This window comes from Pteropus medius, unplaced genomic scaffold (assembly GCF_902729225.1).
Source record: "Pteropus medius unplaced genomic scaffold, Ma_sr-lr_union100, whole genome shotgun sequence".
In the NCBI taxonomy this organism is placed as follows: Eukaryota; Metazoa; Chordata; class Mammalia; order Chiroptera; family Pteropodidae; genus Pteropus; species Pteropus medius.
This window is the reverse complement of record NW_024347791.1, coordinates 13,970,916-14,043,004: the sequence shown is the minus strand read 5'-3', so window position 1 is coordinate 14,043,004 and position 72,089 is coordinate 13,970,916. Positions and strand designations below refer to the sequence as shown.

At 37.0% G+C, this 72,089-nt stretch overlaps 1 protein-coding gene and 2 long non-coding RNA genes across 4 annotated transcripts in view; 1 reads left to right on the top strand and 2 right to left on the bottom strand.

The window, feature by feature from the left end:
• The window catches only part of BET1 (Bet1 golgi vesicular membrane trafficking protein), a 9,702-nt gene extending 9,202 nt beyond the window's left edge, over window positions 1-500 (bottom strand). Inside the window, exon 1 of the mRNA XM_039878076.1 lies at window positions 319-500. Coding sequence (XP_039734010.1) covers window positions 319-337 — 19 coding nt within the window. The 5' untranslated portion in view covers window positions 338-500. The remainder of the gene's footprint in view (window positions 1-318) is intronic.
• Window positions 501-26,918: 26,418 nt separating this feature from the next.
• On the bottom strand, window positions 26,919-43,557 carry LOC120615013 (uncharacterized). Its single transcript, XR_005656175.1, has 5 exons — window positions 43,412-43,557; window positions 38,000-38,115; window positions 35,324-35,531; window positions 34,314-34,415; window positions 26,919-28,170 (listed from the first exon to the last, which is right to left on the bottom strand). It is a non-coding gene; the product is annotated as an uncharacterized LOC120615013 (long non-coding RNA).
• On the top strand, window positions 27,117-58,169 carry LOC120615012 (uncharacterized). Of its 2 annotated transcripts, XR_005656174.1 has the most exons (4): window positions 27,117-27,437; window positions 29,080-29,233; window positions 47,579-47,767; window positions 58,047-58,169. It is a non-coding gene; the product is annotated as an uncharacterized LOC120615012 (long non-coding RNA). The 2 variants fall into 2 exon arrangements; XR_005656173.1 differs by lacking the exon at window positions 58,047-58,169 and having other exon boundaries at window positions 47,579-48,019.
• Window positions 58,170-72,089: the final 13,920 nt, after the last annotated feature.

Here is a 72,089-nt window from a genome sequence, read left to right as displayed (position 1 = left end):
ACGCTCAATCGATAACACTGAAAACCCTGTCTGCTGATTTGGCACCTGTATATATATACTCCACCCTCAATCCTTCACTACTCCCTCTAGACCTATCATCCAAACCTGAGACTGAAAGAACCCTGGGACTAAACTTAATCCTAGAATCCAGGATACATTATGTGTTTCTACTTGGTACCGCCTCCAAAGACCCCTCGACATATCCTTTCTGGCCTAGATTCCAGTGACTAAAAACAGGTCCAATTTCCTCCCGTGTCCCTGCGCCCAGCACAGCCGGTTCCAGGGGCCCCGAACTTCGAATCTCAGCCCTCTTCTTACCCAAGCCTGCACGCCTCATCCTGCCAGAGAAGGGAGGGAAAAGGCGGGCGGAGGGGTGGGTAGAAACGGGCCAGGGGTAACCGAGACCGCGTCTTCAGGACCAGGATCCGGCGAAACACCAACTTCTTTTCCCTAAGCGCCACGACATCAGTAGAGTCTAAACAACGCGCGGGCTGATGGCGTCACCCGGGCGCTTACGGCGCTCTGCGAGGCGGATTGAATAGCATTCTGGGAAATGTAGTTCGCTGCGGAAGCTGGGAGCGTGGCCGGGGCGTGGCATGAAACCTCCCGGGGCTTCCGGAGTAGGGGCGACTCTACTGCGACTCTACTGGGACTCTGACTTGGGGTTTCGGGTGTCCGACTCTGGATGTTTGCTGCTTGGCTTGCGGCCTCCCTCAGTCCCCGAAGTACCTTGCTCTCAGCCTGTCGGCCCCAAAGTTTAACCTGTAGATTTGCCCTTCCCAGACCATGAGAGGATGGTTGACTTATTTTTCCTGATGCTGCTTCTTACTTCCTTATAACCTTCAGAGTCAGTTAAGGGAACGTCAAAACTTTATCCAAGTATCTGATATCACACATAAGGAAGAGTGTAACCAGTTTGTGCTGAGTCACCTAGTAAAGTTCTCTGTTACTGGATTGCTTGAATTTCTAGCAAGAATCATGTCTATTAGGTGTTAAGGAACCCAAGGACCTCCAAACCACTTATGTTACTGGTTGTGGGGAGTCCTGGAATTCCTGGATCTCGGTTCTTGGCGTCTGGTCGACAAAGAATTGAAGGCAGACGCCCAGAAATTGATTGTATGCAAGCTAGCTTTATTAAAAGCAAAAGTACACTTTTAGAAGAGAGAATAGGCCGACGGGAGCAGTCATCCTTGAAGACAAATTAAGCTCACCCTCAACAGGGAGAGCAAGCTGCCCAAAGTGGTCAACCCCAAAGACTTCTGCCAAGCGAAAATACACCCTCAGATAGGAGAGCGGGCAGGATCAAGGGTTTTGGGGATTTTATACATTAATCTAAATAAGGGGTGGAATATTCATGATTTTGAATGGTTACTTTAAGGAAAGTAGGTGGATTTTTTTTTTTCCAGAATTAAGGCGACGCCCCTTTTCTTACCATGTTTGGCTTTTCAGAACTGCCCTGGTGTCAGATGCATGATGGATACAGCTTTAACCCGTCAAAACAATGCTAATTTATTATAATGATCGTATAATGAAGCAAAGGTGAATTCTAGGTCACACCAAGTGTCCTTCTGCTCATGCCTATGTTGGGGACTTTATCACCTTTATTTTCCACTTTAGCAGGAAGTTTTAAACTACAAAACTGCTTCACTACGTCAAAGCAATTGTTCAAGACTGTTTTTCATTTTAGTGGCTCCAGGGAGGGGTCCTGATGTAACTCCTACCTCACTTAGACTTTTAAATTTACACAGAGGATACTAAGATACTATTTACACATGGTAATGTGCCGACCTAAGGGTTTAAAAGCTTGTTGGCAGGGTACTTACGGAATGGAAGCTAGTCCTAGAATTTCGTTTTGTTTTTGGATTATCGTGAGGATTAAATAAAACCTTTTTTAAAAAATCCGATATATACAGTAAATGTTCAAAAACCACTGAGCATTCATGGTTTTGTTGCTGCTGTATGATAGTAGAATAATCTCCATGCTAGAGATTTCTGAAAACACAGTCTCTGATTGTTTCCCTCATAGTTTCTCAGCATAAACATTGACCATAGCAGTGGCAGATAAATCTTTGCCTTTAGGTTCTTTTTGTAAAACGCACACAAAAACAAATTTTAATAAAAGTTACTAACCTGGGAAATAAGCTTAATCCAATAGCGTTTTGAGAGGAAAACAGTTTTCATAAAAATAAATCAGCCTTCTTTAAAAGCAATGGAATTACATGAGGATTGCATCAAGAACAATTACTGAAAATAAACACCGAAGCTTCAGTAAGAGAAATGATGACAAGCCTTTCTTCCTTGTGATCTATAGCAGTCTCTTCTTTTGTAAAAACTACATGCTCTATAATCAAAACATGTCAGAAAAATCATCTTATTTAAAGAAGGCTTTTTTTCTATAAATATTTTTTTAAATCTAATGTTAAATTTCCTAAAATAGACTACTTAAATTAAGTATGTACTCGTCCTCTTATAAACGATTTCTTTTACATAGTAGGGAAATATAAGAATAAAATATAGTTAAAAAAATAATAATAAAATGTACCAAGAATATAACTTAAGACAGGCAAACCTGGTTTATATTGAGCTTGTGACCTAAAAATTCAAATAGTCGTTTATTGCTACTATTTCCAGTCTCAAATTAGGTCGACCTCATCTGAGAAGATTTTGCATTCAAAAGAAGAGGTGGAAAAGATGGATTTTATACACAGAAAAATAATTATTAAATGTGATCCATTTGACATAGAGACTAGAGGGAATTCTTTTCTTGTTTATTATTTTCTATTTTTCTTTGCCTTTTGAAATTAAAATTAACTTCCTACTAATTGAATACCAATAAAATTCTTGGAAATTAATAGCATTAATAATTTTTTCTCTTTCTCATAAGATAATTTCATAGAAAATATCTATGAGGGTCTTTAGGAAACGAATGACTAAAAACGATTTAAGTATTTCTTGTAGTAATTACAGAAGCAAGAATATGAGCAAGAAATGTCTGAATCTTGGTATAAAAAATGAAACTTTCTTTTTCCTGTTTGTCTGCATCCTGCCTATTTGTCCTGTCTCTTCTTGACCAAATTTCATGGTCTATCCAAAGGAAAATAGCAAAACTTTCAAAACTGGCTAAATAAATATGGATAAATTTTCCAATCATGAATCAAATTCAGTATATCAAGCATCATATTTGAACTGTAAGAAAATGTAAACTAAAATCAGATAGTTCTTGGCTTGTGAACAAGTGATGAAACAAACATTAATTTGTAAGTCAGTTATTTCCCACTTAAAACACATTTATACTGGAGAATTAAATGATGATAAGGTTCTCAACCCAGCTCAGAAAATGCAGGGCTATTGTTCCTATGTTGGCCAATTAAAGTCTGTGTAACCCATAGTACAGCTGAAATACTATATATTTTCAGTGAAAATCAGTAGGAAAAGATAATTTTGTAATTCTCATGTTAAAATAAAACAATATTATTAAAGAAGAAATAGAATTTTAAAATGTTTTGGTTATTCTTATTTGAGAAAGAATTTGTTTTACTTAAAATTTTTTGAGAACACGAAGAAAAGTTTTAAGGAGTTTTCAAAGTGATCAAAGAAGATCAAAGAATTTGATTTTCCCTTTCCATTATTCAGGAATATTACTAGCACTGATGTAATGCTTCTCAGCCATAATTAGTAAAAATGAGGCACACAGTGCCAACTGTAAAGTCTTCGGCAAAGCCAGCTGCATAATCTGTAGGACTCAGTGCAAAATGAAAATGCAGTACCCCTTATTCAAAAGCAGGAGAAAAGTACAGTTAAAGGTACTAAAAAATAAAGCTTTTCTCTTTTGGCACAATCTCCCCCACTCCAACTTGTCATGGTGTTTTATTTGCCATTTAATGTCTTTCTATCCAAAGAAAAATAAAATTTTAAATTATTAGTATGAATTTTACCCCTTCTATATATTGTGAAATGACAATTTTAAATGCAAACATAAGGGCATTTAACTCATATGTGAAATCACCATCACACAATTTGTATTTCATAGCTCATACATGAATACATACTTTGTGAAAACAATGCATAAAAATTAACTCGACTGTTTTTTTATTATATCTTGACATTCTACCAACACTTTACCTTAAGCTTACCAATGAATTAGGAGAGACTGAAAGAACAGGAATTGTGGGTTGGCCTATCTTTTTTTTTCCTTCCGTGCCATTATTTTAAATATCACTGGCTACAAGGAAGTAAAATGAGGAAGGAAGAATATAATAGGATTCCTTGGAGTTTTCTTTCTGCAGAAGTTCTGGTTCAAGAACATGTGGCCTCTTGGGGCTGTCAGTGCCAACACTTCCTCATTCACAGACTAACACACTTACTTTGTACGCACTTTGAATTTTGCTGAATTCCTATGCATTATGAGTCCACTGGAATTCTGTGCTTATGTGACATTGCAAATGTTACGTGTGCATGGGGTGGCAAGGAACAATAAACATACATATTGCACATATCTCTCTGCTCATATGTATGCTCCACTGTTCAATAGGACTTCATTTACAAAACACGAGTTCAAGATAAAATTAAGAATTTCAAGATAATGACCACGGAGCATTAAATCAAGCATGATGCTCTTCTAGCAAGGAGTCCTATGCAACTGCAAAGGTTGCACATCCATGAAACGGTCCCTGGTCTTCAGAGAGAAATTTCCAAGGTAATGAGGCCATAATTGGTAAAGAAAAGGAAAGGATGAGTGAATACAGAGGACATATATAGCTAGGTAAGATAACTGAGCAATGAAATGTATAGGGAAGCAAGAAAAAACTTCCTCAAGACTGGCATAATCCCAGCAAATCTGAGTGATGGGGTGTGGTTGAAGGCGTGAGGCTTTTTCTTGTGTTTCACTCCAAGATGTTTCATCTTCCAGCGTTTCTGATGTATTGCTAAGACTTCATTCTGGGAAATGCCAGTTAATCAGTAGCTTTGAATTATTTTCCCCCTGAATATCTGGACCCACGGTAAAGCTAAATTTCATAATGGGCACTTTGCATAGGCTGCCCTTTTAGTATTCCAATTTTAGAGACATCTTTGACATTTCTAAAACATCATTTTAGATTAAAGATGATAGGTTTAATTTCCATTGCCTAGGAAATATTGGTGTTGTATGTTTTAAAAGGTTCTGCATTACCTATCATTCGAGACTAATTTAGTCAAGTTGATAGTCATTTTCTTATAATAGCATTTATTATTCAAGAAGTGTATTGGATTATCATATTGATACATTCAGAGTGCGAAAGTAAAAATGAAGTACACAACTTAGTTTCATTTGCATAGCACTATTAGACACTTGGACAGACATGTTATTTTATTATTCTACTCACTGACTTGTTTTTTCAGATAGTGCTGATTAATTATGTACATATGAGAGACAAAACTTTTCAATAAGTTATCTAGAGGTTGAAATATGCTATCATTTTTTATGTAGGAGACAGTCACCTAATTCTTCTATTTTATTGTATACAATGATCTCACTACACTTGATTTCTACAATTAGGCCAAGACTGTGTCACAGATATACCCAAGTTGTCTCATCTTAGTTTGCCTTAGTTTATTGTCTCAGAAGTACTCTGTAGCCAGAGCCCGAAAGATCCAGTTTGTCACTTTGTCTATTAACCATAATCCCACAGTCATCTGAGATGGTCGAAGTTTTATATCAATATTTTTTTTATTCTTAAAGACTGAATTTAATGGGTTCAAAGCATGAGATGGCATTAAAATGATTTAATCCTTGTACTAAGAATCATTGTTATTTAACACCCACATTCCAGGAGGATCAAGTCTGGTATTTCCTTTAAAATTTATTTGTGCTTTCAGTAATTTTTTTCCTGTAATTGATTTTTACTGACTTTCTCTTCTTGATTTGCTTTATGGTACAGCCATATCAACAGATTTCAACTTTGCACATTATATATGCACCTTTGATTTATGCAAAGGTGATACTTGTAGTATAATAGAGCAAAAGTAATTTTTTCAATAAATGGCACTAATTCAGTTATATATTCACATAATAAAAAGAATAATTATCCCAACTCTTCCTTATACAAAATTAATTTGAAACGTATTATAGACCTGAAAGAAAAGGTAAAATAAAACCCCAAGAAAAAAAAAAAGATATGTATCTTTGAAATAGAAAGGATTTCCTAAACAGAACCAAAAAAGCATTAACCAAAAAGAGAAGATTTGATAAAGTTTATTACATTAAAAATCAGAACTCTTATTTCTTAAACATCATTAAGAAAGTGAAATGACAAGTTCTTAAATGGGATATAATATTTGCAATACATATATCTGAAAAAGGACTTATATGAAGAATATATAAAGAATTTCTTCAAATGTAAAAGGGAAAGGCAGTCAAGTCTGTAGAAAAATAGGCAAAAAAAAAACTTGAAAAACTCTTTTAAAAAAAAGGATTTCCAAATAGCCAATATTTATTTGAAATGTTGCTCAACATTATTATATACCAGAAAAACAGGAATAGAAATCACAGTGGAATGACATTACACCTCCTCCAAAATGACCATATATACTGCCAAGTGTTCATAGAAGTGTGGATGTGGAACAACCAGAACTCTCAAATCCTATAGATGGATATATAATTGGTATAAACACTTTGGATAACTGTTTGACGATGTCTACTAAAGGTAAAATAGACACATATACCTAGAAAATATGAACCTTCACTTCTGTTCTTAAGCATACACTAACAGAAATCTATATATACACACAACAAAAAAGTAGTGATAATTGCACTATTCATGAAAGCCACACACCAGAAAAATGAAGTTGCAATCCACAGAAGAAATGGATAAAATCGTAGTAAATGCATACATTAGAATGTTATAGAATAAGAATGAAAAACATCACACAACATACAACAACACAGACAAATCTCATAAATATAATATTCAGTGAAATAAACTAGATGAACAAATGCATTTAGAACGTATGATTTCATTGACGTAAAGTTCAAAGACAGGCAAAACAATTTTTAGAATAACTAGGAGGTGACAGAGGGAGCTTCTGGGACACGAGTAATGTACTACATATTTATTTTTGGTATGTGACATAGAATATTAACCTTGCAAAAAGTCATTAAGTTGTGCACTTATAATTTTTGTACATTTGGTATGTATGTTATACAACAATAAAAAGTTCACTAAAAAGAAATCCAGAATTAATCTCCTTATGTCAATATGGACTACATAATAAACAATGCAAAAGTTTAAGAAAAAAAGGGAAGGAAAATGAGCAAGACTTGGACCTTTTCTCAAACCAATTAAATCTGCCTAGGAACATAACATTACAATGACTCTTTTGAAGAAATCTTAACAGATTGTACCAGATGAAAAGCTGGATGATAACGATGTGTAGTGCTGTTCACTATAAAATGGCAATCTTCATGTTGTAAATTAAAAGATTGTGCTCTGCCCATCATCGCTCCCATAATTAAAACCGTGTTATTTTTCAGCTTTCCCCAATCTGCTCTACAACAGATGTCAAATGATGTTTCAGTCTGTAACACACTCCTGGTTAGTTTCCCTGGAAAGCCCCCTCCACCTCCAAGATTAGCAGGCAGGAAGTTCTGTGGAGAGTGCTGTCAGTATAAGCTACTGAAGGAGGAGGGAGGAAGAGAAGTCCCCAAGAGGGCTGACAGCAGACAGCTGGGCTGTGAGCAGGCAGCACTCCCAGCAGTGGAGGGAGTATGTCCTTCAATACCAAAGCGGCGTGGCAGACATCATGGTCTTCTCTCTGTGGGCTAGGCCAGCCCCTTGAGACTAAAGAGTCTGTGCCTTTCCCACAGAGTGTTTTTGAAAACGGTATAATTCAACTTGAAGAACTATTATGGAAAAATTATCCCTGAAGAAAACATTAAAATTAATTTTAAAAAAGTATATTTCCCCCAACCTTTGTGCAAAGAAATTATTTGTCTTAATGAAGAAGGAAGACTAAGGGCACTATAACTGGGACACATTTGGAGGTCTACAGAGGTTTCTCCTGGAGATAAAAGTACATAATTAAAATAAGATCTCAAGAGATATAAATAAATAAATAAGAGGAAAAAAAAAAAAGAAACTACAAAGAGAAGCAGGTGTAAGACAGGAGATATTTATGTGTTTGGTTTTTAAGTGTGAGGATGAGGGTGTGCACTTTGGACAGTGTGAACAGTAAAGGGAGCTTATTCGGGTATACAGATCTATGTAATTGATAAAGCTCATTAGTCATTGTTATACCCAGTGAAACAGGCCTAACTTTTATTTTTCTCAACTATTTCTCTTGAGAAGAGTCAATTGTTCTCACAGAGATCAGCTGTAAGTAGAGTCAAGGATCTACTGCTTTGGGGAAAATAATTAAAAAATCAGCAAAATTTCCCCCAGAATATGTGAACAAGTTAGTGGAAACCTGTGGCATCCAGTATCTGGAGTCCTGGAAGGGACTTTCCATATCAGTTCACCCAAATCTCTTGTGTCAAAGATGAAGAAACCTACAATTAGGGGCAAATGACTTACTCCAGTTCCATGGATAATATACAGTAGAAATGGGTGCTACCACTCAGATGTCATTTCAGGTCCAGCATGCTTTATGTGACACCACACTAGCTGAGTGGTCCTTGAAAATTTCAGAGAAGTTTTAAGACTATCATAGGCCTAAAAATCTATTATTTCTAAATGCTCTGTCCACCTCAAAAATATTAAAATCCAATATTATATCCAATATTAAAATGCAAAGACATTTACATTAAATAAACATTTTATATGTATAAAAGTTTCAAAATTTTTTTTTTTTTGTAATTTACTTTAATGTGAGTTACTCAGACTAAGTGTAAACCATGTAATCAATTACAGTGAGTTGACAGTCGTTCCAGCTTAGAAATACTTTGGAAATAAGAGTATCTAACTTACGAATTGCTTTAAAAAGTAATTTTTAAATAAACTAGAGTTATCAATGAGTAAAGTTAGCATAATATTTTTTGCAGAAATTTTTAAATTTTTTGCATTTTGGAACAGACAAGTAGAAAGAAAGGAGAGAGAGAGAGAGAATGAAAAAGAGGGAGGGAGGGAGGAAAGAAGAGAGAAAGAAGAAGAAGGAAGGAAGGAAGGGAAGGAAGGAAGGAAGGAAGGAAGGAAGGAAGGAAGGAAGGAAGGAAGGAAGGAAGGAAGGGAATTTCAAGGAAGAAATCATGCAAACCAATTGTACAAATTAAAGCCTGGCTTCTGGAAAGCCCTAATGCAGCCAATTTTCTCCCTCTGGGGCTATGTCGTGTCTCCTCTCTGCACTTATCATTTACTTTATTCTTCTCTCTGTAGTCTAGATTCCCATAACTGTCCCAACGATGAAAGCCTTAGCCCCAGGTCTCTGACTCTCCAGTTTGATTCCTGTAGCGATCTGTCTCAGGCAATTTCCCAGCCCCAGTTTCCTGGAAGAGAAAACCTGATTGATCAAATGTGAGTCAGGTGTCTGTCTCTGGTCAGTCCAGTCAGTTGACGCTGAGTGTTAAGGATTCTAGAACTTTGAGCAGAGCAGTTTCTCTAAGAAGTGGTTGCAGTGGTAGGGGAAAAAAAAAAAAATTGTTATACATTAAAGCATGTGTGTGGTTCCAGCCTTTACATAAAAGCTCCTAGTCTCTGTTCTGAGCAATAAACAGATTTCAAGGAATAGCTTAGAAAAGTAAAGCCTATGTGCTTACTCACATCACTGGGGCATTATCACTGTCATAAACTGGCTGTAAAAGTTATGATTTGTTAATAAGGACAATGATTTGTGTTTCTAACTGAGGTGAGCTTGGCCATGTACCTTCATTCCTATTTTTTTTATTTCTTTGAATTTTTTTTTACTGTCTCTGGAGGCAAAGATATAGACTATCTTTTGTGAAGTACGCTGAATTCTCTGACGCTCCCTGTAGCGAAGCGTGAGTCCCAAGTTGTGATTTCCATACAGACTAGCTACAGAGAGACAGTCCACATGCCTCATATTTCTTTAGTAGTCCATTGGTTATCGACAGAGATTCTGAAATCAAATCAAATCCTCACATTTTAATGAAATAAAATATTTTATTAATTTTAAATTCTTTCATAGCAAGTTTTTGTTTTTGTTGTTTTCCATAGGAAGACCACTTCAAGCATTAAAATGAAGTCATAATTTATATTCTACAATTATAAAATAAATGTCCTCTTTGTTTCATTATTTACCCACCTACAAAAGTTGTTTACAATTAGATGGGAGACACTACAGATTTGATTTCTTTTTTGCCAAAGCACATTCTTTTCCCGCTAAAATTCTCTTAAATAGTGCCCCAAGGTCAAAAAGGTAGTTTATCTGAGACTATTAGCTAGGAGTATGTGATAGTAAGAATTCTTACAAAAAGAATTATAAAATTGATTTCATAGGAGTAAGGGAGAGAGAATTTGCTACTATATCCCCAGCCCCCCAAAATTTGTTAATGTTAACATGGCACTTTTGTGCACTTAGCATGGATGCCTAATTCTAGGCTAGTGTGAACTTCTATAGCTCAATTAGAAAACTTTGAAAAAAAGTTTTAAAATGTTAATGTGTCACATAAATATTCGTGCTTACACATTTCTCCAAAATCTGGATATATGCCATTAAAGAATAGGTTTTTTTTTTTTGCATCTAGGTGCCATCTATTAGAGGGATGGCAGCCAATGACAACCATCACACATGGCCATGAATATTTATTTAGTGCCTTCTCCGCGTACTAGAGAGAATAGGAAAAGAAGAGTAATAAAGCGATTTTCTTCCACATAAAATGACTAGTGTCCTCCGTGAGCCCAACTGAAGAAGTTAAGTAGATTGGTCTTCGAGTTCACACCTTGCTAAGATTCTACTGGTTGAGGGTTAACTTAACTGATGAAAGAAAGGAGTGTGGCTTTGCAAGCCTATTGAAACCACTTTATATCTAGAAAGTCTTGAAGAAAGGTTAATTCAAATTTTTCTTAATATTCTATGTGACTTAAGAGTTACTCACAGGCATCCTTCAGCAGAAGTTGTCAGTCTCTGTTAATATCAGCACTCATCCTTACCCCTCCATTTCAAAACCAGCCTAGTGATCTGCAGATGACATCACAATTATAATTCAACAAATAGATATGAGAGAACTGGGACAGACAGTGAGTAGCCATGTGTCATTTATTCACAGCCATTACTGACGGCCTAGTTCATCACTCTAGTCCTGGCCCCTTCCTTTTCTTCCAATAAGTTATTTCCATTATTCTTTATGGCATTTTGTTTGGATATGCCACTATCACTTCAAACTCAATAATTTTGCTCTCCCAAACCAGCTTGCCTTCCTGATTTTCTATCCTTGTTAACGATATTATTAAGGCTCTAAACCCCTAGGTCATTTTGACTTTTTCCCACTTTGCCCACAATATCAGCCCAACTACCAAGACCTACTGACATATCTTTTTGATTTGTCCCTTTCTTTCCATTCCAAAACTGACAATATTATTATAAGTTTCAAACACCTCGAATCTTGCTACGGCTTCTTAACTTCTTTGCTTATAGATCCACTCCCCTCAAACACACCAGATTAAAATTTCCAGAACTCTGATCTTGTCTGATCCTGATTTAATAGCATTTAATGAATTCTCCATGATTTATTGGGGGGAGAGGAGGATGAAGAGTTATGTTTTAGTATCCCTGAAGTCACCTGGAGATACTCCAGAAGTGGAGGCTGTGCATGATCTTCACTACTCGTACTTTGAGGAACAATGTCATAGGTATCTGAATCTTTCCAGCAGTTTAAATTGTTAGTGTTTTGTCATTTACATTTATATCTATTCTTTAACTGCAATTAGTTTTGTGTATGGTATGAGAGAGGAATCAAGCTTTATTTTTTTCTGTGTAAATTTTCAACTTTTCCATTATCATTACTATTGAAAATATTGTCCTTTCCTCCTTTTTTCCCAATCTTTCCTCAGAAACCAAAGACTTCTATACCCGTGGCATTTTAATAAACTCTACTTATTCCATTGGTATATTCTTGTATCCTTACACCATCAGCATGTAATCTTAAATAGCTTTATAATAAGACTTAATATTAAGTAGAACAGGTCTTCCTATAATATTCATCTTCTTCAAGGATGCCTTAACTATGCCGCCTTTGCATTTTAATATAACTTTTCAAAACAACTTGTCAGGTTTAACTTTTTGAAAAATCCTATTGGTATTCTGACTGGGATTGCACTGTATTCAGGGAGCAAAAATATCTTTATAAGATAAAATCTTCCAGTTCTTAAACATTATGGATTCTTCTAATTACATTGAGTTTCCTCAATTTCTCACAATAATATTCTATAGTTTTCTGTGTAAGAGAGCTTGCAAAAGTTATGCTAGTTGTATCCCCATGTATTGATATTTTGATGTTATTATGAATGGTATCTTTCTTAAGAATTTCGTTTTCTCACTGTTGCTGGTATATAAAAATGAAATAACAAAATTTGTATAGATTATCCACTAACTAAAGCAAACTGACAAAAAAAATGGATAGTTTTATTTCTTCACTTACAATCCCTAGTATCATTTCTTTTTCCTTTTTTTTTTTTTAATGTGCTGGCTAAGACCTCCAGTACAATGTTGAACAGTGGTGAACTTCTTTCCAAATCTGAGTGAAAATTTTCAGTCTTATGACATTAAGTATAATGCTCTGCTCTCTTAGATAATTTTTATAAATACTTTTTCAAATTAAAATTTATATTTCTAGTGTGCCAAGAGGGTTTTGTAAAAGATCATTAAGTCTTATAGGATTGTATCATATTCTTTTGCTAAATCTATTAAGATGATCAGCTTTTAAAATCTTCTTTTAATCTGAATTGTTGATTTTCAAATGTTAAACCAGCTCTGCATTCCTAAAATAAACTCAACTTGACCATAATATAATAATCTTTTTTTATATGCTATTTACTTTGATAATATTTGTTATTTATATATCTTTATTCATGAGAGAAATTTGCCAGTAATTTCCCATTATTGTAATGACTGTCAGGTTTTAGAATTAAAGTTATGATGGCCTAATTCCTTATGTATTTGGAAGAATTTATTGGTGAAGCCATCGCGTTCTGATAATTTTTCATCTATTTTTTTGAAAATACTCTATGGTTATTAATGATTAGGTTCAATATCTGAATCACCTGTGGGTATATTTATATTGTCTTTTTTCTCTTTGTTTTCAGTCACTGGTCTTATTCCTTAACATCTCTATTAACTCTTAATTGAATTGTAGAGTATATGTAATGTCATTCCATAAAATCTGAAATGTTTTTATTTTAAAAAAAAACACACAAATTCAGCATTTTCCACCTCAGTATATACTATGTTGCATTTTCTGGTTTGTTCAATGCTTTTAAAACACAAAAGGAGCTCTGCTTTGAAATATCATAAGCCTGAAGCACCAAATGTTTAGGTAAATAGATGAGAGTCTCGGTTAAAATTAAAATGGAACAATAGAAAGGCAGAGCATATCTGGTATACATTTAGTAACCCGTTTAATTCACGTGGCTTTATTTTCTAGGACATTAGTTCTTAAGCGTGATCTTCTGACTGGCAGCATCAGCATCGCCTGGGAACTCCTGAATCAGGGTTGAGCCCAGCACTGGTGTCCAGGAGGTTCTGATGCACGCTGATGTCTGTGAACTACTGCTTCAGGCCATTCGCAGAATTTCTGACTTAGTAGATCTGGAGTGGGATCTATTATAGTGAGTGACAATTAGATTGAACAACCCAACTAATACATTTAAGAACATCTAATTTTTAACTGTACCTATTTAGGATTGCTTGATTTTTCTAAAACAGTAATAGTTCTTGTAAAAAGAAGTGAATAGTGAATGTAAACTGGTTTGCTCTGCTCTACAACTTATTGCATAATTATTTTCCTAAAAATGAATGTAAAATTCCCTGATGTTATTATATTCCTGACATAGTGAAAGAAATGGATTATAAAATGTTTAATAATGTGCTTTAAGAACTAGGAGAAAATGACACTGGACATAAATTACATTTTCAGGAATGATTTTGTTTAATGAAAGAATAATAATATGTAGAGCTTTTAGATTATTTAGAAGTCAGCCTTCACTTGAATTTTTCTGTACCTAAGAATGACCGTGGCTCCAGTCTTATGGAGGAAGGATGCTCATGGAAAGTTAAGTTATTGTCTTAAACCAACATGCCAATGCTTGTGAATAATGAGGCAACACTCAAACATCCACAGTGAAACATGGTGGCCTTTTAGGCTGATTTCAGGGGTGGAAATAGGATCCTCTGTTTTTTACTCACCTGCCTTCTGCAAGGAAAATGTCCTTTCGCTGTTGAGGGATCCAACCTTCCAAATGTCAAGAACCTGGGATAAGTAGCAGATTGCTCTGCATCCTCTGATAATAGAATCTCTCACAAGAGGATGGGGTGAGAGCCTAAGACTACACCTTTGGGGGAAGTCAGAAGACAGAAAGTAAATGGAGGAAGAATAGAAACATAAATAGGTGTGAAAATTCTGGGAAACAGGAGAGCTTAGCTGACAAATTTGAGCATTTTGAAACAACTAGTCATTAGCTTATGGAGGTAATTAGGGTGGAAAATTAAAAATAGGTTTATAAAAAGGCATGCAAGTTTAAATGAGGCAATTATTAACTCAGGAGAAAAATAAACATAATATGACATCTGTCTCTAATGAACAATTTTTACAAAGTTACACTAATGTATAACATGATTTTCTATAACTGAGATCATGATATAATTATATTGGCTAGGAAGAGAAGGGGGAGTAGGCATGTGTAATTGGGCTATAGCTACTCTAACAGGAAGTACACAGTTAGCATTCAAAAATTATTAATTCAGAAACAGTAGCATAAGCGTATTACTTAGAAATATGAAAATAAATACAGCAATATAACCAAGAGAAAACAGCTGAAAGAGTTCAAAGCGATTGCTCTGCAAAATAGAAATACAGTGAGGATGGATCAGGGTGCAGGTGCTTTTATAATAACCCCTTTTAACTATGTTCATGTACGGATAAGGTGAAATAGAACGCCTTAAAATAAAGACTATGGTGCTTTATTTTCTTTGCTTTAAGTATTTCAAAAGTAACTTGCAAATTTATTCCACTTTCACTTTTAGAAAGAAGCATTTCATCTTTAATTTAAAAACAATCATCAGCAACAAAACTCAAATTAGATATCTTTGACATTGGGTGCTGAGTTCTGGTTCTGCTGCCTTACAGAGTTATGTGAGCTTAGGCAGGTCATCATGTCTTACTTCTCTGAACTTTATTTTCTTCATCTGTACAAGTTACTGTGAGGATTAGACAAGATTATGCCTGGAAGGAACTTGGAAATTGCCCAGTATATTATTCCTTCAGCCATTCCATTGTTCCACTTTAGCCACTCCACTCTTCATCTGTCCATTCTAGTTTCCTGAAACTTACATCACAAAAAAAAAAAAAAACAACTTTTAAGTCCATGTCCATAAATATAAAAAGCTCTTATGTGAATTCGCAGTATCATTAGCCACGTTTTCATCCCTTCTTTGATATTTATTGCATCTGTTTCATTATCTGCTTTATTGCAACCTCTCCGGATGCCTTCTAGCTCTTTGCTCATATCTTCTCAGTCTGTTTTGATTCTGTCTCCTCTAGGAAGTATTTTTCTAGGGACTCCTATTATTCTGTAGTTGCTAGCCAGGTGACCAAAATTAGTTTCATGGTCTTGACAGCCACACATGGACAATATCCATGTTTATATTTCCAGAACAGACCACTTCTCTCAACTCCAGACCTTGATATCTAACTGCCTATCTGGTATCTCCTTTGGGATAATTCAGGCATACCTCAAACTCAATCTGTCTAAAACCACACTCATGATCTACTTCTCCTAAACGTTCCCTTCCACTATTTGCTAGTTTCATGAACAGCACTTTCATCCATCCAGATAACACAGCGAGAAACCCAGGAGTTCCTTGAAAGCTTACACTTGGAAATTATATCACACCCAAATCCAAAATCCAGTTCATCGACAAAGACTATTGATTTTACATCTTGAATATCTTCAAAACTCCTCTCCTCTCTTCCTCCATCTCCACTACTAATACCATTCTGGTCCACCCCACAGTCATCTCACACCTACACCATAATAGCTTTCTAACTATTCTGCCCATAGCCCTTTTGCACCCTACAATCCATTTTCCATAGAGCATCCTAAATTGTTGGCCTTCTATCATGGTTCCTCCAGCAGATCATGAGTCTTCAATGCATATTTAGTTGAATTAATAAATATATGAGGTCTACTTAAGTTGTTGTAAATATCAAACAAAATAATGTATATAAACTATAAAGCAGGATTTCCAGTGCTTGGTAATATTGACTTTAATACCTTAGAAATAAATTCTACTAAGTCTTAAAAGCTCTACCACCTTTTGAGGGAAAACAAATTATATTCACATATATAGAGAAAATAGGGAAAAAGATGAACTGTTTGAATAGGAGAGGGTCAACCTTTTTACCCTTGCATTGCTATTTGTAACAGTGTTTCTGTATTTTTTCCCCTCGGATTTTTACTTCTATTCCTTTGGATTTCTGAAGTAGCTGTTGATTTGAGACATTTGATGTGAACATGCTCATTGGTTTCATTCTGGAGAGGATTAGAATTCAACCTAACATGATGACTGGCAATTGATCAGAACACACGGAATAAGAAACAATTGGAAAGTACAAGGAAAAAGAAAGAGGAGCCCTATGTAGTGGGAGTCGGGGGCTGGGCGCCTGGTATGTTAGAGGAGGGCAAGAAGAATCTGAGTCTGGTTAGACTGCAAGAGACCGGAGAGACCATGGTTGAGGGGCAGAACCTGGAAGACCTGTTTGAAAGCAGAGTTTATGGGAATCTTGAAACAATTATTACATTATGCTCTGCACCAAGCAGACCTAGAACACCCTACTTTTCAAGAAAAGCAGGGTGTGGGGGAAAGCAGGGAGTTGGAAGAAAATCCACAAACATGAATAAATGCTGAGAACATTAAATCTGTATGGATTATTTTCACATAAAAATTCTGAGAAGATTTATGAAAAAGAAGAGAAAATCTTTCGGAGCTAAACCTTCCTGTTTTTAGGAGTCTCTCCTAAAATCACTTGTAGTAAATCCTAAAGAAGCATTCCTTCAAAGTCATAGTCTGGTAGGTTACATGGATTAGTGGGGTTCTGTGGTTTTGCTGAAGGACCTCACTAGAATGAGCGAATGACATAGCTCTGCACTGTGTATTAAGAGCTGCTGGGAAAAGGCAGTTGGTCAACATGGCATCTGTGTGTATGCAGAGGGTTAAGCTGTAATGAACACACAGGAGGAGGGCTTATTACTGCTCATTTTGCTAGTACCATATGAAAGACATGGCTGAGAGACTTAGTGTTTTGGTTAGTTATTCTGTGGATCGAGAGGATCCAAGAAAATATGTGAGTCACAGAAAAGAAATAACTTTTGGCCTAAATCTAACTTTTAATGATGTCTCTTTTTATGTCAGTATATTATACGAACTGGGATTGGCTAGAGGATAAAACAGCTTTGATTTCTTTAGTATGGCTATACAGAGATTTCTGGGAAGAGACAAGGAATAACTTAAAAAGGATGAGAGTGAGCACAATCTGTAATGAGAGGTCAGTCACTTCATGAAGTAAGACTCCTCATTTTTCTTTATTTTTAATTTCTAACTTGATAATAACTTTTCCGTTTTTATATTATGACAAAACATATATGAATTCCCTCCCCCTCACATTATTTCTATGTCTTTTCTGCTTTGTTATTCTATTAAATTTCTAAAAAGTACAATCAATCCATATACCATTCACAGGAAGTGGTAATATTAGGACATATTAGGACATTGAGAAAGGTGTGCTATAATGGAAGGCCATGCCTTAATGTAAGGTAAGTGGGGCAGGGGCAAGAGGCAATGACCCATCCCTGGGGCCCAGATGCCATTTGGAACCCATATTTTCTTTCTTAATTAGCAAAAGAACTATCATAACAGCTTTGCTTACTAAACATGCAACCTCAGTCTCATGTAATATACACCTATAAAATCAGAGGTTGGCTAATTTCTCAGCAATTGGCAGAGGTCTAAGGTTGTAGGGGGTCTTGATATTACTTTAGTAGTATTAAATCGTAGTTTGCATTTTATCTTTCATCACACTTTGCAAAGGACCTATAATGCTGTTTTAGACCTCTTGCAAGGAAGGGCCTTATTGGAAGTCTAGTTAGCGTTTTGTGTTCTAGAACTTCTACTTGGTATAGAATAATCCTGTGTCATTCCTCTTATAGTATAAATGTAGTGTCCATTGACTTACAACTTCTAAATGTTTGTAGTTCAAGCAGTGTTTACCTTCCTATAACCTTATTAACTTGCTATTGGGAAGGTCATCTGGCTGTAACATTACCATTCCACTGTTCTCCAGGATGGGGTCAACAGAAAGGCCAAGAATTCTTATTCTCTCCATGGCTCTAAGCGATTCTTCGCCAAAGGTGTACACTTGGCCAACAAGAACAATCTACTCATATGACAGATACCTTTTAGTTTGTAAGTAGGACCATTGATAGAAAGAATGTTTATTTAACATAGGAGCGTAGTATGCCTTAGTCAAGGCTTGCTTAGTTTCACTTCAAATGAACTTAACAACAACAAAATGTATTAGCTCCCTGAACCAGAAAGTCCAGAAATGATGCTTTCATACAACTGGATCTAGGGTTTCAAATCTTCTCTTTTACAGTCTCTCTTATGCCCCATGTCATGTTTCTGTTTGTCCCTTCTTCTCTATGTGATGATCACTTTACTTTTTGTGGAGGAAGGCTTTCCTTTACTTGGCCAGAGAAGAGGGCCACTTGCAACCACAACTTCACACCATACTAGTTTGAAAATTATTAGAAAGAAGGCAGTGTTTTTTCCTACACCTGTGTATCAATCCGGGGCCAAATTTTCATTGGCCCTGCTGGCATCATGTGCTTATCTTTTTCTATAAGGTACGTTCAGGGAAATGGAGGACGAGGATTGACCATTACTAAAGCATAACTGATATCTCATCAGAAACATGTAGAAAAGAGAAAGTATTTTGCAAGAAATCAGAAGATGTAGAAGGAAAGTATGCTACACAACAGAAATTACAGATGCTACAGTCTGACTCATAAATTGTATCCCATTAGAATTCTTCTGAGGCTGAATACCGAGATATCTTGAAAGCTATTTGATGATCAACATTTTATCATGATTAGTGTGATGGTTAATTTTATACGTTCACTTAATTAGGCCATGGAGTACCCAGATATTTGGTTAAACATTATTCTGGGTTTGTCTGTGAGGGTGTTTCTGGAAGAGATTAACATTTGTGTCCCTAGACTGAGTGAAGCAGATTCCCTTCTCCATTGTGGGTGGGCCTCATCCAATCTGTTGAAAGCCTGAATAGAACAAAAAGCAGAGTAAAGGAGAATTCATGTTCCTTGCTTGACTGTCTTTGAGCTGGTACTTCTGCCTTCACGTCTCTTGATTCATTGGATCTCTTGGATCTCTCGGATCTCCAGCTTGCCAACTATAGATCCTAGGACTTCTCAGACTCATTTGAGCCACTTCCTTATTCAGATTCTCTCTCTCTCTTCTCTGTCTCTGTCTCTCCCCGCTGCCTCTCTCTCTCTCTCTCTCTCTCTCTCTCTCTCTCTCTCTCTCTCTCTTTCTCTCTCTCTCTCTCTCTCCATAAGTATGTATAACATTCTGTGTTTTCAGAACACTGACTAATACAGTTAGAGATATTTGGGTGGCAGAGGGCAGAAAGAATATCTGGACTACAAAATCAGTGTTGCTGTCCTATGGCTTAGAAGCAATTTTCTGTCACTGGGATATTTTTTTCCCACCTTCAGATTACAGAAGATATGTTGTTGCCTTTTGTGGTGTGACTATTAAAAATCAAAATGAGAAATTTTGTTTTCACGTTATGTCTTCCAGATGCAATTCGAGATATAACAGGTAAAAGAATAAACTCTACCAAATATCATAAAATGTTGAAAAAAATTGTATATCTCCTATATGATGTGGTCTTATTAAAATTCACATTGCTCTCCTAAGAACTCGAGAGAAACATAGAGGAGAAAATCCAATGTATTAATATTCTATGAATACTGGGGATAGGTAATCTAGCAATTTTCTTTCAACTATGTGCTAGGATTAGAATAATATCATGTAGAAAAGATAATTCTGGTTTAAACTTATAACCCATGAAAATGAGTAAATTATAAACTTGGCAAAGACATTTCCTAACTTCTAAAAGATGTGCAGAAATTAATTCAAAAGAGCATCAGTGGAAAAATAGAGGAAACACTCTTACATTGTGACAAAATAAGAGATAAATGACAATTCTAAAATGTCATAGCACCACATTACCAACACCTTTCTCATGACTTTTATTAACATGCCTGCACTGAATGCATCTATAGAACGTTTCTTGGAAGCTTAAGATCTGAGAATCATATTTGGTGTCATTCCTAGAATTATCCAGGAAATGGTAGAGTTGTCTAAAGTTCTTAGGATTTTGGGGTTTGTTTGTTGTTGTTTTTTCCAAACAGATTGACTTGATTTTTCTTATTGCCTCCCTAATGAGAAAGAAAAAAACATGCTTTGGGGGACTGTGGTTACAAAATTAACCACATACCAGGTTATTAGATTTCCTGTTCCAATTTTTAGAACATGAACATGCAATTTAATATTTATAATTTTTAGTTCATGACTAATAATTTACATCAATGTTCATCGTGCTGCAATTCTAATTAATTGATAGAGTATTGGGTAGAACAGTTTTTACCATGTTAATTTTGGTTGCCAGTTGGAATTAAAGAAAAAAATAGGTAAACCTTGAGCTTCCTGAGTGATTATGGAAACCGTATCTGAGTAATATATGTCAACTGATTAAGCCAATTCGATCTATAAACTGAAGGATTATTTAAATAATTCAAACTGGCCTGCCTTTCATGATATAAATGGGATTTGGGGGTAGAATTTCTCAAATCAAAGTTGCACACTGATCTTTACTGCCTGAAGGCATCTGATTTATTCACTTCACCTTGTGCTTTACAGAGGTGACAGAAGTAAAACTCTGGAGGGCCCATGTTCTCATTTAGTGTTTCAGACTCCATCATAATGGTCTTATCAGTGTAATAAACTGATTGAAAGGCACCTTAAAATGAATACTAGCCCCTGGACTACCCAAGTGACTGAATTTGATATATTGAAAAAGGTTCTTCCAATATCTATATGGGGAAAAGATAGGGGTGACAAAGCAAACAAATGAAAAAGGCAGGGAACATAAAAAGGGAAAGTTCCTCAGGAATTATCTTGGATAAAAGCTTCCACAATTGAAGGATTCTGTGGCTAGAAACGTGAGAATGGTGTTCCAAGTGTCCACGACCAACATGTACACCCACGAGCAAGAGCGGTTGGTCTTCACTCAGGTGACAAGAGATCTCAGGCAAACTGCATCAAATCTATTAGACCAGGAGCTCTATCCTTCTCAAACCGAAGTCCACCCCACTTCCCTCTCTCCCAATTTTGTAGTGTTGTGTCAAAGATTAAATGATACCTTTGGATCAACACAGTATAATAAGCTAATTCTTATTAAGTAATAAGAGCATCAAGGTTTTTTTTGGTTTTGGTTTTTGTCTTTTTTTTTCTTTTTTGAGCATCCCTTTTATAAGAACTTTGGAAAACAGTTAAATATGTAGAGTATTTAAAAAAAAAAAACACTGTGAATTTTTAAAGTTAAATCTGAGACTGTGAAGACAGTTTCTAGCTGCAGGTGCATCACTTCCAACAAAAACCTCCACACCCGCTGGAATGCACCATAACTCTGTCCATGAGGCACATATCGATGGATAAATTGAGAAGCACTGAAATAAACCTAAGTGTCCTTCTAACTCTACTTTCTTAGAGAATTATATACCTTTGTCTCTAAATTTCATAGCAGATTGGTACATTTCACATTTGAATGAGCAAATGGAAGCCTGTATTTCTGTGCTGTTACTTAGGAAAAAATAAATCCTTATAATTAATGCCTTATCTATTTGGCCAATTTCTGACGCTCCTGTTAAGTTTTCTCATATCTATGCTGAAATATGAGTAAAGCTAAAATATCTTTAAATGATAACTTAGGATATGCATTATTCTTTAGTAGTTTTGTTTTTAAATAATTTTAGATTTACAAAGGAGTTGCAAAAACAAAACAATTTTCCATATACTCTGCCATCCAGTTTTCCCTAATGTTAACATTTTATATAATCATGGTACATTTATTAAAACAAAGAAACTGACATAGGTACAATACTATTCAAACTACAGACTTCATTCCAATATCCTTTGTTATTTCACTAATGACCTTTTTCTGTTCCAGAATCTTATAGCATTTAGGGGCTGTGGATTTTCACTTTTCCCTTTTTATCTTTAAATAATATAATGGACACAACATAACTCTTTTTAAAAGCTTTGATCTTTCACAATTATCAGTGGTTATTAATAGCTCTGTATTTTTTTAAAAAATAATATTAAACTCTTGCATTAAATCTGCTGAATTGCTTAAAATTAATAAGAAATTTATTGTGTAAAATTTTAAAATGAGTATAACAGAAACATAGGTTAAAAGTACTACAACCATTTCAAAACAGCATACAACCTCTTTCCTTCCAGCAAAATCCTTTTCACCTAGAAAATGATTTTCTGAACGTCTAGATTTGATTTACTACAGAAAAGCCCTGAACAATTTTTGTTAGGGATTTTTCAGCCCACTTACAGCTCAAACTAGCACCCTCTATGACACAGATATATTTCGAGGTGCTTGGGAGGCAAGAATCTGTTCTTACTCATTTTCATATTCTTAACATTGCCTTAAACTTGATAAATATTTGTTGAATTAATAAACACACAAAATTTTCTAGAATTTTCAGGCTGAAGTAAATTTCAAAACTTGACACTTTCAGGTTAATTAGACTCCAGAGCCTTCACCTCTGACTGCCTTTGGGATGTTTTGGTGTAGATAGTGTCAGAAGTTGATAGGTGATGTGTTATAGACAGCTTCATGGAAATGTCATGAACCCTTGTGGAATACTTACTGCCAGAAAACTTGCCAAGTTTTAAACGTCTGTTTCTTTTTTTCTGAGAGAACTAATAGGAACCCTTATCTTGTTATAAATGTGCAATCAAAATAGAGAAATGTGTTCATAGCACAATAGCAAACATCAAATGAAGTATTGGTCATATCCAGCTTAGGCATAAGCAATTTCCTTCTAATGAAGATATCATTCAAAGAGCAATCATTCTAGGGTTCTAACTACTGATGTGTTGATACCAGGGCAGAAATGTGCTCAGTGATCACCCCATTGATCTCAACGTGCCTGAGTTTTTTGTCATCTCTCTCTCAGTTCTGAAATCTTTACTAATAGACTAGTCCAAATACCTTTGTATGATCGCTTGATATTACATGTATTTAGCTGTTTATGTATTTTGTTTTTTTTTTTAATTAATAACCTACAGTACAAAAAGAATTTAAGTAGGAATGCCCTCTTCTGGGCATTAGTTTCTCTTAAGTCTATTTTATCCAGATGTCCTATATCCCCCAAACATTGAGAAGAAAGCCGTGGGAGCAGAGCCATGAGTCCATATTCACTGCATAAAAGATTGTGGTGTTTTTGCCATGACCCTGGAACTCAGCTGTTCAAGTAGCCAGACCCATTATTTTCACTCCGCTAGTGGACATTCCTGGGGAAGAGTCTGCCTGAGATTACTCAGTAAGAAGTAAGTAAACCAGCTTATCCAATAATAAGATCTTAATAAACATGATTGGTTTGATTGGGTATATGTGATAGGATTTAAAGGAAAATTGGATATAGTTTAGAGCAGGAGTAGACAAACTTTTTCTTAGGTAGTAAATATGTTCAGCATTGTAGGTCTCTCTTGAAACTATTCAACTCTGCCCCTGCAGCATAAAAGCAGACGTAGATATTGCATTAAAAAATGGGCATTATATTATAATGAATATTATATTCTAATAAAGCTTTATTCATAAAAATAGGTGAAAGGGGCGGCATTTGGCCCTTGGGCCATAGTTGGCCAATTTGTTTAAAATCACAATATCTTCTGGGTCTTTCCTAAGGCAAACCCACATTTGGATCAAACTTAAATGGATTTAGATGCCTTAAAATAATACCCATGCTACTCAGATCATGCTGCTTTGCTCTGCACTAACTGCCTCCAGGATCCTTTGTTTCGGAATGAGATTCAGGTCAGATATTTGTAGATGGCCTCTTAATATACAACTAGCATACCGAGTATGAAGGAAGAGTTTATTTTGTCTCATGACATAGTAACTCTTTACCAATTATTTTAGTTACAGGCAGTTGATTTACCATAATGACTAACTCAAGAATTATTTTATTTGATTCACAGAGAAGCACTGTGAAAAGTCAAACCTCAATTTAGCAAGTAATATTTGAGAAATGGGTTTCTACGTTACCAAAGTTTTGGTAAATGTTGGATTAATAGATAGATACCCATTCCTACATTATTTTACATCTTACTGGTGAAAAAAATTTACATCATTTCTATCTTATTTTACACCTCTCCTGTCTTAGCAAAGTGCACTTCGTCTTGCCATAGGAAGCAGAATAGGGTGAACCTATTGCACCATCTTCGCTTACTTGTGTTTCATTATTTCATTATTTCTTTGCTTCAACATTTATTCCACACCTATTGTGGAAAGAAAGACTAAAAAGCATATGCAAATCAACTACCTTTAAGAGCAGTAATTAGAAATAGTAGTTATACATATATATTTTTTATGTATTTATAAGCTCCGTTTTTCCTTTTCAAATGCTGTGAAACGCTTGGGCTGTGTGGAATTGTGACTTCCTTACACACATCCCAGTGCCTTTCAGGTAGTTGCTATTAGTAGGCAATTACTTGATGATTTCTATTAATCAATCTGGTCAGGTTTAACTTGAAGTCACTTGCTTTTGTGCTCTCATAACAGTCTGCATTTGGTATCAATTGCTGAAATGTCTTCTTTTCCTCTGGCAGCAATTGAAATTAATTTGGTATTCTTCCTGCTGTGCTTACCCTTGTGGAACATTATTTCTTCTTACTTCTTGACATATTGGTTGCTTGATGCATAACTTGTACTCAAAGTCTTCCTCCAGCAGGGCAGCCAACCTAATCCGTGATAAAGAAACCAGCCCAGCAGGTAACCCCTCATGTCCCAGCAGCAGACACTGAATTCAAACTCAAGTTTGTTGGCCCTAGGCCCTCTTGGCACCATTCTACGTGCCTAGTTTGAGATGAGACACCGAAAGGGGCTTTTGTGCAAATGTGATTTATATTAAGAGGCTATACATTTCAGCAGGAAGAAGAGAATCTGAGATTAGATAGACCTAGATTTACATTTTCAAATTTTGATTCCATCCCTTACTTGTAGGACCTAGGGCAAGTCATTAATCTCTCAGTACCTCAGTGACTTCATCTGTAAGACAGAAACTCACATCTACCTTATAAATTATTGTGGGTGTTAAGAGAATATCCACACACACCAGCATATCTACATCACCTAGTATGCTGTACATACAGTAGGTTAGTAGGTGCTTCATAATTTTTTACTTTAAAAGGAATGTCTTACCTGCAGCCTCAACCTAAAATGAATGGCTGTGGCTTTTTGGAGGGATGCCACCTTAAAAGTCCCCTGACTCAAATATCCTGGGCCGAATGAAAAGATAGCTTTTTCAGGGCCCTGTGGGCCCTGTCACTAACAATGACTTATGGCTCGTGACAGCAAATGTTCACATTTGGAACCACAGCTTGCTGAGGTCAGGGCAAATTTCTGAGGCTATTGTGTAATGGGCTTTGTGTAATGCTAATAAACACAAAAACTTCTTCTCTATAAACATGTTCCATGCGGACCCCTGAGGCTATAGTGCTGATGAGCTTATTTTTTTAATGAAAAATAAGATGAACTGTAAGCACCCAATTAGAGAGGCTCAGTCAGATCACTAGAAGCTTTCAGGCCTGGACGCAAAGGAAGAGATTTTAAGGGGCTCAAGCAAGAGAAACCGTAATGAGAGAAACACTGAATTTGCTTTTATTCTTAGCAGCAGCTTTGTTTGTCTTCTCTCTAGGCTCAGAGCTGTGCTGCTGGGACTGAACTCATTTCCCAGCAAACTATTTTTGTTTCTCACTTGCAATGCTCTGCGAATGGACTCTCTGAAATGCAGGCATCTTAGTTCCTGTGGAGTGCAAAGGCTTTGACAACACGATGAATAGCAGTGGGTAATTTCCAACCCTTACCCAGATACTTCTTCCTATTGCAAAAGATACCCTATGACCTAAAATAGTTCTAATCCAGGAGCCTCACACTTGGCTTGTTGACAAAGAACATGAGATGGAGGAATTGATGTTATAACGTTCTACCATGGGTTGCAGCTCAGAGACTGCTGTGTGTGCATCTTTTAAAATCAGTTTGTGGGTAATGAAGTTGTAGGCAGATGATGGGCAAAATATTAAAATAAAACTTCTAATAATAATGAGCCTACTACCTGCGGAGCCACTTTGATGGGTAGATAGATACATTCTAAAGGTCCAGAACAAAGGCTCTTCCAGTTTAGGGTGATTAAAATTAGGACTGTATCTCTTCAAAGACCTAGCCAAATCTAAGACCCAGCAGCAAAGTCCTGATGACATGTATTCTTCTAATTCTGCTTCCTTGTCTTCCTCTAATTCTGCTTCTCCTGATGGTGTCCCCATTATTGGTATATTCCATTTTATGCACATTTATGGTATGTTCTTTGTTTGTTTAAACTTAAAGAGAAAAATGTATTTGCTTACCTCTTTTAACTTGAGTCTCAAAGCAGAAATACCCGTTCTATCAATTCATCTTCCTTTTCTAGTGACCTATTCAGTACAGATATATTTACTAGGCACTGACACCAGCCAAACCCTGTATAACACACTAGGATTCAATGGTGAACAAAACACACACAGACTCTTACAGCCATAACCAAATAATCGGATGACTAAGTAGTTGTAAACTATGATCTGCTCCAGAGATGAAAGTATAGGCTACGAGAAGACCTTTTAGCTGGGGAGCTTATGAAGGCTAATGAGTCAGAGAAGCTCTCCCAAGGAAGTGGTTTTTGGACTGAAAACTGAATGATGAATAAGTGAAAGCAAGAGGAAGATCATTCTGGGCTACAGAAACAGCATGTACAAAGGCCTTGAACCAAAAGAGACATGGTATATTGGAGGAACTAAAAGCAAGAAAGTGTGACTAAAGGATATTGAGCTGAGAGGAAATGTGAGATGACATTGGAAGGGTTGGAGGACACTGGCCACATCAGGTAGGACCAAAGATATTGGGTTTTTATCTTTATATCTGTTGAGATACCATGAAAAGATTAATAAGACTAGAGATACAAACAGATTTGTTTATGAAAGATTGTGAATGTAGTATATGAAATCTGTTAAAGAGGGGAGTGCAGTTGTTTTAAGGTAGATCTATAAATTTTTCGATATTCCTTGCTTCAAGAAATAAAGCTCAATTCTCTTCCCCTTGAGTGTGGGATGGGCTTAGTGACACCCTCTTTATGAATAGGACATGATTGAAGTGATAGTATATAATTTCTAAGGCTGGGTCAAAAAAGACAATGTGACCTCCACCACGCTCTCTTTAATTATTTACCCTGAAGGAAGCCAGCTGCCATTTCGTGAGGAATAAGACTTTCTGGCAAGAAACTGGGAACTCCTATCAGTAGTTGCAGGACAGAGCCAAACTGGAATCAAATTCTCTGGCCCCACTCAAGCCTTCAGATGATTATAGCCTCTGCCAACATCCTGACAACTCAAAGCCAAAACAAGCCTGCTTAATGGTTCCCAGACTCCTGACTCTCAGAAACTGTGTGACATAGTACTTGTCATTTGAAGCAGCGAAAATTTGACATGGTTTGTTATACAGTAATAGAGGAGGTAAAAACAAATAGTAGTAGGACATTCTTGCAGTGGTCCAGGCAGGAGATGATGATGATGACTTGGCTTACAGCCGTAGCTCCTCAAGGCCAATTTCACTTCTTCTGCCTAGGAATACATCATGAAGATTAGAGCCTGACCGCTAGAAAGTTGTAGATATGGCTTTGATTTCAGGCTTTACTACCTAGAAAAGCTTTGCAAGGTTGATTACAGCTATGCCAATGATTTTTTAATTCATATGACAAAGCTAATAATATTACTTCCCATTTTGCTTACATGGAAGCAATACTTACAAAGTTCACAGTGGAGGTTTGGGAACATGGTAACTGCTCCTGACAGTTTTTGTTATTATGTAGATAGTAATTTCTCTCTCCCAATCTTGTTCTTTGCCCCATCAAACACTGCTATGTCACTTTCCTTATCAAATTACATTCAGAGATTCCCATTACTTTACAAATAAACCTTTAATTCTTTGGCTCTGCATTGAAGTTTCTCTAGCTTTTAACTTGAAGGACCATGTTGCAACCTATGTGAACCTCTGCTCCATGCAAATTCATCATCTCTTAGTTTCTGTTTCTGTTCTTTTCTTTTGTGCTTGTGCTTAGTTGAGTCATTTAATTTCTTTTATCCTCAGTTTTCTCATCTATATATTGTGCATAATAATAGATACCTGCCCTCCTCGCCGTTCAGGGAAAGCATAATAAAAGTTGTCGCATTGGACATCATTTGCAAACTCATTATACTTAGAAGAAGTCTTAGCATACATGTTACACCTCCTGCATGAGCATACATAAAATAAAACAGCCACTAAAGGGCATCTCAACGTTCTACCAGCCATGAGGAGGCACTTCAGACCTCAAGTCTCTGCGGATGTTAACTCACTTTCAGGACACCAAGCCCATCAGTCTCACCTCTTGTTTTCCAGCACAAGTTTGAGATGTAATTAATCACTGCTGATGCATGCTCAGTCATGTTTTATTGCCTAATTAACCTCAGGCGCTCTCTTGCCATTTGCAGAACAATTCGAAGCAGCTGCTGCTCTACACTTAAGAGTGAAGAGGAAGTTTCTGTCATAGTGTGGGCCAATAGCACCTCTGTTACTGGCTGCAGAGATGACTTCAAGTCCCCAAACTGGCCTGGACCTCAATGGCCAAAGTTATCTGAATAATGGGTATGTTTGACCCACATTGAATACATCCCCGACGTGTAATTTTAAATAGTGTATACTTATGGTAACTTCCGATTTGTATCGACCTCCTAGATTCACTCAAAAGTATATGGGCATAATTTTCCATTGTCTATGCTCCCTACTGATAATAATGAGAGTTATTATTCTTGGTGGATGCCCTTTAGAGGCCAGAAACAGTACCTAAACAATAATCATGGATGTCTTCTCTGTCTCCAAGCCTCCTTTAAAAAAGAGAGAATGTGCCCAACAGAGAGGTTCTTTAATTTGCAAAGGACCCAGCAAGAAGTGTTTTAAACTTTTAATTTTTTCTTGTTTGAGTTAGCATCAAAACACAATCATTTTAGCTAAGCTCTGATAACTACTTGGACACAGATACACAAAAAGGCTTTCTGAAAGGCACAAGAAAGTACTAGATTCTTTCAGATCACAAGCACACACATAACTGGGGAGGATTTAAAGTTAAGGAATATATAGAAGCTGAAACTTATGGCTCTTGAAACATCTAAGTCCAGTCAGTATCACCATGATGAAAGTGCTACCTGTTACCATATTTCTGAGCAATTTTCTCATCTAAATATTTCAACAGAGCAAGCCAGAGTCATTTAATAAAATGATATTTGCATTTCCTCACAAATATATTCTACCAGTAATGTTCCTAAACAGTAGTTTCTATTTAATTCATCTCTGAATGGATCACCTCTATTTCAAGATGCCTAAGATTGTTTTGAGAAGTAGATAAGATATAGAAGAAAGGAGAATTCCTCTATAAATCGCCAAGGTGAAAAGAATAATTCCTATGGTATTGGGTGGATAGGACGGTACATGAATTAGACAGTGGGGAGATTTTCTTCCAGAAATTTAATCTAGTTGGAGATTTTCTTCCAGAAATTTAATCAGAAATGTTTTATGGATGTTCTTAATTTCTAGTTAGTACATTGGACATTGTTGCCTCAAGTGAAATTATGATAATATATCCTAAAAGTGCTCTGTTAAATTTAAGTTAACTTTTGGTAAAATAAACTTGCCATAGTCAACATTGTTTATATAGAACAATAGACTCTGAATTTTAAAAAACTCAATTACTTGAAGGCTTTTAGAAATAATGATCACTGAGGCTTATTCTGTTTCATTTATCTTTATTTTATAATAATTATTCACTGTAATAATTGAAGTTAATTGACTATTCTCAAAAAGATTTTACTAAAATTGAAAAGTTCTCAGAAAAATCTATGAAAATCTTATAAAGTTATCCTTGAGATTCTTCTATTAAAAGTCTAGCAACAAAAGGTAATTTAAAAATAACTCTAGTTTTTACTTGTGTTGCTCCAAGACCATATAAGCAAATTTATGGTTTCAGCAATGATAGGAGCTGGGATTGGACTTACTCTCTGACTTTAAATAACTATAAAACCTCTCTCAATGAAGCTTATAAAATAACTGTTTGCAGTGATAGAACTGGAGCCAAAGCAGAGACACAATCTTGGCGGGGAAAAGGTGAGACATACAAGGTCAGTCTCATTTTCATTAAGGTTTTTTTCCTGGAGACAATTCCCAGGGAGACGGAGACTAAGCAGTGAGTGTTATATAAAAGACCAAGCACTTTTTAAATATGTTTTCTAGAAATAGATGCCCTTCAACTCATAGAACTCAATTGCAAAAACAAAACAAACAAACAAAACAAAACAAAACAAAAAACAACACCCAAAGAAACCTACAACAATCCAATTAAAAAATGGACAGAAGATCTGAATATTTTTTCAAAGAAGACCTACAGATGGCCAATATATCCATGAAAGTGTATTAACATCATTAATCATCAGGGAAATGCAAATCAGAACCACAAGGAAATAGCCTCTCACATCTGTTAGAATGGCTATCATCAACAAGACAAGTGATAATAAGTGGTAGGGATGATATGGAAAAACAGGGAAGCCTTGTGGTGAGACTATAAATTAGTGCAGTTACTACGGAAAACAGTATGGAGCTTCCTCAAAAAATTACAAATAGAACTGCCATATGATCCAGCAATTCCACTTCTGGGTATTTATCCAAAGGAAATGAACACATTAAATCGACAATATCTGCATCTATCCTCATGCTGACTGTAGGAAAAAAAAAAATACAAAAAAAAAATCCCTTCTTTTAAAAATAATGTTTTCCTTAGAAATTGAGAACACAACTCACAAGCAAAAGGAAATATTTGCTTTTCTTGTTGCAGTATAATATCTTACCAAGCATATCATAAACTGATTTTTTTCCTCTTTTACTTTCCACTTTTGATTTCAGGATGTCTAGATCTGATGGGCAGGTAAGAAGCATTGTAGTATATACCCTTCATTATCTAATACAATCAACCCTTTCCTTAATTCCAGTCTCTAAGAAGAGTTTATTACACTGAACTTTGAATCAAGGAATAACAACAAACATCTGAGTATGATAGTAGACAAGGCACATACAAAGATAACTGGAAGAATTGACCTGTTGAATTGGATGCTGAGCTCATCCACCAAAGTGAGGATTTTATGTTGACATACTGAGGTGGAGTTACTCTTCCTGATACTTATTGGGTCAAATTTTCAGTTCCAACTTGAGATCACTTATAGGTTGGGATAGTAAAGCTAAATCAGCAGCACTGGCTGCAGGCTTCTCTCTTGAGTGACACATACCCCTAATCTGCTAGAGGTATTAAAACCAAGGGGTAAGCATGGTGAATCTTCTTGGAGTGTCATCTTACTCGAAGTTTCAAGAAAAAAATTATTTCTTTTACCTTTAATATCACACAGATATAATGTGAAAATGCAAAACATACATGGACTTAAAACGAGACTGAAGAAAGCCTTTTTGGTGCATATCTCCAACATCTCACGGGCATCTGTGTGTATTCTTTGCTGCCACTCGGGAGGAAATGTTTGAGAATGGAGAGCCTATACTGTCAGGCTGGGATTCAAATTCGCCTCAGCCTCTCACTAACAGTATCGTTTTGGAAAAGTTGTCTAAACACTCTGAGATTTAGTTTACTGATATTTAAAAATAAGACACTAATATTTACCTCATGTTGCCACAAATTAGAGAGAGAGGGGTGGAAAACCTTCCTGTACATGCCTAGTGAGATGGTATCCTCTCCTCTCTACTCCTACCCCTTAAAATTATGTGAAACCATTTAGGTAGAAGTTGAAAGGAGGAAGACTAGGAGAACACAGTGAATTATCACAGACTTGCACTCAGATTTGCTTTTCCAGAGTGAATGTCCTCATTCTTTCTTTCATCGTGGTGTTGTCATAAAGGCTAGGAAAGAGTCTGCCCTGAGAACACAGTTTGTTCCATATATGGCTCCTGACTAAGGAACAGGGCCTGGAAGAGTCTTTAAGTGCTTCCATTTTCTCAGTTCAATGAGGCCGAGTAAAAGTCATGTGAAAAAGGAAGGCTATCCTGAAGTAACTCTACAAGGTGTAGGACAAGAGGGTGTATAAGGGGGCCACCAGGGAGGGGCTCCCAAGAGAGCAGACAGAGTATGGAGAAGAAGCTTTGAGGACAAGTAGGACTGCAGGGGAATCTCTGAAAATGTATGGAGAGAATTTGGGGTCAGGGGCTTAGTTGCTGTGCTGTCATCTGGGGCTACCTGGTATCTGGGGGTAAAGTGAAGTGAAACTAAATGGTGGTGACAGGGAAGCCATTTATGAGCACTAGTAATGGGCTGCCTTCCATCCAGGTGGTTCATACATAACAGTGTTCATAAATTGGGAACTTGTAATTTAGGGACCATTTAAAAGTAGTTTGTTCAATGATACCTTTATTTGTACTATTTGTGCAAATATGAAATTCTTCTATTAATAATTATTTGCTCAATGCAAAGCAAACCAAGGACACCAAAATGAGGCAAGACCCTAAAATTACCATTTATCCATTCTTTATTTATTCAGCAATACGTAGCATTCACCATGTACCAGGCACCGAGAATATAAAATGAAAAGTTCCTAGGAATATACATTCTACCTAAGACTGTATATATCATAGTCATTCACTTTAAAAAGTATATGTGGAATTCGTATTTTAAATATTCACTTTTATTAATGTTAAAACAGTATATCAACTTTTTTTTCTTTTTCATTTCAATTTCTCAAATGCCCAGGGACGTCTCTGGCACTCCTTTTTTTCAAAGTAAAGAATATAAAATATACATATGAAATCTTCGGCTTGATTCTAAACCTATTAAATCAGAATTTCTGCTCCTGAGGCCCAGAAAGCTGCTTTTTAGTAGACTCTCAGTGTGATCTTATGTAATTAAAAGTTGAGAACTATAGTCAACTTTCTTTCTTAACATTCTCCCTTATCATAAGATGGATGACACCAAGGACTTTAAAAGCAAAAGCAGAAGCAATCACATCTGCCATGAAATTTCCAAATGCAATCTTTCTAAGTATGTGTTGGTGCATAAACTGATTTGTTTTGACTGATTTTATCAGTGGGACCAATCCACAAAACAGCCATGTCAATCAAAAAGTCATTTCCTTTTGTTTGTGTTTTAACATTCGCCAGCCTGGGGCTTGTCACAAAGGTTACCTGATTACACTACTGTCACAGACATTTGGGGGGCTTAGAAAGGTAAGGAGCCACATTGGAGACATTCATCAAAGAACTTTTCAATGGGCAGGTCAGTGCTTAATGAAAGTGTCAGTGGCTTTCACAGAAAAGTTTATCTTGATTCCTGTTAACACTCTTGATAATAAACTTCCACTTTCTTTGATAAATGGTCTTTCTACATTTTTAAGTAGGCAAAGATAATCAAGTCTAAGAGGACCAACTGTATTTGGGGAGGGGGGTCGGTGCGGTGGGAGGGATCCAGAAATCTTGTTCCTTGTATTTGAAAGGAAGTAAAGGAAGCTGGAATGTGCTGGTGTTTACAGCAAGACTCCCAGAATCGGAGAGGCTCAAATCCTGCTCTCAAACTTACCTGGCCATCTTGGGCAACTTTATTCAGAGTAGCTAAGCCATGTTTTCTCAACCGTAAAAAGGAAGAATTAATAATAACTAATACTTACTGAGTGTCTATTATTGTACTTACCAGGTCTACTCCAGAGCATTTGTCATGTATTAACTCATTTAGTCCTCACAATAACGCTGTGATGACGATGATAATAATATCTCTATCTTGCACATGACATAACTGGAGAACAGAAAATAATTTTATAGAGTGTTTCAGAGCATTGAGTATGATTATGTTTGAAATGCTTAGCACAGATCCTGATTCTTATAAATGCTAAATCGAGACAACTATTAATATGGATTTATTGCATTAGCCTTGTTTGACCTTTCTAAGCCCCCTTCCAATAGTTATTTCAAAATTCACAGCCTCTTTGGTCTGGACTCCTGGATCAGCCAGTTAATTCAAATGTATCTATCATCTGAATGCATATGTGGTACCCACTCTTAAGACTTTAGAAGAAGGGTACTTTGAGCTTCTAAGGTTAGTGACAGGAGATAATACTCTATTTCCCCAGTATGTGATTCTGACTCATTACACTAGTCAGGACCAGAAAGCACACATTGCCAAGAAGAGGTTTTATCTGAAACATTTTGATTACAGTCATTTTGATTACTACCAAGGGGGCACATAGTAGGTGCTTTGGTGGGATTGATGCCCTTTGGACAGTTAATCCACATGTGAGTTCCATTGATTGATTGCCCTCAGAAGAGTAGGGCAAGAGGTAGCATGGCATAGGGAAGGAGTTGGATCTCTGTCAGGTAATGAGAGGAGACAGGGCTGGAGCTGAGTCTCTTGCCCTCTACCTAAAAGTTGTGTGATCTTGGGCAAGCTCCTTCAAGTGCTTAAACTAGAAGTACCTCATAGGTCTATTTTGAGAAAGTAGACAAGAGAAGCTACAGAAAGCTCCATAGCAGGTGCTCAATAAATAAAACTAAAGTATAAAGATTATTTCTATTGTTAAGCCACCTACCAATAATGTTTTAGATATCCCAGATAGGATAAATAGCTGAACCCTAGGACTGCAAAGCCAGCACAGAGAGAGAGATCACAAAGGGGCAAACTCTAGTCTGGCTTGTGTAACTACCTACCTTAATCAGTTAGCATCCAGAAACAACTGGTTCCAGAGGCTCTAACCACTCCCTCTTTTTTTCATTGACCTAATAAATGCTGAAGCATTTGGAATTTAGAAAGCAGGGCTGTGTCTAAAGATAACCTCTTGTCCAGTTTTCTTTGAAAGTTTGGAGTCACTGATATAATACTGCTAGGTGCCTTGGTAGAGAGTGCTTCTGAGGGTACCTACAAAGAGAAAGAAAAGTCCCTTAGAATGGGAAGGGAATGAAAGCTGAGGTCCCAAAAGTTGTGGGAACTTGTATTCTCCTAGGGCTGTTGACAAGACCTCAAAAGCCTTCTAGCCCATGGTATTCCCCAAAGGGCTAGATAGGTCCTTAAATAACATCGTTTTGCTCAACACCAATTCATTATAACATTGATGAGATGCCATAGGAACTTAATTCTTGTTTATATCAATTAGCCCATGGTCAAACTGGTTTCATTATATGTGGTTTCTCTTAAAGTCAGAGAACCTATCAGTGTTGTTAGTGAGAACTTACTGTACAGTGGATTTCTCTTTGGTAACCAGTGTGAACTGAAAACCCAATACAACTTGCTGATACCTCCAGGCTTTGCAGACTTGATCCTCACCTATGATGCAGTCAAAGGCCTTCTTATAACAGTGGGGAGAGGAGGCCCTAAGATTGCCTTCTGTTGGATTCCCTGCCAACTTGGTGACATGGAATAGACAAAAGATATATAATATTCCTTGTACATCCAAGTATAGAGTGAGATGCATATTTGCTACGTATGTTAATGAGACAGTTGTTGAGATCCCTTGTTGAAATCAGAAGGAGATAGTAAACATAAAGTAAACGTTGCGTTATTTAGAGTTTCTTCTACCTTCATGAAAAGCTCTACTGGGCCTCATCTGACTTCAGGGACCTATGTGCTTCTGCCTGAAATCTAGGATGTAGAACCCAGTTTGTACCTCTAGCACAGTGGTTGTTAAACTTGGACATGCATCAGAATCACTTGGAGGGCTTGTTAAAACAAAGGTTTGCTGGGCTTTACTCCCAGAGTTCTTAATTTAGTAAGTCTCATGTTGTTGCCAGAGAATTTTTATTTCTAACAAGCTCCCAGGTGATGCTGATCCTGCTGGTACAGGGACTCTTTTCTAAAAACCACACTTAGAGACCTAACAGAGACTGGGTTTGAATTTTTATGTAACCTAAATTTTAGAGGAAATTCTTTTCTTATGTAGCATAAATTTGTATTTTTGCTTCGTAACACTGTGCCCTATACCCACCGTCCATATTCTTCATCAAGCACAATTGTGCAAGCTGGTTTCCAGAAATTTCTGTTTTTCGATGCTGATTTTTTACATCAGGGTTTGTGACAGATAAAATTATGGCACTTTATTTCACTTTTTAATAATTAAGCTTTTTTATTATTTGTTTTGTTTTTCAAAATTTACTGTTAAAGGGAACTCTGAAATCGTCTCTTTAGTAGCCGTAAGTATTATACATTGGACTTGAGCGTTCTAGGGTTCTGAGCAGGATAAGAAAGCAAAAATTGGAATTTGTGAGATAGATATATATATATATATATATATATATATATATATATATACACACACACACACACACTCTTACAAAACCATCATTTTATTTTCTTCAAATACAACCTACCAAAGTCTCTTATCTGAATTGGTTTTAAAAGCTATTTTGTGTGAAAAATTGTATCCAATTTTTTTCTTGTACCCTGTAGATATTCTTTCATGGACTGATGAACAGAGTATAAAATCTGTTATAAAAATTAAATCGTGTAGTGGGTAAAAGCATGGGCTTTGCTGACAGATATACCTCAGTTCGAATTTCAGCTCTGTCCTTCATAAATAAGAGTGACCTCAGGCAAGTCAATTTTTCCTCTTTGAGACGCAGTTTTTCCACCAAGTAACAGAGATAATGCCTTCTGAGTTGTTTTGAGGGCTGATTTCGATGATATAATAATAAGCATTCTAAGTAGAAGCTATTTTTGTTTCTTAATATTGATCCTTTTCCCAAACCTTTTAGCCCCCTCTTCAACCATCCTAATTTTATAGTTTAAAAAAAAAAAAAAACTCCGAAAAATTAGAGGAAAAAAAACTTATCTGCATATACTGGATATTAGAGGAAGTCGTTATTGTCAAACCATGTAATTTTCACTTGTTATGATAAAGTTAGGTATGTTTGCTTAGTGGTTACTCTTGTTTCAGTAGAGATTGCCTGAATCAGCATTAGCTAAGAGAATTCACACAGTTCTAACAAGTATCAGAGGGCTGGAGAGGGCTTTTCTCCAGGCAAGGTGGTCACGTCGGAATCCTGGGTTAACATCAGTATGTGAAAAACAGTCAGATTGTATCTCTTGCTACTAACAGGATGTTCATGGGATAAAAGTATTTGCAGCTTAGATTTTTAAAAAATGAAGACTAGATAAACAGATAGATAGATATTAGGATACAGTAAAATTGTCCATGCCAATTTTTACCAACTTTTACCTTTAAATGCAATTCATAACACACTTCTTCTCAGGCTTTAGTTCCATGCCATGCGGACCATTCAGATGGGGTATAGCAAACAAAAGAAAGTGAATCTGGTTGATTTAAGATAAAACCAGATGTGTGTTTTGACAGGGGCAAAAAAAATGAAATCGATTGGCAGGGTATGGCTCACCTAATTAAAGGTAGATGACCAGGCTAGAAGGGAACAAGAAGCAGAAGAGCTCAGGCATCCTGATCAGCCGGCTGACTCTTTTCTGAGCACCAACTGCTTTCCATCTGTGAGTCACTCTGTTCAAGGAATAATAAGGGTCCATCCATCTTATATAGGTCAAGTCAAGTACCAATCTATTGTTAGAGGAGGTCAGGGAATTTTGACTGACTGTTTCAACTATGCTGCTGCATATCATTTCTGGTGGTCGGAGGACTCCTCTTTATCCCCCTCCCCCACAGCCTGCTATGACCACACATAAAAGGAATGGATGCAAAAAAAAGTACTGGTACAAAAATCACGTAATTATATTTGTTTATATTTGTTTATATAACATGTCCATTTAACTTGAAAGAAAAGATGCCATAGACTTAGAATGACAACAAAAAGCATTTTAAAAATACAATTTTAGTCCTCAACTTATCCAAATTCATAAGTCCTCCTGGTATACACATTGAATTATCTAAAAGTTAATATTTAATGTAAATATCCAAGATGGCATGATAAAACTCATTAAATGGGATAATGTTCATTTGAAAGGTTAATTTATTCATATGGCAATGGCTATTTTGGTTTTCACTTTTAATAGCAGCAGCAATAAAAACTTTGGCAATACTGTTAATTTATTGAAGGCTATAGCTAGTAAATATTTAATACAGCCTCAAATATTTTCATATTTTTTCCATTAATATTTTACCTAACAGTTTTCCTCTCATATAATCAATTTAATATTTTAATGCTTAATATTTTAATTGGTCTTCAATTTGGAGAGATGGAATAGGAATATAAGCTTAAGATAAGAAATTATATCTACAAGCTGAAGAAAATGTGGAAAATATGTAAACCCCTTAAGAAGTGGAAAATTACTGTATTTTAAAATGTATGCCATAAATTTTATATTAAATGAACACTGAATCATAAATGTTTCTCCTTAAATCTTTAATATTCAACAATTATGTCTCTTCTTAATATCCTTTGGCATTAAATTTAATTGACCCTGGTTGTGTCAATTAGAAACACTTTTATTATTTATGGATTTTTTATGGATTGTCTTTATCAGATCTGTAGAGCTTCAGGCTACTTGCTTATTCATCACCACCTTCATCAAGTCACCATCTTAATATATTGGGATTTTTAAAATAGTTTCTAATAAAATAAAACATTCACTCAAACCCTATATTCTAATGTGGGTGGCACACATTTTTTGTAAAGAACAAAATAGTAAATATTTTGGCTTTGTACTTTACATACTGTCTCTGCCACCTCTTCTTTTTTTAAACAACCTTTAAAAAATATAAAACTATACTTAGCTGATGGATCTATGTAAAAACAGGCTGCAGATTGCATTTGGTTAATAGCTTTAGTTTGCTTGTTTCTATAATGCATTATTTCTTTTTATAAAATATTATACATACAAAAGGCTATAAGATATATTTGTGAGTTTAAATAATAATTTTGAAGTGAACTACCATAATAACCACTATTTAGTTCAAGAAGTGGAACGTCATAACCAGTGCCTCAGAATCTCTCCATGTGCCACTTCCAAAATTAATAGACATCGTCCTTCATTCATTTATTTTTATCTTTTCAGGAAAAATTTTCTTTTATCTGAATTCCTTTATAATTTAGTCAGCTTGTCAAAAATATTTATTAAGGATAATGTGTGTTCTAAGCACTTTTAGAATCCTAAGGAGCTTATATCTTAGAGATAGAGATAAATAATGCATACATAAGGAAATAACAATAATTTAATACTAGTTGAAGGTGGGAAATGATAGTGGCTTGAAGATGATATGAGTTGAAAGATATATATTTTTAAAATAGTGTCGTGGACCTTACTGATGAATTAAATGTGAAGTGTGTAAGAAAGAGAGAAATCAAGGATAACTAAAATTTTTACTTGAGTGGTTTGAGTACATGGGGATGCCATTTAGATGATGAGGAAACTTCGAGAGGGGCAGATTTTATAGCAAAGCTCAGTAGTTATATTTGGGCTGGTTAGATACCTCAATAGAAATTTAAGTAAATACTTAGATATTTAACTCTGGAGCCACAGAGCTGAATGAAATCACCCAAGAAAAGATTGGATAATGAAAGTAGATAAAGAAGGGATGAGGATCCAGGAACAAGCCCTGGAATACAGAAACAATTAGAAGTTTACTGGAAAAGAAGAGCCAAAGAAATATAGGCATAACATACCAAGTCATGTCAGATAAAACACTAGATAGGTGTGGGAATATCTTAGAAACTTAGAGAAGAAAGGAAACCAAGTAGTCAACCAAGATTTAAAAATAGAAACAAAAACAGAAACAAAGTTGCTGAGAGGTCAGACAAGCTGAACACACTGGCATTGGCAAGTTATTCTTTATGACTTTGATAATAGCCACTGTGGAAGAGCTGTAAGGATAAAAACCAAAAATCTGGTTGGATGAGGTGAGCAGAATAGCAGATGCAACTTTCAAAAGAGTTTGTAGCGAAGGGAGCAAAAGAACAAAGTGACAGCTGAGGAGATACGGGTTAAAGGAAACTTTTTTTTTTTAATTAGTACTATCATATGAGATTATGTATAATTTATAAACGAAAAGACTCCAATAAATGTCTCAGTGATATCACTCTAACTCTATACCAGTTATCTCATGCTGCATAACAAATTACCCCCAAATGTACTGGTATAAAACAATCATTTATTATGCTCAAAGATTCTGTAGGTTGGAAATTCGGACAGGGCACAGTCAGAGGAGAGTTTATCTATAATCCACATCAGAGACTGGCAAATGTTTTCTTAAAGGGCCAAATAGCAAATATTCTAGGCTTCCCAAACCCAATGGGCATCATCACAACTACTCAGCTCTGCAATCATAGCATGAAAACAGCCATAGATAATACATGAAAGAAAGAGGTGGCTGTGTTCCAATAAAACGTTACTTATGAAAATAGTTGGTAGGCTGGATTTGGCCAGCAGGTCCTAGCTTGCAAATTCCTGGCCCAGAATGTCCGAGGCCTCATCTGGAAGACTTGAGGACTTTGGCCGGACGTGACAGCTGGGGCTGGAAGGCTGCAGCTCGTCAGACATCTCTTTCTATTTCAGTGTCATCTTTCCATATGATCACTCACACATGGCAGCATAAGGTTAGTCACACTTTTAAAATGGCAGCTCAGGGCTTAAAAACAAGTGTCCCAAGAAAAACTAGTAGAATCTTTATGGTTTTTTCATACCTAGGCTTGAAAGTCATACAATGTTACTTCTGCCATATTCTGTTTGTTGATGTGGTCATAAAGGTCCACCCAGGTTCCAGGGGAGGAAAAGAAAAAGAAAGTATGCATCTTTCTGGGGTAGGAGGTGGTTGTTAAAAAATTTATGGACCTGTTTAAAACTGCCATACCTTCTAAGAAATAAGCAAAAGGTAAAGAAAGAGACTTTTTTTTTTTTTTTACAGAAGGAAATTTTGACGTTTCAAAACTTGGATGCTTCCAAAATTTTGGTTGAAAATGGAGACTCAAGGTCACATTCAGGCTGCCTGCTTTCCTAAGAGGAAACTTATTATTGGCCTTCTTATCTTTTGAACGTGTAGACTTAAAATCATTTATATTTTGTGTTTTTGGTTAGTCCACTGAACATGAAAATGGATATCTGACTCTTAGAAATACAGATAAGCTTATTTAGACATCTATGGTAGGCTAAATAATGGCCCCAAAGATGTCGTATCCTGTAACCTATGAATGATACTTTACCCGGCCAAAGGAACTTTGCAGATGCGATTAAGAATCATGAGACAGAGAAATTATCCTGGATTATCCAAGTGAGCCTTAAGCATAATCACAAGTTTTCTTAAAGAGGGAGGCAGAAGGAGATCGGACTAGAAGAGGAAGTTGTAGATGTGATGGTAGAAACAAGAGGCTGGAGGAATGCAGGGCAGAGGTCCTAAGCCAGGGATTACAGGTAACTCCCAGAAGCCAGGAAAGCCAGGAAAAGGGACTTTCCCCTCAGAGCCCTTGGAAGGAAACTGGCCTGCCTGCACCTTGATTTAACCTAGCGAAACCGACTTCAGACTTCTGTCCTCTAGAACTGTGAGAGAATATATTTTTGTCATTTTAAATCACCTGGTTGGCAGTAATATATTACAGCAGCCATAGGAAACTATAGAAGTTCGTGGAACATTTGGCTGGCACAGTTGTTTGCATCTGACATAAGCTGTGGTGACCTAGGATTTTCGCATAATTCTATGAGGGTTAAAATGAAACTGTAAATGAAACTGTAAAATGAAACCCGCTCATAGTAATTGCTCAATAAACACAAGTTAAATAAGACGATAAATGAAATAAGATTGGAGATAAAAATTAAAAAATTAAACGTAGTAATTGCTCGATAAACATAAGCTAAATAAATGAAGGCATGGCGAGACCCGAAGGTGGAACTGGTAAAAGCCACAAGAAGAAAAAGGCACTGTGAAGCCAGGTTGACATTGAAAAGCCCCAAGGGAACTGGGAATGGAATCTGTTCCAGGAGACTGAAGAGTGGATCTCAGGGTCTACCAGAGGCAGGACGAGGCTGTCTTCCCCCAGCACTTGAGTCAAGGCCCTACTGTGGGGTGGAAGGTGGAAGGTATGGCATTTATTCATTCAACCCTGAGGGCCCACCGTGCCCCAAGCATGTGCTGCTCTTGGAGACAAATAGCGAATAGTAGACTGTTTCTGGTTCCCAGTGTACAGAGTGAGGCAAGCAGGGTTGGCCCCAACAAATACACGTGGAGGGCAGAGCCATCTCGAGTATCCTCACTAATCAAAAATTGTTTCAATTTCTTTTTAAATAGGAACATGTTAAATGCCAAACTGCTAGCTTCGATGCTTTAAAGATATTTTTATCTGGTAGCTAATAAAAAGCTAAAGATTATAAGAGAAAACATTCAGGTTTGTAATATTTAGACACCTTACTGAATCTTATTTACATCATGTCGCCATCACCTGTCTCCTAGGAGCAGCAAAGAACACTCAAGAGCATGGACTTCGGAACAGAAATACCTAGTTTGAATATTAAATTTGCCATTAATTAGATTCGTGACTTTGGACAAAAATTGCTTACCCTCTGTGAGCCTCAAGTCCCTCCACAGTGAAATAAAGAAAATAACAGCATCTACTTTACAGATTCTCATAAGAATTAAAAGGGTTAATAATCGTAAGGCACTAACAGTATCAGCTCACAGTAAGAGCTACGTGTTGTGTTTGCTGAGTAAACGCATTAAAAACTTTAAGACCCTGGAGTTCTTAAGAAAGCATATTTATATTCTGTAAATCGCTTAAGTTTTTCAGAAGACGTTTTCCTGCTTGATGTTTTCCACGCTCACTTTCCATGAGTCCCCCTGACAAACTTCCACTTACCGTTCAATGAATGCAGACAGAGCTCTGTCTGTGAAAGCCAAAGTGAGCCCATATGTTGCAAATGAGTGTTCGTAATGGCAACAGTAAGGGTTTCACAATCCTTGAGTGAGAAGAAAGCTCACGAATGCAATCGGAAATGAGGTACTCTTTCTGCCGCTTCTAAATCACTTCAAACGCTTTTGGACTGAAATAAGGGCTTGGGATGTGAGTCAGAGCTATTGCCTCAGGGTGAAGAAGTGGAAAACTTCCTGGTGTTGCCAGTCTGATACTGCTGGATTCAAATCCTGACCCAATCCTTGCTCCCTACAAAACAAGCAAGTTAATTAAACTTTCTTAATTTAAAAAGGAAAACTTTGCCACTTTGGCGGAATCCTAAAATACACATTTATATGCAAACCAATGATTTCACAAATCATATCCATCCTTGGCTAAGCAGCAAACAGACTGTGTGTAGGTTAGGTGTTCAGAAGTTGTAGCACCGAGGGATCAGATACACACGTTTGTATTTTTCAGTGGGGAAAGGAAAGCAGTGCTACCTCCAGCCTGTCTTTTCTGAGCTTTTCATGGCCAAGCTTTCTGCCTTAACTTTTGTTTAGCTTTTTAGAAATTGAGGATATTCAGGCATTTCCTTTGGCAAATCTGGCACATACTAAAGAGAAAGGACATAAATATCTTCCAACCTCTCCAGGGAAAGTGGATGTGTAATATATAAAAGAATGGTAGCTAGTCAGCCCTTTCCAGTTACAAGGTCCCAGAAGTTCATCTCAGATTTCATTCCTTGCTGTCCCCACCATTAATCCCAAAGGAGGAACTGACTCTGCAAACAACTAAACTCATAATCATTCTCTTCATTTCCTGTGTGCCCCTCCCACTCCCTCCACAAATAATCCCACAGCCACATCAGTCAGTGTCAGGGTTCCGGGTTTATTTCATTCCCAAGAAAAGTGATGCCTGAGAGAAAGAGCTTTCTATTTTCTTTAAAATGTTGGCTTCTTCCTAAGTCTTTTTAGAAAGATTTTTACAGTATCAGGTTAGTTATCTAAACACGCTGTGCCTTCATCCTGGATATAAAGACTAAAATCAGGGGATAACATTTATGTGGCCATTAATCTTCTCCACTCTCTAGGTAAGAAGCTAATGCCACCTCAGAAGAGCAGGTAAGTAGGATAGCAAATGAGGAATCTTGGAGAATTCTGAATTCCCAAAGCCACGCCACTATATTCTTCCATATCTAGTTTCCTTGGGTCTGCTCCAGGAAAAATATGTTCTTCTCGGCACTACCACAACGCTTTCCATCCCATGAAGCTAAGACTCGGGCAACAGATTATTGCTCCATGGTTGGGGAAGACACTGCCTAGCAGTTGGTTTTTGTTCTGTCTGGTTTTGATTTGAAGTCTAGGGTGGGTGGTGAGGGGGTAAATGAATAAATGATAAATGTCATAAATTATCTTGTGAGATTGTAACTGATTGTGGTAAATCTTCCCAGGGGCTCTGAATTTTCCAGAGAACTTTGTCTAGGATTTCTCAACTCTTCTGAGACACCATCCAAAAATAATGACTTGGATAAGAGAATTCAAGAGCTGCATGCAGTTCTTGAATGCAGCTCTTCTGGATGCAACTCTACTCATATTCTGCTAATACTGGTTGATATTCACTATTTGTATCTCATGATATAGTATTCATATTGGGGAATAATAGTTTATTAATGAGCCAGAGGCTGACTGGCAGAAACACACTTGAGAGCCTGATTGGTGGAGCCAGAGAAAGACGTCATTTCCTGGGAAACAGACAATGAGCAAAATTTAGAAAGCAGTTGCAGAGTGAAGAGCAGCAAAGTGATGAAGATGATTCAGGGAGAGGGACAGTAGAACTAGTGGCATAGGAGAAGATCTGGACAGTGATTACAGACATCCAATAACAAGGAAAGGGTCCAATAGCTGAGAAGGAAGGACTAGTTTAGACTTGATCTGTTTGTACCTACAGACCATTTAGTAAGAACCCAACCCTCCCAGGGACCAGATTTAACAAAGATACAAAATTGTTTTGGAAGGAAAGAAACCTGATTTATTAAAGTAGGTACAGCTAAATTATATAACTAAACTGACTATTTGCAACTCCATTATTTGAGTATGTATTTTATAGATAATGTATCGGAGTATAATAAAAAATATCTTCTACTATAAACTGTGGTTGTCATTTGAATGACTTGCCTGAGAAGGATGTGGAAAAGGATTATCTCTTGATAGCAGCCTCCGTGTCAGCCTGAAAAAATGAAATATCTTAAGTCTTGCTTCACAGTAATGGAAGGGATTCAAAGCAAACACAGGGTTTCCTATCTGAGTGGAGTATTGTTCATTTATTGTTAATTTAGTATCAGTGCTTTCTCCCAAAGATGCTATAAATTGAGGACCCTCTGGTGGATTTTTTTTTTTTAAGCCATGAATGTTAAAGATTAACCTGTTACAAATTAAGCTCAGTCTTGCCTGGAAAATATTATGTTTATATATGAATTTTGCAGGTAGAGTGGAGTATAGCTCACCATATTTTCTTCCTCACAAGTTGAATAGACTCTTTAAAATTATTGCAAGAAAAATCATGAAAAATAGTCTAACCAAATACTCATTTCTTTGCTTAATCTCTCATTGCTTGGCAATTTTCTTCTCTGTCATTTTTCAGTGGAAAAATACCTGAAATTCATCTACTAAAATTCAACTGAACGGAGTAATTTTAAAAGAATCAATAGGCATGCTAATAATAAGGAAAAACATTTAAATACAACATAGCATTTGTTTCTAATTACCACTTTATCAAGACCCAGTTACAAATTATGTCTTTTATTTCAATTAACAATTTAATGGTGCTTTAGAGAGATAAAGAATGTTTTAAAAAGAAACCAAATCTCTGATAAAGCACATTCAATTTTCTTACAAAAGGAACCTGATAAAGGCCTCAAGTTATGAGAAAAACCCTGGGATAGATGATTTGAATGTACTGTCCACCACCGATAGGAGACACAGATAATGTTGTCTTTGTTTGGGTTTTGTTGTGTTTTGTTATGCTTTTTATCCTCTTTCTGGGACCTTCTCCTATTGCATATGTCTCTTCTGATATCCTATCATGGGAGAAAGGCTAGCTAGCCAGCCATGCATCTAACCAATAAATATTTATTGAGCACTTACTTTGTGCCGGACACTTAAGTGCTAGATCATGAGGATTAATTGATGAACAACATCCAGTCCCTTCTCTCGGGAAGATTGTTGTTTAGCGGTAGAGGCAGATATATAAACTAATGGTTATACGGTAATGTGTCTAAGACAATAACTGAATGAGAAGAGTGATAGTAAAGATTGACAAATTTATTTACTCTAATGTGTTATATCATTTCATTCACAAGTTTTTAAATGAACAGGAGAATATCTTATACATGAACACACAACACATACACACTCTCCTATGGGTGAAATTCCAGGTATATGTGATGAGGGTTGTGTGATGTCTGATACTCGTATAGGTGACCACAAAGTCTGACTGTCCATAAGGCTGAGCTTAATACAAATTTTAATTCCAACTGTGAGCTGGATAAAGCCTTAGAATGTTAGGGCTTCAAGGATTTGCTGAGTATATCCAATTGACTCTGATTTTACAAACGAGGAAACTGAGATCTAGAGAAACTAAGTTATTTGCTCAAGAAGACATAGATAATTACTAGAAATCAACATTAGAGTTCAGCTCACCTAATCTTCAGTACAACATGTTGAAGAAGATATTTTGTCTTTACTCAAAATGCAGGGATTTGCCTGGTCTTGTCTGACTTGACCTCCCTACAAACTCAGGACCCAGAACTCTTGATCTCACTCTTCTGTACAGCTGATGAAACCTTCATGTCAGCAGCCACATTTGCTAAATAAAGTTAATTCTCTGCATTTTTAAAATAAGGAAATTAGCAGGAACAGAGAGACCCTAGATAGAAAGCCATTCTGAAAATTACTGAGTAATGTCTTACAGATTTTTTTGAAGGGAGTCGTCAACCTGAAGTAAATGTGTGCTGCATGTATCAGTAATACACATTTTGTCTGATTCATGGACAGAGTATTAGTTTCCTGTGGTTACAGTAACAAATTATCACAAACTCAGTGACTTAAAACAAAATAATTTTTTCTTTTATAGTTCTGGAGACCAGAAATTTGAAATCGGTATCACTGGGCTGAAGTCAAGATGCTGGCAGCACCCGCTAGAGGCTGTAGAGGAGAATTTGGTACCTGCCTCTTCCAGCTTTTGTTGACTGCTGCTGGTAGTCCCTGGTTTGTGGCCACATCCAATCCTTCCTCTGCGATAGTATTGTCTTCTCTTTCTCTGGTATCTACTTTCATCTTATAAGGACACGTACATTTAGGGCCCATCCATATAATGTAGTATAATCTCTCGATTTCAAGATCCTTAATCACACCTTTTATGCCAATAAGATAAACTTCACAATTTCTGGGTTTTAGGATGTGCATATTTTTGGGGGGCATTATTAAGCCCACCACAGGTGGATAACCGGGTATTCATTCTTTAGTCAGAGGCCGGGATACAGAGTTCCTTCTTGCTTTTTTTTTTTTTTTTTTTTTGTCCTGTTCACTTAACATCTAATTATTATGCTCAGATCTCTCAGGGACTTTTACTAGATTTTTTTTTTTCTAACATCTCTCAAAAATGTCGTATGATTTTTCTCATAACCTGTCATTTATGATATTTTTCTAAGTATTTGGCTATCTTGATCAGTGCTCTGAAGTAATCAAATTACTTTGCAAGTAAATAGAAAGGCAGGAGAAAGACGTGACAGATCTGTGTTTTTCACGTTAGAGAACTTTGTCGTTTTTTACGTCTATTTTTAGAGTTGGAGTTGACCTGTTGACAATGACTGCTGTGTTCAGGGAATCGAGTGTGCTTATTCCCAGACACATAGTCAGATAAGACGGCTGGGTGCTTTAATAATCACCATTGATTCACTGTCAGATGGATCTGTGCTCTATGACAACTTTTCAATATTATAGACTTTACCAAGTAAAAAAGGCATCCCCTCATCTTGTGTACAGGGGGAAAAAAATGGTGAATGGAGATGACAGCCAGAAGCCTCATTGCATAAAAATAAATATGAATAGGCCCTTTCATGCCTTCTGAGAACTTCTGTTCTAGAGATGGACTCTTCGATATGTCCCATCTGGTTTTCTGATTCCAGCTGATATCTAGGCACACAAGGCAGCTTTGGGTGGGGCCAGAGAACACCACAGATTGTTATGCATGAAGCATAGATATCAGCAAACAGGCCATGAAGGAATAAAACAGTATTGGTCAAGACTATGGGACTGAGAACCACTGTGAAATGAGAGATGCAACCGCTTCTGAGATTGGTTTCCTAAGCAGAGCGACTTGGTTCCATCTACATGGGTGACCTCTGGCCCAGTTCAGAGCAGCACTAGCTGCAAGTGGCAACTGCAGAGAGGAGTTAGTGAGAAAGACAGAGACTCATCTCTTTATTGACTGTATTAATCCCTGCAACTGTGTCCCCAAATTTCTTACTGACTTTTTCTACATAACAAGCAGGTTCTACTCTTCCGTAAAAGAGAACATACAGCAAATTCATTTTCATTCACGGCAAGTCAGCTCATGCTGTTGAAACTTAGATAGTGATATTTGAACTTCTTAATTCCTTGTCGGGTTTAGTTGAGTGAGTATAGTTTATTGAATATAAAAAAAAAAATAGCCAAGTATTTTAGTTAATATTTCTTCAGATGGAGGACAAACCTGTTTTTGCTATATCTACCGTGCCCTCCAAACATAATTGTGATTACTTTTTCTCTATAAATTTCTTTCCTATATATATATGTCACTTAACCTTTTCTTGAAAGATATAATCATATTCTCTTTTCTTCAGCCCAAAGATGACTATTATAACAAAGATAACTAAGATAACAAAGATGATAAATAATTTGAATTTAATATTCTTCCAAGAGAACTTCAAGAACTACAAATGGTAGGGTACTGCTACTATTTTTATTCTGAAATATGACGAGCATTCAAACCAAGGGAGAAGAAAGGTTAAATGCGATCTCTGAAAAGAGAGCTTTACTGCAGAGCAAAAAGTACATTAGAATGACTAGCAGCCTTGATTAACTGCATGACCACAGGCTTGTCTGAGCATCCATGTCTTAATTGGTTAAATGTAAAACAATATCAAACTTGCTGTGTTGTAAGAATAACATATGTTGATAAGCTGAAAAGTCCATATTACATGTTATTTTCCATGTGGCTTGGTAATGGGTTGATAATCTTCAACTGCATGATGATCCTCTTACAAATGAGTAGACTAGATTAACACTAACATTCAGGTCTACCTTGCCCATAATTTACTTGGCATCTTTTCCAAATCAAATGTGGCAGCAGTTGTGACAGAATTAGTCTAACTGCTCAGACACCTGTCCTTCTGTTTGTTCGCCCTGGTCTCTTTTCCAAGGCCAAGCGCTGATCTTTATTGTCATCAACATTGGCTGTTGTTATTGAGTGCTCACAGGCAGAGCATCAGCATGTCCCTCAGGGATTAGCTCCAAGGTCAGGTTGGCACCCTTTTATAAACCTACCAAACCAGAAACTCCTTCCAGGCCCCTTCTCTCAGAGGCTAAAAGGAGAAAACAGGGTACTGAGCACTGGGAATGATGGGGGCTTCAGCCCTTTATCTTCAACACTTTCTCTACCCTTTGTTTTATTTTCCAAAGGGATGAAGGATGTTGTTATTCCTGCTGTGACCACTCCTCTCTTATACTGGTCCCAGAGCAGATGAAACACAGTATACATGACCTTACTGGTTGCGGAAACACTGACATTCTTCTATAATGGTTTGGAAATAACTGCTGCCCAGAGCTTTGAGTAATGCATACTGCCCAGGCATCGGCCCCAGACTTCCTAAGTCCCTTCTTTATTTCCAGGAATGAAAAGGTCAGCCTGACACAGCAAGAGGTCTCCAAACCTCTTTGGTGCCCGTTCGGATTGTCAATGGTGATTTGAATACCTCTCCTAGCTGTGTCTCCTTTAACCTTCTGGTTAATGTAGAAATTTTCAGGATAATGTAGAGAATGTACTTCCATTTGAAATGTTTAATTTGCATTCAAAAATACATATTGGTTAAGAGCTTACCATGTCCTAGGCATTATTCCAGGTTTTAGTGATTTTCAAATGTGCATCTTATGGATATCAAAGGAGAAGACTTTGGCTCAGTTTACCTTGAACCGAAGAAAAAACTTTCACAGATAATTATAGATCTGCCATTTTCTATTGAATATGATGACCTATCACCGTGATAAACCACATTCATTAACACATGAGGTCAGATGGCAGCTTCTCTTGGATATTTAATTCCTTCATCCATGAAATCATATTTTATGTGAATTTATATTTTGAAATGTCCAGGAGTTTAAAATTTACATAAATGTAGAGTGGAATGAGACAAGAACTAAAAAACCAATTTTCCTGGGAAAATGTAGAATATAGAAGATGTATTCCGAAGTAGTTTTGGGGAAGAAAAGATAGCAATTATGCATCCACTGGTCAGCATAGCATCAGTTACTTCCTTCAGGAAATAAGTCAGATTCTTTGTTCAAACTCAGAAAGCTAAAGGTATGGCAATAAATAGATTTAATCAGTTTCCTGCCTGTCCTCATATTTCTCTAATTTTATTTAGTGTTAGATTTCTGCAAAATTAATATTCCTTAGCTCTCTGTCACACATGAGAGGACACTTTGTGAATGCTCAGATGCCACACAAATTTCAGGCATATTGTCAGGTCTCTGGGTTACTTAGTAAGATTTGTATATAGTTTACACTTAATTAATATATGATTGAATTAATATCTAGTAAAATACAAGTTAAATTGGCTTTCTAGCTGCAAACAACAGGGTTGCAAATATGACTTAGTAAAACCTGCACACAGGGAAAAAGAGCTTTGTCACAATGAGTGTGTTAGTCAAACTCACAATGAGTCATAGAGTTTGTTCTAAAATTGAAGACATCCCAGTAAAAGAAACAGTTTGGAAAGCTACAGTTTGGAAACAACTGGACTCTTTTTCAAGTCCTCAGATATAACATCATGATGAAAATCTTTAGGTTGTTATAAAGAGGTGTGTGTGTGTGTGTGTGTGCGCGCGCGCGACAAAGAGAAAGAAGAGAAACAAAGAGCATGCGCATTCAACGAGTCTCTCTTCAGATGACCCTGACTTCCTGTCTGTGGGAGCACTAATGAATGACAAATAGCTATGTGGTATCCATTGCACTTTAACCAAGAAGTTACAAAACAGCTCTGAATAGTCTTACTTCTTTCTATCAGTATGTGTCTTCACGACACAAACAATTTTCAGCCAGATTTATCTAATGTTTTTCTTTTTCTCACAGAGAATACCGTTCTTTTGCTCTATAGTTTACACAGTACTCTTATGTTCCTTACTGCGTACGATCTTTACCTCACGGTTGCTGGTGGCTTTTGGGCTTCAGATGTAATAGTTGTGCTTCTCCTGGAGCTCAAGGATAGAGCAGCTTTCTGGGGTTTTGCCAACTACAGCAGCATTCTTTGCTGATTGGATTATTATCAAGAACCTTCTGATTCAGATAACATTATTGTCCCAGGCCTCTCAAAATGAAATGTGGTATAAAGTTTTTGCTTTAGAGCTAGAGCATGGCTGCTGTAGTGATGTTAAGGAATAAATATATTTATTGTCTCAAAGTGCTATTCTAGTGGGACCCAGAAAATGGTTGCAGAAAAATTGAGTTATGCCATAGACTCTTCCAAATACTATACTTAGCCAAGGCTTAGTTACCTCAGTTATAACCAATGTGACTGCTCTCCTCGCAGAGGACTATAACACTGAAAGAATCATCAAGAATTTGCAAACACAAGCTCATGGAAATATCTAGTAGCTATGTCAAGCATAAAGTTCTTTTTCTGGTAGAAGAATGGGAAAGAAGCATATTTTATTGGATTCTCATGACTGCTGAGAGCCTAACCAGATTGTGATTGGCTGGCTTCTATTTACGGAATCACAAAATCTCACAACTGGTGGTGGGTGTCTTGAGAGCATCTGGTTTAAATAACCTACATTGCAGATGAGAAAACAGAGGTTCCAAAATTTTAACTACTTGCTTGTTTATGGCAGTGTCAACACTATCAGCCCAAGTTTTATGATGCCATAACTAGTTTCTTTCCTGGAAGTTCAGATGAACATATAACCTTGAATTAGTATGTAGGAAAAGAATGGTAAAGATGTCATTCTGAGTCTTAATTGATTGGTAGGGAACCCTGGATGACTGGCAGGGAATCCTGGAGCATATGTTAATAAAGATTTGGGAGTCACATTCAGGCTTATCAGAAAAGAGCTCCCAAGACCAAATATATGGGGAAAAAAAAATAAAGGGAGGCCAGATACTTCATGTCCCTGATGTAGGAGCATCCAATTTTCTTAGTCATTACCAGATGTGTTTAAACTATATATGATGGTTGTAGGAATGGATTTTACAAGATTCTAATGAGAGGGGACTACAAAGAATAAGTTTGGACTTACAAATGGTGGTAAAATATTGTCAAGTCAACAAGTGCCTACCGTTTGTCTCAGCTTGTGCCGGGAACCATGAGGGCTACAATGAGAGAAGACAAATCCTTATTTTCCAGTAGTTTATAGTATAGTAGAGGGAAAATCATTTAGCCATCCTAATGGTATCATGGTGATGTTATGGAAACACAGTGCTATACATTTTCTAAGTGCTTTCAGTGAATTTTCTTATTTTAGCTACACAGGGCAAAAGAATACACGATCATGTGCTAAATTTTGTGGCACTTAACTTGTAGATGTTTTAAGGGGGGAAAGTCTTTGCAGGAGAGAGAGGGAGGAGGGGAAGTTTGTTTAATAAAAAAATCCTCTAAAAATAAAGATAATATATTGTACTTTATCTATAATGAATATTTCATTCAGATATTGAAACAGGAGCTCCTCTGTAAAAAAAAAAAAAGTGACTAAGTGAAATCAATAAATTTATTGTTCACATTTTATTTCTCAAAAAATTGCTTTGAAATTCTCTTCACAGTTCATGGTTAATTGCTTGGCAGTCCAAGCTATGGAGTGACACGACATCTTTGGAGTTCTCAGCACACCTAAATGAGAAGGCAGAGTTCAAATAAAGCCATCTAAACATTATCTGAATCATTCCGAATGTCCTCAGCTGATTCTCTGAGCTGCTGATGTCTGTCTTTCATTCAGTGAACAGAGAAAAAGAAAACTCAATCGTATCTTCAATTTATTTCTTTTGAATGAAAACACTTCCTACTACTTGAAAAGCATCCAAATACTGAAATATACCACAGAATGCATTTTACCAACAGTTATTCTCTTTGTGATCTATTAAACGACCAAAACACCACAAGATTGGAAACAAAGCGGTCTGGAGAACGGGCCTATAAGCAGATGTATAGGAGTGGGCACAAAGCATTAATATCTGTGTATTGCATGATAATGCCTAACAGAGGGCATTCTACATGGAAGCAACACTAAAAAAAAAAAAAAAAAAAAAGTGAAATACCATGTCTACTTGACAAAGCCAGCCTCTGCTATTGGCCACCCTAGTACTGACACAATGGACGCATGAACAGAATAGCTATGTTGGCAGAGATGAAAAAAATGTGTCGTCTAAGGTTCATTTCAGACTACTTATATAAAAAGACTAGCAAGCTAGGAAAGGAGTTAACTACCAAAAGTAATTGACCCTGGTAATTAGGTATAGGTAGATCTCCTACTGAAACAAGAAGCCCAACAAGGAGGCAAGAGAGAATGCATTGAAAACCTGGTAATCCACTGGAGCATCTCTCAGTACAACCTTGTCTAATTTTTATAGTAAATGGATAAGTGCAACAGTCACAATCTGAAAAGGCACTGTGACCTTCATGGATGAGTGTCTGGGTTGCTTCAACAGTTAAGCCTTCTAGACCAGCAAAGGTGGCAGCCAAGGTGAGCTACTAGAGGAGGGGAGCAATGGATATCAGTTGAGCTCCCTAGGCTAACTGCATGGGCAAGCGCTAAATTTTATCCCAGTAATCTTCATTCAAATTTCCTCAGGAAAAGAGACTAACCAGAATCCTGGAGGGGCTGTTCTGTGATAAGGTGAACTTTTTAATGAGCAGGCGGATCTGAGCAGCACAGGGGGTGGACTGTAATAGATGCTGTGGTTTGAATGCTAAATTCTCCTTTCAGGATTGGAACACTTACTGACCCATATGTTAAGACTATTGCTTACCATGAAGTCATAGCTCAGACACTTCATCCAAAAGCAGTCTTCATCCAATGACTTGTTAATTTGGGGGAAAGGGAGTACAAAGGTCTGACTTCCTTCCTTCAATTCAGGACAAATCTGAAAGGCCATCCAAGCTTCATAGCTGAAGCCTTTGTTATGACTATATCACAATTCAGTTTCTCCCTCTGCTTAATCTTGCTTCTTTCAACCATCCAAGATATTGTTCTGGAGAGTAACCCCCAGTAAACTTCCTGTTCACAAATATCTGTCCCAGAATTTGTTTCCCAGGAATCTGAGCTATGACAATCTGACATATCAATGACCCTCCAAAAGTAGCCTTAACTTACTTGGATCCAAGTGATTTAAAAACAAAAAGGAATAGATCTACTTCCATTATGGCACAACTTAACTGGGGTAAATCTGTCTCAGATAACTGGAGTGCCAATGGCAACATAAGCTGACATAATAAATAAAACAACTCTGTTCATATCTGCAATCCATGGAGTTCTTGATGCAAATGTCATGTATTAATCAAAACATGTAATAGCCATCCTCTGAGTAGATCCTACATGAGTCATACAGTACTTAGGGTTTTCCTCTAGGCCATTGTGAACCAAAAATTCTCTTAAGTTTGTCCAAAAGATGGATTTTGGAGCTGTTGCTGGGTTCAATTTATGTGTCCAAAATAGAGCAAGCTCTCTTGCCAGGAAGCATTTAGAAATATGAATATAGTTCGCCTCTTTCTTAGAGGTCATTTATTGGTTCTTTATCGAAATATACATAATTATTTTGTAGTCTCAAAAAAAAATGGGTACATCTCACTATGTTCAAAGTTTAACAGATATCTCAAACTATTTTTTCAAATTAAGAGCAAACCTGAAGTCACAAAGCCTTAAGGCAAATGTAAGCTGAATCTTGCTGACTCTTTTTAAAATACAATACATCCCAATACTATTATTTTTAAAAATGTATGGGACAGCTGGTGATATTTCAAGAGGAAATTGGAAAGATTTTTTTTTTGTACCTTTAGGCAAGAGTAAATTATTTCAAACACCATGTGGTTCAAAATCCCATTGAGTCAGGAGGCTGGGTTTCATAGGATTTCTACTGGGCACTGTGTTTGGCATAATAAACTTCTTCTCCTGCTTCATTTTTTCCACGTCAAATAGCCACGTGCCCTCTAACTAGCCCTTGAGATAGATCTCAGTGTTGAATGATGGATAATCGTCATTTTCCCCAGTTCCCTTTAAGAACTATGTTTAGTTTCCAAATACTAAAGCAATGTGAACAGCTCCCTTAGGAAAACAGTAAAAACACAATCAAAACGGTTTAAATTTCAAAGGTCAAATTCGTAATTCTATGCTGCAGTCTGGTTTTCTCCCCATAGGCAATGTGGTATTACATACACTAAGGAGCACTGCATTCACACGTACGAATTAGTCATAGGCTGTCAGAGCTGGAAAGGACCTCAGAGATTATCCATTTCTATGTCTTTCTTTTACAGATGAGACAAAAGGCTCCAGGGAAGTAATAGCAGAATGGAGAGAAAAGGAGACACAAAGTTAGACACACAAAGTTCTTGAGTTTGGTGGTAGACAAGTTGGGGCCAGCCTACTTACTGAGAACATTCTCACATGCAGTGAATTCTCCAATTTCTTTCACTTACTTTCCACCTCTCAGGCCTCATTCCTACCCCACCCTACCTGTCCTCAACCTTGCTGCCTCTCTCAGCAAACTTACATCTCTGTGAAGGCTTAAGGTGTTAAGTCAGCACACCTTTCAGGGTAGCTGCCATATTTATTACAGTCTTTTGCATCAGTCACTTTTATATAATATGGAGGAGGAGAGCAAAGTCCTGTGGATACTGGTTGAGCCCATCATATAGAAGCAAAAAGTTGTTTGTATCTCCTCTTTGTTAATCACCTTGTGTACAGATCCCAACAACCAAAGTCTTCCTTTTCTTACGCAGGACTGAAAAGGTCTTCTCTTTGTTTTCTCATCTCAATTCAAACACTGTGATGTCTTGGTTTATCTACTCTGAACTGTGCCATATCACTTTCTGTCCTTTTTAAGGTTTCCTAAAGTTTTAATCTCTATCCCAACCCCCTGTCATCTCTGTTCCTCTATGTTTTTAAACTATATACTCTTTCTCAGTGATAAAGGTCATTTTCTTTTCTTATTTCCGGGAATTTTTTGACAAAAGTTTCCTGTAATCTTAGACAAAGATCTGGAGTCTGGGGATGGGAGACTTGGATCTGTTCTAAAATTGGGGGTTAAGAGATCCCTGGAAGACTGAGACTTCTGTGAAAAAGATCAAATCACAAGACGTCTGTCCAATGCTTTGAATCTTAAATGCTTTGAAGCCATGATTTCACCATGAAGAAAAATTGTTTTCTATCAGGCATTTTTATGGAGCAAAGAGTGAGATGTAGTAAATAACCAAATAAATAGATTACATATGTTCTTTTTATAATGTTGACTTTGTCATGTGCAAAAGACAGATTATTTGATGGAGTTTGCTTAATAAAGGAACTACTGCCGGTGGTCAATGCCATAGCAGATCCATTTAGTAGGCATGCTCTAAAGGCACCACTAACAGGAGGGAATAGCTTGGATGAAAGCAGGGCCTCTGAAGGCAAAATGTCCCAGGTACCAAACCTAATTCAGCCACATCTTGCATAACCTTACACAAATCCTACCTATAATCTCACTGAACCTCGGGGTTTTTTTAATCTATACAATGTTTTAATAAAACTTGCTTAATGGGTTTGAGGTGAGAATTCAAAAAAATGGTTATAAATATATAATATCTACACACATGTATGTATATCTACATATAATATCAATGTATGTCTATATTAACATATATTTTGTGCCTGGTCTGTGATATGATAAATAGTCCATAAATGGTAGCAATTATTCTTAGTAATCAAAAAATATTTTTAGGGATTCAAGTTAGCATATGCAATGGCAATACTTTAACAATCTAAAAACTATGCTACAATATAAACTTTTAAGACATATTCCATTATTTTTTTCTATCACTATCTGTGCCAAGTTAAAAAAAAAAAAGTTGATTTTTCTTTTATGTTTACATCTTCTGTTATGGGTAAACAGTTAGTTTAGAGGAGAAGAGCGTAAGTCCAGGAAACTCACCGACTAGATAATTAGTGAATAATGAGTCAACTGAAATGAGAATGGATTTTTTAAATGGCATCACAGGTTAGGATCACATCTACCAATTACATGATAATATCATTCATTAAAGCATTTGATTTCTATTAAATTTTGAGAAAAAATCAGACTGATATTCTCATTCATTTTACAGATAAGAAATCTGAGGCTTAATGAGACTGTGATTTTTCCAAAGTAAAAGGACATGTTAATGACAAGACAAGATAATAATAGGGTAAGAACTCAGATATTTTTTTGTAAACCTTTTTTGAGCTAAAATGTATCTATAGAAAGGTGTACAAATTGTGAGTACCATACAATAGACTTTTATAAATTGAACAAATTCGTGTACCTACTACCTAGATCAAGAAATAGAGTATTACCAGCGCCCATAAGATCTCTTACTCTATTTTCAGTCACTGCATCTCAAGGTAACCAATGTCCTCACTTCTATCACCATTAATTACTTTCACATGTTTAAAACATTATATAAATTTGTATAAATGTTCTCTTTTATGTCTGATTTCTTTTGCTCATCATTATTTTTGAAATTCACCCATCTTGCTGCATGTACCAATAGTTTCTTCAAATTTACTGCTATATAATATTCCATTATATAAATACACTGTGAATTATTTATTCATATGTCTACAGAAAACATTTATGTGGTGTATAGTTTTTACCTACTATGAACATCATTGTACTTCTACCTTGGTGTATATATGCATTCCATTTCTGTTGAGCACGTAACTAGAGATGCGATTATTGGCTGATGGGGAATGTATAAAACAAGCGAAATCTTTTTACTCCGGGAACAATCTCAATCCATAAATATCCCCAGTATAACTGGACTTTATTCTGATGTACACAGCAATGGAATGGCAAGATCTAGCAGTGAGGGGGCTAAGACGGACCGAAAGCCTTTTGGACGTTATTCATATTGAGCAGTATTGCAGTAAAAGTGCCATAGAAAGAACACTTAACAGAGATCCCAAAAACCAGTTTCAAACACTGGTCTATTGCATATTAGACATGCCATCTTCAACAAGTCTCAGTTTTCCCCTCTGTCCAAATTCTCACCCTCTTCCTTTTGTCTTGAGTAACTCCTACCTACTCTTCAGGACGCAGCCTAATTCTCACTCCCTCAGCACAGACTTTTCTGATATCCTCAATCCAGATCCAGATTACTGTTACTTGTCTCACAGAAACCTGTACTTTTCCTTTAAAAAAAATATTAATCTTTTTTAAACAAGAGAAATTTTGCTATTTCATAGTTCCAGAGGCCAGAAGCCTAAAATGAAGGCATTGCCAGGGCTACTCTGTCTCCAGAGGTTCTGGTAGAGAATTCTTCCTTGTTTCTCCTAGTTTCTGGTAGCTTCTTATGACACTTGGCTTGTGGCAGCATCATTCCAATCTCTGTCCCTGCCTTCACATGACATTCTCCTCTCTCTGTGGATCTTAAAAAATTATTAATCTTAACTATATGTTTATAAGCTATTGTTTTTGTAAGTGTTAGTTTACTATCTACGTCATTGGATGGGAAGTGCTATGAGGGCAGAGACATGTTTTTCTCGCCCGCCCATGTGTTTAGGGTCCCAGAGACCTTCCTCAGGTTCAATAATTTGCTAGAACTCACAGGACTCAGCAGATATGTGCACTCACAGTTATGACTTGTCACAGTGAACTGATAACAAGCTCAATCAGCAAAGGGCAAACCAGGCACAAGCTTCTTTGCCCAACGTGCCACACAGATGCATCGAATTTCCCCAGCAATGTATTATCACAGCACATGTGAAATGTTACCAACCAGAGAGACTCATTAGATACTCGGTGTCCAAGGTTTTTATCTGGAGCTGGTCACATAAGCGCCCTCTGCCTCGCACATATCTAAGTCCCAGAGTCCCGGAGGGAAAGCAGGCGTTTAGCATAAACCACATTGTTTGTATAAATATTTCAGGTGCAGTGAGCTGCCCTTACCAGTTCCGGGAGTGGAAGGAACCCTCCCAAAATTTATGTCCCCAGATGCCAGGACACCAATTCCGTGGATGGTTCTCAAAATAATGGTTTAGTTCAGGAAAATATGAGGAGATAGTGATTAACACAATTAAATACGTGTTTGAGCTTTCTTTAATTACAGAAATTTCAGAGCCTTTAGTTGTATAAATCTCTAAGATGCTGTGGGAACATAGAGTGTAAAATGTTTCCCACTTCTTTGACCATTAAATACATTTTCCCTTCTCTTGTTTTCTAAGGGGTTCATGTTCTATGAAGAACACACTGACAAATGTTGTTCTAATTCCAACCCCTTCTTTCAGGCTGGTCACCTTCCCACCTCGGCATTCTGCTGACAAGTCTCAGGGTACACGATCCAAAGCAGACCTTTCAGGTTCCACAGAACATATTCGAGTTACAGTTGTTTAGCCTATTAATTCTCTTCCTTCCTCCTCAGCCACATGTAATCACTACTATAACCCCGTCACACACATCAGTGATTCTAAATCACAGATAATGGAAAATTAAAAGGGTCAAGCATATATGTTCACTGATAACAAGACAATATTTATTCAACATCCCACCTCATATGATCCAATTTCTGTTTCTTGGCAGAATTTTGAAAAAGTGACTTAGTTTTGCAAAAGTAACTTAATTGAAACTCATTAGCATGTTACTGACCATACAGCACAAATAGTGTAGAACAGAAGTAATTAACCACCGTTCCAGTTGAAAACCTACATTTAGTTCCTTTTCAACATTTTTCCGCAGCTTCTGGGATTGAGACTACCGAGGTGAAAGTTGTAGCAAAGAGTTCATAAATAAAGTCACTGCTTTGGATAATTAATATATAGTGCTATGCTTTTTTTTCAAGCCAAGACTATTAATTTTTGATAAAATGCTATGTGTATTCATACAGGAACTCATTTAGAAAAATGACTTTCATATAAACATTAGAGGAACACCTTATTTTTCTTCCCAGGTTTAATTGAACCATTTTAATACAAGACAAATTAAGTAAAATAGGGGCCAGGCTCTTCTGCAAAGCAATAGTTCACTAAGTTTAGCCAGATGTATGCTTAATGAAAAATCATGATTTTTTTCCATAGGTGGAGGAACTGAGACAATGGTGATTTGTCAAACAATGCAGACCAGATATTTAGACTCCTCAGCTACTTCTGAAGGTGTTGATAAATTAGCTGGCATCTGAACCATGAGTCATGAATGCAAACAATTCATGCCCCAAAGGCTGACAGATTTTCTTCCAATCCCAAAGATAGGAACCAAGGTTTATATTTTTCTAATGAGAATAAAAAAGAACTATCTCAAAAATGGTGTTGAGTTGGAGTCTCTTTTATCAGGTCACGAATCCCATTCATGAGGACTTTATTCTCATGACCTAATCATCTCATAGGCCCCACTTCCAGTAGCATTACATTGGAGATTAAGTTTCAACATATAAATAATGGGGGCTGGGGGGCACAACTATTCAGCCTGTAGCAGAAACGGTCTACAAACTTGCTGCATCAGAATTAACTGGTGGTATTTTTAAAATGAAGATTGTAGAAATTCTTCCCAGATTTGCTTAATTACTAGAATTACTGGAAATAAGGCTTAGGAATCTACATTTTATATGCTCTCTATATGATTCTCACACAAAAATTTGAAAATAATCTTTTTGGGTGACTACAGATGGACAAGGTCATACATATCCTGTTCTCAGAGCCAAGTTAGGTGATTTTTAGCTGGGTTTTGAAGGATGAGTAGGACTTGAGAGTTAAAACTGAAAGGAAAAGATGTTCTAGTTGGAAACAATGGCATGGGTGGACACATAGAGGCAGAAAAACAAATTACAGTTATTGACTGGCGAGAAGACTGACTCTTTTGCTGAAGACAAGATTTTGCTGGAGATAAGATGTAATGAAGGGGAGTAGTAAAGAAAAAAATAAGAAAGTACATAGGAGTTGAACTGTGATTGGTTGTCTCATTGAGAAGCACCCCTGTTTATAACCAAGAAGATACAGAAGGTCCCTCAGGTATAGGTGACCTAGGCAAACAGAGCAAACTTTATAGGATCAAAGATGGAGACAATTATATTGCAGTTGGGGGAAGGCAGGAAGAAGAGAGTTTTCTGTAGAGCATGCCCTGCTTCGTTTTGAATCATTTATTTACTTATTAATATTCAGCTTTGATCCAAAAATTTAGGAACAAGCTCTGATGATCTAATTTTGTTCACAGAATTAATAAACGAGCTCTGTGGATGTGTCTGCATTCAAACATCCTCTGATAAAGCAGTGCTAATCGGCTGCTGTGCTGGATGGAGATAAGCACACAAAGACTGTGATGTAGTTACCCTCCCTTTTTGTAATTAACTTTTGAATCTGTTGTGCCTTTTAGAATCTAAAACGAAATGGCTGGCAGTGAGAGTTTGATCATCAATCCCATTTAATAGCATCAATGTATAGTAGATCTCGCTATTCTATTTAATATTTTATCATTATTTAAAATTTAAACTTCTGATCCTATTAGACTCTAAATCTTCATTTTTTTCACTCTTAAACTGCTTTAGATCTGGATTGAAGGATGCGTGTAGATTACTATTATCGAGCACATAGGTTAAACTTTCAGTCCTTGGTGGGAGGCCTGTGCACTGTGAGGACAGTCTAGCGCTGGGCCCCAAGTTCCCTGTGGCAGCCATGCTGGAAGGACCCTGTAGCCATGCTCTGACTGTTTTTCCTTCTTTGCCACTTCTTGTGTCAAACTGTGTCCTACAGCTGCAGTGCTCCCCACTGCCGCCACTGTTCATGGCACACAACCCTAAACCAGTCAGAGACTGTTGTTTTTGTTCAAATGCTGGCATGAGCACAAGTCCTGGGCCAAGGGTGGAAGAACGATACAGGGTCTTGGGCACAGATCATGGCTACCTGTGTAAACAGTCACCTGCTAGTTCCTCTCAAGACTCTAGGAAGGGAGTTGTAGTCATGAGAGGTTGTGCTACTGGCCTTTCCACCACGGAGTATTAGATATTCAGCTCAGGAATCTTTAGATGCAAGCAATCCAGTATATAAAAAAAAGGCATACTACGGGCTTAAAAAAAAAAAAGATCATTCATCCATCCTCAAATGATGAAGGATGGATTTTGGAAGCTTGACCATGAGTGACTGAACTCTAATCCATTGTAGAGAAGTGGCACCTATCTGATTTAAACCATAAATAGTGGTATAGAAAATGATTTCAGGTTCAAATTTTGCAGCATCGAATTCAAATTTATCAACAAAATATACAAACCCTCCAGGGTGATAAATCCATACGAAGCTCAACCAGTGGACCATGGAGAGCACAAATTGAATATCCAAGCCTGAATGCAAAAGTGATTCCACAATGCCACTGCTTCATCACCCAAATAAAAATGTGGGATTAAGCAAGTCACTGTGTTCCTGGGGTGACCTGGAACTTTTCATAACTTCCAGGGGTTCTTAACTGCTTCTATTGCAATGCTGGGTTCTTGGGCCCCACAGCTGCCAGGGATGAAACTGGAGGCACATGTAGAAGATAGACCAGTGTCCCCAACTTTCTCACGCCTGGGCACTGGGCATCTGCACACAACCCAGTAACTGCACAGCATGGAGACTAGGCCAGAGTCTATGAAATGATATAATTTCCTGCTTTCTTGCTCTAGTCTCACTTCAAATTTCAGAACCTTTGCTCATGTTAATGGTGTTGTGAATGAAACAGTTGTGAATGGTTCAAAGCCATTTCAGAAAAGCATGAAAAGAGCTTGTCATTCTGGTTTAACATCCAAGCCATTCCTTATAAAACCTACTTCATCCTGCAAGTTCTCTCCATATTTTCTCTGCTCAGAAGCCAACAATCATCCTCAGCAATTTCTCCTTGTCTTGCAATGTATTGACGTAATACGCCTCCCTCCTCCCCCGCCCCCCACACGCACACTAGGTTTGGAGCCTCTCTGTTTCCGCCTGTCTGTCTGAGGGAAGTGAGAGTTTTAAACAGAGCAGGCAGAGGCCTTCTTCAAAGAGTGGCTTCTTCCTTGGTTCTGGTATATTTTTTTGTTTAGCAATGCCCCTGCCAGGCAGGTCATTTTCTGCCCCTTGTTTTCCTTTTTCTGAAGGAAGCCTGAAGTGGCTTGAAGGAAAACCGTATTTAAAGTCTGGTAGAAGGGCATTTGTTGTATTTTATGAGTACATTATTATACTTGGTCGCATTTCATTTTTCTCCCCTGTAAGACGAGGACAGATACGAGAAATATTTAATGCAGTGCGTGTCACAGAGCAGGTATTCAAGTGATGGCCATCAACCTCCTCATCAGTGAGAGAGACTTTCTAGAGCAACTGGACAGCACCTGGGAGCCACTAAGCTCCCATATTCTGCATCCCATAGATCTATAAAATGAACTATCTCGGGCCATTGAGGAAGCAGATGAAGCCGCTGAATTTGTTCTGGCCCCTGCAGCTACCCCAGGAATCGGGATTGGGCTAGACGAGATACTGGCCAGTTAGCAAATATTCTTCCTCTACATTGAAATTTTGAAATATACACACACATACATACACATTTATTCGTACTAATATTCTGAGATTTTGTCATTCTTCTGTCAAAATATCTGCTTCAAAGTGCCTTAGAGGCTGAAAAATCATTGAAATGTGGGGTTGGGTGTCTGGACACCTGGGTTCTAACGATGGCACGCTCGTAAACCTACTGTCTTTGGAGCAAATGGTTTGTAGTGTTTGCCAGTTTCTGTGGTGTAAATATACTCACCGCGGATGATTTCAAACCTTCAACATGATGTTGCTAAAGACAGGATTGGAAAGCAATGAGCACAAGTGGTTCCTGTGAGCTGGCACAAACCAGCAGTAACAAAACAGTGATTCTAGACCAACTCTGTCACTTCCAAGAAGTGTATTTTGTGAACCAAATCTTACTTTCTGGGTTTCTGTTTTCCATCTGTACAACTAAGACATTTAACAAGACTAAAGTTTTCCAGTCTGGATGATAATAAACAAAAAATGTATTCTTGGCTCAAAGAAACTTGGGAAACTTTGGATCCAACAAAACAGATCAATTTAATAGGTTTCCTTATAATTAGAGTTGATTTTAGAGACCTTAATTTGACTTTAATATTGTGACTGTCAGAGGAGGCTATTGTATTTAGCTTTTTCAAACAGTTCTTTTTAATAGCACAGCAATTAACAATAACCAGAACTTTGTACTAAATTATATTTTTGGAGCGAGGGAGCGAACACGAGAGAGAAGAGAGAGCGAAAGAGAGAGAGAAGGGGGAAGAGAGAGAGAGTGCATTAGAGAAAGCTCAAAAAGTTACCAGGCTTTCCCCAATCCAAACTCCATTTCTCACTTTTTAAGTTAAGGGCGCTAACCTTTGTTGAGTGCTTACTCAGTGCTGTGTGTGAAAATCAGCTCTACCAAGGTTTTTGATATTTAAAGCTGACAACTATCCTGAAAATCAGGAATTGTTTTCTACTATCTTATTTCCAGATTAGAAATCCGAGCCTCACCCAAGATCACACAGTTTGTTTGAAGGAGGTAACTAATACTCCAATCAAAAAGTGCCTGTCCTACCGACCCTCCTTAAAAACACAGCGTAAACGAAGTTACGTATGCATAATCGCAATTGATCCTGTAGGCGGAGATCTATTTTAGCAATAGTGACACCTTGTGGCTGTATCTGCCTCAGTTCAGTAGCCAGAGAGACTAAAAGGGATCCCTTTCTAGGCAAGTCACCCGCCCGAGAGAGCCGTGGAACCGTAGCAACACGGAGAGCTCTGAGAATTTTGTGGGATCATCATTTTGTCATTTCAGAAATAACCTAAGATGAAAAGAGTCAGCACTGTCTTTTCTTCCTATTTCTCTTCAGGTCTCTCCTTTAATTCCTATAATGAACTAAGAAGCAAATAAGTTTGCTTTTAAGACCTATCCCATCCACATCCTTTGTATTTATTTCTAAATACAAAGGCGACTCTTTGATGTTATGAAAAACACTAATGGGCCTTAATTTCCATGGGCCTTTTAGATTCCGGGAGGCCCTCTGTGTATCCCTTTCATGTGTTTTCAGAGAGGTTTCAGGTGCTTCATAGTGAGATGAAAAAAACAAAGACATTTTTCTAAAGCAGCCAAAGTGATATTAGGTTCTTAGAAGATAACAGGGCTGTTGACGAGTTATTTGAAGAAATGGCTGGCAAGAAATCTTACAAAGCTACAAGGGAAGCTAGGAAAGCCAAACTGGACAATACCGTGGAGAAGGTGGAAGTAAAACCCAAAAGACTTTTTACTAGCCTTGTTTTTATAAAACCAAGATCATGCACTGGATCCTCAGACCTCACGGGGATCCAGAACGTTGTAAACAGATCCATTTGGGGGAATCGAAGAGTAGAGAGTTGAAAAAGCACGTGAATTTGTTGCAGATTTTCAGGGGTTGAAGCAGTGAGGAGAGAGGAGGTTTAAATTTTGCAGAGGCACAGTGACTCAGAAGGCAAAATAAAGAAGTGGAAAATGAACGTTTGCGACTCCCATGTATATTACAACTGCAGCAATAACAACTTAGAGCTTCTGTTAGACCAGTCACACAAAAAAAGAGAAGCATACTAGAAGGAGTCAGGAGAGGCATAGAAAAGAGTGACTCTAAAGCATTTTGTTATGTGGGACAGCTCCAATTAGCTTGGTGACCTAGTAAGGCACCGGTGCCTTTTCCGCGGGAGTGGGGATAGGGATGTTGTGGGGAGCTCAGAGCAAGGGAAAAGGGAAATAGGACATAACAGAGGAGTGAGAAGGTTAGAAATGAAAGAATGAGAGTAAGGGAAGGAAGAAAGCAGACAAGGGTTTGTGAACTACATCAGAGTTAGGAGGAGATCAACTAAAATATTTCTACCAGGTAAGTCTTGTTTTCAATGATGTCTCAGAGATGTTGCATGTATTCTTTTTTTCTACTAGAATGTTTTTCCAGCTCTCACCTCTGTCTCTCCAGCAGCATTTCACATGACTAGTAAGCCCTTTATGATTCACACCCATGCATATTCCTTCTCCTAAAAAATGGCTTAGCAAGCACTGGGTACCAGACCTGCATGAGGCCCTGGGATGCAGCAAGCATCAAGTCACCCCTCATCTTGTTAGGAACTCACTGGGTTGCGGTGGTGCTGGGTGTGGGGACACAGAAAAATTCTCAAAATACCCCCTCCGTCCCCTCTTCATAACACATTACTGTATCTCTCTTGCTATGCTTACTATTATTTTTGGAAACAATTGCTTTGTTCCCCAAACAAGTCCCAAACTACCCAAGGGCAAACTCTGTTTTAATCTTTGCACCTCTCCCTGTCCTGTCCCAAGGCAATGGAACACAGTAGATGCCTACTAGGTGTGCATTTATTTGAACTGAATATTCAGTTGACTGTGAGGGTAGGATTTATAGCTGTCACTTCTGTTTCTAAAGTGCTACACCCCAGCCAATTGAAATAGAAGTGATATTTTTCTGGCTGGCTCCAGGTTGAAGAAGGTCAACATTCAGCCCGCAAAGAGATTTAGTAGGAGTGCCAGCTGAAAGAATGTCATGCAGAAGCAGAAGTCAGTGGGTAGGTAACATCAAGGCTGATTTGGAAGCAAAACAGAAAGAGAAGTGGACTCAACCAAGGGCCATGGCAGAGATCCTGCCTGCCTTTGAGCTTGATCTGATCATTCCTTTACTCTTCCACTTGTCAAGCCACCCTCATGCTCAACCCTCTGGACAGATGTCTTGGGGGAATTACTCTAGCTGCTATTCCAAGTATGGGAGGTTGTTTTCTAAAGAGTAACTTGCCCATATCAAATGCATAGAACTAGAAACACGGCAATACATGATAACCTAATTAACACATTTTCAGATAAGACAGTCCTATTTTAAAACAACAGAGAGAAAAAAGACTCCATAATTCATCTTCAGAAAACGAATCTTCTTATAACAAAACAAGCAAGCAATCTGTCAGAAGCTGTCATTGGCCTGCTCCTTGATCAGTAGGAATGGCCACAGTGCCCTGTGGGGGGAATGCACACAGCCAGATCAGCTTGTTAATAGATCCCAAGTCACCTTAGAGGGCAATGTTTACCCATTGATGCTTCTCTAACTCTGATCCCAAATCAAGTCTCCAAGACTTTCTTTTCTCTAATCAGAAAACCCACAAACTGATAGAAATGTTTCATTATTGTTTTTTAAAAGAATTTCTAGGATTAGGAGTGGAGAGACTGGAACAGCAGAAATCACTCACTGACCTCCCTCCTTGCCTCCTGTTGTGCCTAGTAGAGCTGTGAAGATCAGCTTCATGTAGTCCCCTTAGGGTGTCATTCCCCTGAGGAGAGTGATCCTAGATTAAAGGGGTCGAGAAGCTGTCTGTTCGTTATCTACAGCTACGTGATGAACTCAGAGTCACCTCTGCCCTGGCACTGACTTATCCAGCCATTTCTTTCGTGACTAACTGAGGCCCCATTCCAAGACTCTCAGAGGCACTGCCTATAGTTGACAGAATATTTTATGTCATTTTAATTGGTATGTAATGATATTTTAAAACTATTATTATATAATTTACCTTTTTTTTAAGATATTCTGTAATGCTATTTCTATGTCTCTTATTATTTTATTTATAAATTATTATTATAAATTAAAAATGTCAACTCTAGAAAAATATAAATCTTAAAGAATAATAATATATAGTGAAAAATAAAACTCTCCCCAAATCTCAACACCTAGAATGGAAATGTGAAGCTACTAATATTTCTGTAATCATACTTCGAGGCATCTATTCTCTCTCTCTCTCTGAATGTGCAAGAACAAATATACCTATCCAGTTTCTGCTCCTTATAAAGATTTTCTAAAATGCACTTTATTGAGAGAGAGGAACACAGAAGTGGGCACCAGGAGAGGTTTTAGGGTCTCTTTATTCCTCAGGTCTCCACCTGAAGCAGGTTTTGTGGAGAAGCCGCGCCTCAACACAAGTATTATTTAGGAACTACTCTGTTTAACTCAACTTCTCACTGGTCTCTTGATACTACTAAACAAGTTGCCAGGAAACAAAACTACTATGACTGAACAAAGTGACATGTGCATAAAGTACCGGAATATCTCAAAGTTTATCAAAAATATTGCCTAGCGTGTAAAAAGTGCAATCCATTTTTCTTCACAATGAATGTAACGGTGGAAGAATTTCTTTCTCAAATATTTGTTTTCAGATAAAGAGTAGTGAGACAGAGATCTATCAGCGTTTGATTTGGGGTGGTTTCTTTGAAGGTTACTTCGGTGGAATTGCCTACTTTATAGCTACGACAACGCTTTATCAGAGCACAACGAATGCAAATGACAAGTAAGCATTGGCAGAGAAAGATTTGCAGTCACAGGAAAAGGAAAAGCATGCAGAGGTGCACTAGAAGGGCAGACTGTGTAACAGTGAAGGTTCTCTTCCAATTAATTCTAAAAGGGAGTATGGAATACTTGGTACCTAAATTTGTTCAGCCCTTTTTATCAGAGTTTGTCATACTGTCGAGGAAGGAAAGTCATAGAATAAGTCCTCCGTTGGTTTATTAGCATATATGTTTTTACTAAAAGCAACACCGAATAAAGATTCTAGGAAGGGGATGTGGGAATTAAGTTAAAGAAATGGGTTTATGTGATGTCCGCCTCAGGTTGAATCCGTGTTCCCATATCCTTGTTTAATGGCCCTACCAAGTTGACCGGTCTGATCTCATCTGTATAACAGAAATAAAACTAGTTCTTGTTTTATAAGATTGCTATAAAGATAAAATAAGATGCAACTAAATACTTTGCATTTAATTAGTGTGTAATAAATATTAGTTTCATTATAGAAGCTCTTCCAAGAATTAAAAGTAGAACCTAGCTGATTCAAACTCTCCTCAGCTTCTTTGGCCCAAGGTGCTCACCATTGCTTTTTAGGCCAAGACTCTGTGTATTTGTAGCATGTACAAATTTTGGTCTACAAACTTGACCAAAATGTGCAGGAACTCTTTTCTTTATATCAGCCTTCAGGTCAGTAGCAGACTTCATCCCAGTTATTTTAGGCTTTACTCCTTTTCTCCCTCCCTTTGTTCATGTAGCAGCTGGAATTGGGCATAAGATGCTAATGTCCACTATATGCTGCTTGCTACTTCCTTCACCTGGTTTTTGCTTGCTATAATCCCTTGAAGTTCTCTGATTTACTGTGTCCCTAATCATTTGGGTAAGAGAATCTCAGCCGGAAACCCCATGCCAAAGTCCCCCTTCCGAGATGCCCACTGGCTTAGTGTAACAGATAGCTGTGTCTCACAGCCCCTTGTCCTGCTAAAATCTCCCTGTCCTCTCACCCTCTAGAGCTCCAAAAAATATTGATTAATTAAGATTTTAAAAATATAGACAGCTTTGGGCTTCTTCTGCCTTTTATCCTACTCAATTTCCGACTGTAAGAACTCCAAGAAACTTCAACTTGCTTCAAAACAGGAAGACAAAAAAGCTTAAGGAGAGAAGGACAAAGTAATATTTCAATTAACTATTCTGCCACGTACACAAAATACCATCAGTTTTCTTTAATTCCAGGGTAGTCAAACGGGAAATTTCTTCCTGCTGCATCCAACCTTGAAAAAAATATCTTAAGAAATGCAGCATGAGAACTACTCGTGAATGTAATTATTTAGCCACCCCCTATTCTTACGCCTTATGAGCTTCTCTCCTATCTAAACTCCCAGCATAAAAGAACAGTTCTCCACTTCTGCTCACTCTTCCTCTTTCTAACAGCTATTGCTTAGGTCTCAAGCTCCGGGACAGATCCTGTCTCCTCCGTGATGTCCTTTGTGGTCTTCCCACCCTCCTTTTTAGTTATAATGAACCATACTTCAAATGTTTCTCTTAGCAAAAGAAACCAGCAGAAGAGATAAAGAAATAATAGGCATATATCAAAACTTCAAAGAGTTTGGATATCTTAAAACTTGGTTAGTTTTCCTACCTCTCTATTACTATAAAATTCCTAGTGCAAAGCTTATTAATTTATTGACCGAGCTCTTTATAAAGAGGGAAAACCTACATCAGGGTTGAATTATTGAAATAGCACAGCCACAATTCTTTTAGAATCTGAAACTGTGAGATTGAACTGAATGAAACTTAATCACATGGTTAAACTTATATATTTGGTCAGGACTCCCTGTAACATAGACAAGTCTCTTGTTCGTAATTAAATAATGTTATAATAATCTACTATATTGCCACCCTGAACAAGCCTGATCCTGTCTGATCTTGGAAGCTAAGCAGGGTCAGGCCTGGTTAGTATTTGATGGGAGACCACCTAGGAAGACCAGGTGCTATAAGCGTAAAAAAAAATAATAATAATCTACTATAATTTTATTTTAATGAAATGTGAGCTGTCATATTAAGCAATTAGGGTACTATGAAGTCTTTCTTTTATGAGTAGAAATATTACATAAAATCTTCCATAATTGATCAGATTTAATTCCATAGCACCAAAATTTACTGTGACTGAATCAGGACATAGATGGGGTGGCTGCCTTTTAAACACACCAAAAAATAGTAAATATGAAAGATCACAATTTTGACCTAGCAAATGCAAAAAAAAAAATGCTATCATTGAAACTTCAAAGTGTGGAAGAAATACTTCGCTTATTTCAGTTTATGTATTAAAACTCAATCTCTCTCCTATTTAGGTTGTGCATACTTCTCATACCTGATGTTTTGGTTTCCTTCCTGTCTGTGCTTAAGCAGTATCCAAAAAATTACTGGAAAATAAATCTTTTGGAAACTTAATAAACTACGTTTTTCAAAATAAAACAAAATAAAGAGAAAAAAAAATGAGACCATTTCCCTGCTAGATAGCTCACAGGGATGTAAGAACCCCAACTTGATCATATTTCAGGCATGTTGGCAAATTACGAGGTTGTTGGGGATGTCTTTGTGTTATGAACTTTGTATTTGTAAAATATAAATGAAGGCATCTTCTACTTTCCTCTAGATAATATGGGAGTTATGCAATATTGAACTCTATTCTTCCTGGCAAAGAAAGAAGAGAGAATTTTCTGTAGTCATTAACCTACACAGTAAGAACTTCACAAATATATAAATTATATACATTAGGAATTAATAGATATTTTTAAGCTCATTAAAAACTTCCTACAGTATATGCATATATATATATATTTTTTTTTTTAATTACAG